Source organism: Gossypium arboreum, chromosome 8 (genome assembly GCF_025698485.1).
Source record: "Gossypium arboreum isolate Shixiya-1 chromosome 8, ASM2569848v2, whole genome shotgun sequence".
NCBI classification, from domain to species: domain Eukaryota; kingdom Viridiplantae; phylum Streptophyta; class Magnoliopsida; order Malvales; family Malvaceae; genus Gossypium; species Gossypium arboreum.
The window spans coordinates 94,975,177-95,047,265 of NC_069077.1; the positions used below are offsets into that span (position 1 = coordinate 94,975,177).

Here is a 72,089-nt window from a genome sequence, read left to right on the forward strand (position 1 = left end):
AGATGTCTCGCTTCATACCATGCCACCAAAACCGACGTTTCAAATCATTGTACATCTTCGTACTCCGGGTGGATTGCCATTCGGCTACAATGGGCTTCATTCAGAATTATCGAAATGAGTTCAATTCTTTGGAACACACAGACGACTTTTGAACCTCAAACAATCGTCATCATCGATTTGAAACTCGAATCCTTGTTTGGAACACACTCACCCGTTTTGCGCCCAACTCGTCGTCGACTTTCTCGAGCTTCTCGAATTTGATGTATCAATAGTGGTTTGGCTTTCAATTCAGCTACTAACACACTATCGGATCGAATGACAAGTGCACGTTCATCGCTCGTAAAGCGAATAATGATTTACGACTCAAGGCATCCGCAACCACATTCGCCTTTCCCGGTGATAGTCAATGACCAGCTCGTAATCCTTTAACAGCTCGAGCCAACGTCTTTGTCGCAGATTTAAGTCTCTTTGGATCATCAAATATTTGAGACTTTTGTGATCCGAGTATACATGGCACCTTTCACCAAATAAGTAATGTCACCAAATCTTTAAGGCGAATACGATGGCGGCCAATTCGAGATCATGAGTCGGATAATTTTTCTCATGTGGCTTTAATTGCCTCGACGCATAGGCCACAACTCGACCTTCTTGCATTAATACGCAACCTAACCCAAGTAGAGAGGCGTCGCTATAGATGACAAGCTCTTTGCTGGACTCGGGTTGCACTAGAATTGGGGCTTCAGTCAAATAAGTTTTCAGTTGATCGAAACTTTTTTGGCATTTCTCCATCCATTCGAACTTAACATCCTTTTGGAGTAAGCCGTCATCGGCGTGGCTATCGTTGAGAAGCCTTTACAAATCGTCGGTAATAACCTAAGAAGCCCCAAAAAGCTCGAACCTCAAGAATATTTCTGAGGCTTCCAATTAAGTATGGCTGAAATTTTATTCTGCCGACTCGAATACCCGATCGAGATACCACATGACCCAAGAAGCTAACCTCTCTAACCGTAACTCACACTTGCTGAACTTAGCATATAATTGCTTATCCCGTAAAATTTGCAAGACTAACCGCAGTGTTCAAAGATGTTCGGTCTCATTTCTTGAATAGACCAAGATGTCATCAATGAACACGACTACGAATCGATCCAAATATGGTCTAAAGATCCGATTCATTAAATCCATAAATACCGCAGGGCATTAGTGAGCCCAAACGGCATCACGAGGAACTCATAGTGACCATATCTCGCTTCAAGGCGGTCTTGGGTACGTCCAATCTCGGATTCGCAATTGATAATAGCCCGATCTCAAATCTATTTTCGAGAACACCGAGGCTCCCTTTAGTTGATCGAACAAGTCATCGATACGTGGCAACGGATATTTGTTCTTTATTATCGCTTTATTAAGTCGACGATAATCGATGCACGTACCGCATGGTTCCATCCTTCTTTTCACGAACAACACCGGCGCACCCAAAGGCGAAAAACTCGGCGAGCAAAACCTCTATCCACCAATTCTTGCAACCGAGCTTCCAACTCCTTTAATTCCGTTGGTGCCATACGATCTGAGCTATCGAAATTGGAGTGGTACCGGTACCAATTCGATGCCAAATTCTATTTCCGAACAGTGGTAAACCCAATTCTTCGGGAAAACATCCGGTATTCACAAACCACGGCACAGATTCGGGTTTCTTTTCGATTCCTTGTCATCGAAAGCACGTCGCGCAAGGTACGCTTCGCACTCTTTTCTTACATATTTTCGGGCCAACATTGCGATATTACAATGGCAACCCCTTTAAGTCCGTAGACTTAACCCGAATTATCTCGTTATTCGCGCACCTCAAATCGATAGTCTTGCTTTTGCAATTTACGACCGCATCGTGCATGGTCAACCCATTCAAACCAAGAATAACGTCGAATTCATCGAACGGCAAAAGCATCAAGTCCGCCGGAAACAAGAACCTCGAACACTAGGGACTTTTCTTGCACACTTTGTTGACAAGCACGTAATGACCCAAGGGTTTGACACCGAATTACAAACTCGAGAGACTCAATAGGCAAAGTCTTCTTGGATGCTAAGGTTTCACATATATAAGATTGAGTAGAACCGGGGTCAATCAAAGCAATCACATTAGTATTGAAAAGAGTGAAAGCACCGTAATGACATCCGGAGAGGCAGATCCTCGGCGTGCGGCGTGTGGCATAAGTCCTCGCAGAGCACGAGCCTCGGATCGATGGTAGCATCTCTAGATCCTCTCGACCGCCACCGACATTGCCCATATTTCTAGGTGGCCTACCTCGGCGATGGTAGCACCCGAGTTTCCACTCGACTCACATTCTGCTCAAGCATCCTCGGGCAATCCTTCCTAAAGTGGTCGGCCGATCCACACTTATAGCAGGAGCGATCACGAAACCAACAGCTCCCGAATGCCATTTGCCACAATGTTGACATTCCGCCTCTCTCGGCGATCATTTCCACCATCGGTGATCGAAGTGACTCGTGTGGTCACAGGGGTCGATCGCGTCCTCGTCTAGAAAAGCCCAAAGCGCCTCTAGACCGGTTCACATCATCTCGAAATCTCTTGGTGCCTATTGAAGAGACTTTCCGAGGACCTCTTCCGGAATTCTCCAGTTCCCACATCACTTTTTGTTTCTCCTTTCTAAGCTCTTCGACTTTACAAGCTCGCTCAACAAGTACTACGATCTCTCGTATTTCGAGAATGCCAACGAACATCCTTATATCATCATTCAGCCCATCCTCGGCGTTTACACATAATAGCTTCGGACGAAATGCATTCTCGCGTGTATCGGCTAAGCCTCACAAATTTTCGTTCATAGTCGGTAACCGACATAGAACCTTGCTTAAGATCAAGAAATTCCCTTCGCTTTTGGTCGATGAATCTCTGACTGATATACTTTTTTTTTCGGAACTTGGTTTGAAAGAATTCCCAAGTCACTTGCTCTCTAGGTACCACAAGTCGAGTACTCCACCAATAGTAGGTGGAATCACGTAGCAAGGAGATGGTACACTTTAAGCACTCATCGGGTGTACAAGATAGCTCATCGAGCACCCGGATAGTGTTGTCCAACCAAAATTCAGCTCGTTCGGCATCATCATCATCCGTAGCTTTAAATTCAGTGGCCCCATGTTTTCGAATCCTATCGACTGGGGGCTTACTTGACCTTATTTGGTCAGTTACCGGAGGTATTGTAGGTGCGGGGTTGCATTTGTCGGGAATGGAGGTTGTGGGACGGTAGTGTTAGTTCGAATGTATTGATTAAACCATTCGCTTCATCACACTATAAAAGGCTTGCCTAGCCTCATCATTCGGATTGCTGGCCATAGGTTGAGAGTCCGCCGCGCTGTCCCTTGTGCGGGAGCAGCGCCACACTCTCCACATCATCAGCTATTGCTCGGTTGGGATCGGGATCCATTGCTATAAACAAACTCAAAGTCAAATTGTCGAAATCACCACACTATCGATTCATCATTTAATGGCATGTATAGCTAGACCCCAAACACCTCACGGTAGTCCTAGAATCGACTAAACCGTGGCTCGATACCAATAAAATTGTAACACCCGAACCCGAGACCATCGCGTTGTCGGACACGAGGGGTTAGCAAGCCAAGTTCACTTGTTTTGCCCATCCATTGGACATTTCCAGTCAGGCTGGAAAAACTGCGTCACTGTCGCCTTAAAAATCATATCTCTAGTTTCAAAACTCGAAACTGGTTTCGTAAATTTTCCTGAATTTAGACTCATATATCCATCCATGGATTTATTTCTAGAATTTTGGTCGGGCCAATTGGTACAGTTTATTAGTTAAAGTCACCCATGTTACAGGGATCGACTGCTCTGACCTTCGCGCGGTATAACTTGAATATCTCTCTGTACAGGGCTTTAATGTTGGTGCCGTTTGTTTCTAATGAAACTAGACTCAAAAGGAATCTGTACATATAAGGTATGTCTCCTAATTCTTTCTGGATAATTTATAGTAAATTTTAAAGTTGCGACAGGGAACCCAGAAACCGTTCTGGCCCTGTCTTACAATAGCTTTAATATCTCTTAACATGTAACTCCTATGACCATTTCGTTTCTTCCATATGAAAATAGACTCATCAATGTTCATTTACATAGCTGATTCACTATTTAATACCATTCCTACAAATTTTGGTGATTTTTCACATTCACGTTACTGCAGCTGGCAGCATCTGTTTTAAGGTAGGTCTTACCTATTTTGTAGTCTCCATGAACCAACTAGTCTTGCCTTACATAGGTCCACATATGATCATTTTAACCATGCCAATGGCTGATCATGTGACCAACATTCCCATTTCCAATTCATAGTCACATCATGACACCATATATATATATACAAACCGCAAATAGTTTAAGTTGATACTTCACTATTACGAGCCATTTTCGCATGGCCGTACACATATACATCATAACATATTTAAACCAACAAGGGTAGTCCTATACATGCCATTTCAAGTTCAACCAAGAATTTATACCAAAATGGGGGCTTGATAGTGTGGATGACTTCGACTTCAACGATCCCGAATCCGATTGCTATCGAGCGAAATCTAGAAAACCGAGAGCCAAAGCGGTGAGTAAGCATTTTATGCTTAGTAAGTCTCAAGGAATATAATCAACTCTAATTACAGCAATACATTCACATAGTTAAATGCATCATTTCATTAATGCACATTCACATAATCATACTTACTTCACCATCCCAACTCTTATGTTCATACACAAATAACGGCTTCATTAAGGCCGATAACTCGCTCCATCATAGGAGCGGATATTCATACGCTCTTACTCCTAGCGCAGCAAAGCACACACCGCACTTACCTTATCATTGGGAAATTTCACAAGTGCATTAGCTGAAATTTTCCAGCAAGCTCATAATTTTCAAATCACATACCTTCGAGTTTATCCGGATGTCGGTACTCGTTCAATCGCCTTCGGGACATAGCCGGTTATGGTAACCCGCACCAAGGCCAACGGGACTTTACCCGGATATCACGATTTGCACAAATGCCTTGGTCTTAGCCCGGATTTAACAACTTGCACGAATGCCTTGGTCTTAGCCCGGATATAGCTACTAGCACAATTGCCTTGGTCTTAGCCGGATATAAATTTCAGCATAATTGTCTTGAGGCTTAGCCCGGATATCATTCAATTTCTCATGCACACATACATCAATAATCATTGGACATACATATTTCATTTTCGTTACTAAGGCTCAAACACAATTATAATCATTAGCATATTCGCCTTCGGGACTTAGCCCGGGTGGAATTCAAATACTCATACACACATGATCAATAATCATACACATCCATGTTTCATCTTACATAATTCAAGTAAGATCACTTCTTGAGGACTTACCTCGGATGTTGTCGAACGGCTTTTACGGCTATTCGATTACTTTTTCCTTCCCCTTGTCCAATTGTGGCCCTCTTAGCTCTTGAGCTAATTCAAACAAATTCAATTTATCAAAACCTCATTGTGCTAGCTTATGGCCGAATATGACAAGGAATTTAAATGGTCATATGGCCACCCTTTAGCTTGAATACACAATGGTCATGCACATTTTATACTACATCAAGCAATTCAATACAATTTATTCGAGCATCAAGGAAAAGCTAAGGCCTTCAATAGGCTACCCAAGGCCGAATATACTTGTCCATGTTGAGGCCAATTATGCACTTAATACCACACAAAAACAGCATGCATTTTACTAGTTAATGCTTTGCATATTGTAGCTCAAAACTTACAATATAGCATCAAGCACTCATATGTGTGCTAGGCCGAATGTGCTTACAATTTCACAATTATTCTTCAACATCTTCTTCTTTAAACAAACTTATTCATCACTTCCTTCATAACCAAAACATCATGTGCAAACATATATATACATATATGAGCATGGCCAATTTCAAGGTGTCCATAGCCATCCAAAACACAAATTTTAACTAACATGCAAGAAGCATGAACCATGCTCATGAATGCATCATGGCGAATATGACAATCATGCTCCTTTTCAACTTCAATCATGATAAAACAAAAGAAAGCTCAAAATCTTACTCAAGAGTAGACAATCCATCATTGCATGCATCATCATCAAGCTTCACACTTAGCATGCAATGGCTTTATCACCATAACAACTTTGGCCAAATACCATTTCCATGGCTTAACAAAGATTTGAGCCATGGCTAACATGCACATCAAGTTAGCAACCAAAACATGCATGAAACTCCTAACACAACCTCATACATACCTTAATCTTGATGTAAACTTAGCCAAATCTCCTTCTAGATCTCTTCCAAACCAAGCATGAAGCAAAATCCTCCTTCTTCCTTAGTTTTGGCTCAAAGAAAGGATGAACAAAATTTTTTCTTTCCTTCTCTACAACTCACGGCAATGGGGGATTACCACACTCACACACATTTTTTTCATTTTTTATCACCCATACACCTTTGTTTATTATTTCACCCTAATGCACCAACAAAACATGTTTCATGACATGTTTAGCCCATCCTCCTTGTCATGGCCAGCCACCACCTATAAAAGGGGAATTTGACATGCAAGTCCATTATTTTGCATGCATGCTTTAATTAGTCATCACACATTTCCTATCATACTTTCAAAGTTCATTACTAAGTCCTTTCTTGTGGAATTCACCCTTATAACACTAAATCAATCATCATAAAATGTCATACATGAGCACACACATATTATAGGCATCAAAATAAATTTTTAATTATTTTTATGCCTCGGTTTTGTGGTCCCGAGACCACCTTCCGACTAGGGTCAATTTTGGGCTGTCACACCAAAAGCCTAAACACATATCCTCATCAACCATGTTAGTCATGTAATTCATATAAATATCAAGAAACATGTATGAGCTCAATAATAATCAAACTTCCATGTACATATAATTTCTACATCATGTATCTATATATCATGTACAAATCATTTTCATACATCTCATGTAAATACATGTGGTAGTTCGTATTGAACTCATGTAACCTCGTAACAGAACAATGCCCGTTGAACCATTTAGAATATCGTTGGATATCGTTGGATACGCGAGTAGTATACACAAGGTGTACTGAACTGTAATCTGTCAATTCATGTACATGTATGCTCATACGAGCTGTAAATGGTAAGCTCCTCCGAGTTGAATAATAGTAAGCTTATACGAGCTGAGTATCAATAAGCTCATAAGAGCTAAAATCCGTAACCCTAATGACATGTCATTTGTATCCTACGAATTCCTAAGGTTCAAACGGGGCTCGGTAATTGTTGTACATCATTGGATATTCGATTGGTATTCATATATGATGATTATACACTTCTCAAACATATAATTCAATTTAGAACATATAAATGTATAATTTAATTACACGAACTTACCTCGACGAGTGTACTTAAATAAGAAGGCGACTAATCTGAGATTTTCTCTTTGCCTCGATCTAACTCCGTACGAGGTCTAACCGAATCTATACAATGAATTTAACTCAATTCAATATAATTCACATTCAAATTAATTCAACACAAATTTTTGACAAAATTACCATTTTACCCCTATACTTTTAATTCTTTGCAATTTAGTCCCTAGGCTCAGAAAATGAAATTCATTCAATTTATCCCTACCCAAGCCTAGCCGAATTATAAACATGTTTATAGCAGCTCATATATTCCAAAAATTCACAAATTTACCACACAATTTATCACATTTTTCAATTTAACCCCTAATTGGTAATTTCATCAAAAATTCTTTTACAAAATTTATTTATCTAACAACAATCATTCATTTTCTACCATTAAAATTCAAAACCCTAACATACTCATCAATGGAAAAACCCAAATACTTTAACAGTTTCACAAATTAGTCCCAGGGCTAGCTAGATTAAGCTACAACGATCCCAAAAACACAGAAATCACTAAAAATTGGACAAAGATCACTTACCAATTGGATTTTCAAGTTCGGCAAAACCCTAGCTCTATTTTCTTCAAGTTAGAATCAGTTATGGTGTTTTGGAGAAGATGAACACAATAAAAAAATTGCTTTGTTTTATTAATATATCATTTAATTACCTAATTTACTTAATTAACCTTTATAATCTTTAAAAATTACAAAATTGCCAAACCATTATCATCCACTAACATATTAATAGTCTAATTACTATATAAGGACCTCCACTTTAAAGTCCTATAGCTATTTAATACATTTAGCTATTTGAACACAACTTTTGTACTTTACGCAATTTAGTCCTTTTTATAAAATTGAGCATGTAAACAGTAAAATTTCTTAAAAAAATTTTTATATAGTGTCTCTATCATGTAATAGACCATAAAATAATAATAAAATAATTTTTTTCTGACTTCGGATTTGTGGTCCCAAAACCACTGTTCCAATTTCACTAAAAATAGGCTGTTACATTCTGACTGTCCGCTGCATTCGAAATGAAAAAGAATAGCAGTTCCGTTTTCGTCCCTGCGGGATTGGCCTACTTGAAATGTTCCAACTTTGCTGTGCCTACTTTCTTTGACTCACCCTCAACAGCTTAAACAGCCGTAACAGCCGAAACTGAGTAAGGGCTTTCTTTACTGACCGAGGGAAATGTGCTGGCTTACCTCCCTACTTGAACTGACTCAACTGCTGAGGGCAATGTTCCGAAGTGAGGGATGGTTCCGGGTTTCCTTTCTTCGGCAGACCTACCTTCCTCATCCGAAAGAGGGTAAGCAGATGAAGATGCAGGAATTGGGGCAGGGACTTAGCTGACTTTCCTTTTCAGATGTTGCTTATCCGGGCTTGGGAATGGGTTAAGCTGGCTCGTGCCTCTCGCTCTTTTGGTCTTTAGTGACCCGAGTGAGAAGCTCTTCTTTCTAGAGCCTTTAGCTCGGCAGTAGAATTAGCTTAGCAGTTAGCAGTGGGAAGAGTCTATTCTATAGAGAAGCCTTAGGCCAATTGGACTGAATGTGGTATGGCAGCAGTAGCAAAGGGGCACATTAATTAGTAAGGCAAGCTGTAAGAATAGCACTCGGAAATCTCTCTAAAACAAAAGCCCGGGAGTCAATAGACTGAGTGACTGTGGTCAGGTAGCTGTTAGTAAGAAGCTCCGGTTCACAAAAGGAAAGAAGCAAGGGATGATAGGCGCTAAGAAGGATGGTAAAAGGATTTCTCTAGCTAGGGCTCTTTTAGAACTAAACCGAAGCTGTGGACAATGACTTTAGGGGTGGTGAATACCCGGAAAATCTCTTTATTAGGAGTACAGGCTCCAGGCTATTACTGAAGCCATGAAAAAGAATATCTAGCAAAATTTTTCTTAGTCACCGATAAAGAAAGTAAATAAAATAGGCTTGAAGGTGGTATGAAAGAAATAGATCTTAGTGCCTTAGACGACCTATAGTTCAATTTTTTCTTTACCAAGGATCTTAATCCTATGAGTTTGACTTCATCTTCCTCTTTTCAACTGCCAGTGCTCTTGATCAACTTTCAAATAAAAAAGGTCAGTAAAGCTATATAAACCATCGGGAGAGAGAGGAAGACCACCGTGGATGCCTACAGCTAGCCTTTCAGCAAAGGGCGGTCTACCCTCTCCGGCAGGCCGGTAAGCAGGTGGGACCCCTCGCACCGTCATGACATAGGTCTGAAATACCGAAGAATGGCAATTCCAGGCGAGTATCTGAAGCTGCAGCAGCAGTAGCTGTTGTTCGCTGAAGTGCTACCGTCCTGCTGACATCTACTATTAAAGTCTCGCGCAAGGGTGAAGCAAGCTTTACCCGACCGGTACGATGCAGCTGAAAAAGGTAAGCCGGTTGGGCGCTAGCGCGGCCCGCTTCGCTTTTGTTGCGGAGCTCACTGCTTTTCATTTTGATAGGAGTAGGTGCTTGCAGGTAGAGAACCATCCCCCCTAACTTGAATCGTGGAAGGTCCATAAGCAGTCCATTAGCTGTCTGTCCAGTGGAAAATTGCATAAATAAAGTTGTTTGTCCTATAATCTAGATATGGGAACATCCCTGTTATGTTATCGTGTAAGTAAAGAGAATGTTGTCTATTTGTTATAAGCCTTTGATGCTTGTCTCATTTGAAGTTGGTGTAATAATACTCGTAGCCCTCAAGGAGACTTCATTCCAAGTCTTCCATTATGTCTGTCTCAATGTCTATTGTATCGAGTGAAAAGGTTGTGTATGCTTTTGAAGCTTTCGATTCACCTTACCTTGGAAGTTAAGCTTTCCTATCTTTATAGCCAAGTATTGTAGCGAGGGTAAGGGGTTGGATGCGCATTGACTTCTTTTGCTATCATTCAAAGCTGCCTTCGGGGTAGTCCTACCAACTGTCTAAGGAAAAACTCCTCGCCCGACTTAATTCTTGCTCGTGTTCTACTGGTAAAAAAGTAGGAAATGGAGTCTAGATCATTTGTAACACCCCTTACCCGTGTCCGACGTCGGGACAGGATACGAGGTATTACCAGACTTAAGCATAAACAAACATGCAAAATCGGGCCATAAAATTTCTTTTAATTCAAAACTTTTCATACTCATACACATCGTCCCTTATTTGGGTCTACGAAGCCCAAAACATACTTTAGAGAGGGCTCGGGAATAAACCGAGAACTTTGGAAAGTTTTGAGAAAACTTAGAAAATTTACCATATAATAGAGTCACACGCTCGTGTGGACACAGGGGCACTCTCGTGTGCCTTTGACACGCCTGTGTCCTCAGGCCGTGTAACTCTCTGTTTATGACGTCAGCACACAAATTGAACCACATGGCCAGGCTACATGCCCGTGTCTCTAAGACGTGTCCCTTACACAGTTGAGACAGACGGCCGTGTCTCAGCCCGTGTGGCCAACACTTAGGCTATTTTCCAAACCTTTATGTTACTCAGAATCCCTTACAACCTTGTACACATCCAAATCACAATTCATGGCATCATTTTAATAATTAAACTCTCTTTATTAAGACACATTTATCATACTAACATATCCTTTTTCATATAATGCACTTACTCATAGAATACCAAGTCCAAATTCATTAATCCCCATTCATAAGACTTGTCATTTTGATTAGGGGTGTTCATTCGGTTAACCGACCCAAAATAACATTAACCGAATTAACCGACCCTTCAAAATTTTTAACCGTTAACCGAACCAAATTTTTTTTAAAAAAATTAACCGAACCAAAATTTTTTCGGTTAATTCGGTCGGTTAACCGAATTAATCAAAATTATATGTTTTTAATTTTTGGTTAAAATAAGTATAAAATTAACCGAATTAATCGAATTAACCGAATTACCCGAATTACCCAAATTAACCGAATTATTTGTTTAAAATTATATGTTCTTTTATTTTTATTTTTTATTTTAGATTTTTATTTTTATTTATTAAATTATTTGTAATTTTTATGATTGGGTTGGGTTGGGTACTTGGGTTAATATATATTAGATTAGGTATTTGAGTTTATGTTGGATTGGGTTTGAGTGAATAGTGGGCTATTTATATATTATACTTTTATTTATTAATTTTTTCGATTAAACCAAAAAAATTCGGTTAACCGACCGGTTTCGAGCCGAATTAACCGTTAACCGAAAGCTCAAAAAATTATTAACCGACCCTTGATCGAATTAATTTGGTTAACCGACCGATTAACCGAATTTGGTCGGTTAACAGAATTTTTTCGGTTTTACCCGAATTTTGCACACCCCTAATTTTGATGCCCACTTTTACCATTAAACCAAGGTTACCAACTTATCCATCAAACACTCATGTTTAACCATCATCATCTTGTTTCTAAATCATGCAATTACTTCAAAATTATGACCATCTCGAACGGTCATAAAGCATACATCCAAAACACATGACATACTATCAATCATGCAAGGCAATCACATAATTTCGTCATCACATCATAAGCATTAAACATTGCATAATTAGCTAAACTTACAAACCATAATCAATATGAGCCACATCTCATAGTCATATACAAATAACTTAATATAGCCAACATATTTGACTAAATCATAATAACACATATCATTTGTCTAGTCCCTATACATGCCACTCACTTGAAATTACTAACATTTGTATCATTACTCCAAAAGTGGTGACTTGATAGTGTGATGCTGCCTCTGACGATCTCCAACCCTGAGCCTACCTGACAACACTAAGAGAAAAAGGAAATGAGGAGTAAGCTTTACGCTTAGTAAGTTTGTATGAAAATAATAAGCAAATTATTAACAAGTTCTTGCCAAATTCTCATTATTATTCATATTCCAATCAGGCTATTTTCTCGAGTCTCGGTCACTAAATAATTTATATATGGAGCTACAGAACTCCAATTTTAGATCTACTAATTTTCCCAAAAACTAGACTCACATATATTTGTACTATAAAATTTTCGAAATTTTTGGTTTAGCCAATTAGTATAGTTTATTTTTTTAAAGTCACCCTATTTCGTTATCCGATAGCTCTGACCTTTCTTTACTAAAAATCAATTATCTTATAATACGAGACTCAGGTTATGTTCCATCTATTTCTCTTGAAAATAGACTCATTAATAATTTCAAGCATATAAATTATAACTCATAATTATTTTTGTACAATTTTTAATGATTTTCCAAATTTGAGACAAGGGAGCCCGAAATCACTCTGACTCTATCTCACAAAAGTTCAAATATATCATAATATTTAACTCTTTTGCTTACACTGTTTCTTCTATGTGAAACTAGATTCAATAAGCTTTAATCTCATTTCTTATTCAGTCTCTAATTCAATTTCCTCAATTTTTGGTGGATTTTCGAAGTCACACAACTGCTAATGTCCAACACTGTCTTATTGTAATATAATGGTAACTATCATAAGTTCATTTTCAACTAATCATGAACTTACCATTTCATGGATTTCATGTTCAAATTCACAAAGACATAATAACATAACCATAAAGATTATTCATCATTCAAACCCTTTTGGCTTACTTATCATATACACATATATACTTGCTCATTGTAAATTGATCTTATTACTCATAGGTTTAGCATACATACTTGTACTTGTTGTAAAGTATCGATAACCATACCTCTTTCATATGTCCTCCTCGGGACTTTCATCACATTCATTTCATTAGTCGTTGAACACTCAGAATACTATTGGATACGCAGAAACTTGCACCTAAGTGCCACATATACATACGTAGCCAAAGCTACCTCATAACATGTATACATCCATATGAACTCGGACCAACTCAACGAGCTCAGATGCTTCACATATATCATGAACTTGGACCAACTCAACAAGTTCGGACTTCTCACATATATCATGAACTCGAACCAACTCAACGAGCTCAGATTTTCTAAATTCCTAGTGACATGTCACTTGATCCTAAACTATTCCTAAGGTTCAAACGGGATTTCTGACTTACAAAGCTTAAACGGACGTATTCGGAATATAGGCCTCATTTCACAAGGCAGTAATCACATATTCATAAATCATTGAAATAACTTTCATCACATTTTCATAGCATGTTATATCATCAAATAATCATATAACACATTAATCATACAATTATCATATATTCCATACATTACTAGTCATGTATCATTATTTCATATCATATTTTCACACCATATACTCATTCCATCAACTTTTCAATGTAGTCCATTATAAAATTTATGCCACAATAACAAGAAATATAATTCATACATAATAGTGCATTATTATTAACACACAAACTTACCTCGAATACAAAAATAAAAAAATTACCAATTTAGCCCTTAACCTTGTACTTTTTCGATTTAAGCTTGAATCTCAATTTCCTTGATCTAACATTTCAAATATAGCCTATTTAGGACTCACATTATCCAAATTGACCCAAAAATCATATTTTGGAAAATTTAAAATTTTACCCTTAAACTTTTACATATTTGCAATTTAGTCCCTAGGCTCGTAAAATAAAATGTGTTCAATTTCTTGGTTACCCAAGCCTAGTCGAACCATATTCAAGCTTACGGCAGCCCACATTTCTCATTAAAACAGATTTTTACTTACTCATTTTACACCTTTTTCAATTTAGTCCTTTTTAGGCTTTTTCATGAAAAATCACTTAGTAAAATATGTTAAACACACTCCAATCTTTCATATTCTACCAATAAACATCAAAATAATAACATGTTATGCATGGGTAAATTTTTAAACATGAACCCTAGCTCAAAATAATGGTAGAAATAGATAGACCATGTTACCGGGACTTTAAAAATGCTTAGAACATTAAAAACGGGATTTAGAAGCACTTACTATTGAGCTTGGAAGCTTGGAAACCCTAGCCATGGTGTTTTTCATGAGAATTTCAGCCCTTAGGAAAAAGATGGACACATTTGGCTTTTAATTTTGTCTTTTAGTTCATTTTACCCCTAAATGACCAAAATGCCTTTTTTACTATTCTTTCAAAATTTACCATTCCAAGCCCATTTTTGTCCAAAACTTTTAAAACTTGGTCAAATTTCTCATTAAGGACCTCTAATTAATAATCCAATTCAATTTCATGCAAAATGCTTCTAGAGCACAAGTTTTACAAATTATTCGATTTAGTCCCTAAAGTTCAATTAGGCACTTTGCACATAAAATTTCCTCATGAAATTTTCACACAAGCATAGAAACATATCATAGACTTTATAATAATCATAAAATAAATATTTCCACTTCGAATTTGTGGTCTCCAAACCACTATTCCGACTAGGCCCTAATTCAAGATGTTACATCATTTCATAAAGTATTCTGCCCAGTTTAACAACAGCTACCCAATACTCGAGAGATCCTTTCCCAGAACCCATACGTGTTTCTGTAGGTTTTATCTTAACGTGTTTGTCTAGAAATATACGTAACCATATTTTTCCACCCTGGTGTACATTTCATGTCATTGCGTGATGCCCCACTTCTATTTGTTTAGATGTAATCCAAGCAGGTTCAAGTGCTTGAAGAGGATATCTACCAAAACAAATTCAATTACTTCGATAAGATATCCCCTTCATTCTTCCTCTATGTTGTTTACGAAATCGGGTTCTTTTGGGGTTATAGTTAATGGTTGTTTATGAATTCCATCTCTACTACAAAACTAGACATGCGAGTTTCTTCTCATCCAACTCCTCGCGAAAAAAATGACTAAAAATATATTTTATTCTTAATCTTAATATATACAGGCAGTTAATGAATAATTGAAGGGATTCTTTGCTTTGCGATTTTATCTGATTTAGAAAATAAGTGTTGGAGAGGAAGATGAAGATGAATTTGGGGAGAGAGATGGACCAACTAAGATGTAAAAGATGGAGAAAATAAAAAATATTTTAATATAAATTAATATAAAATATTATTTCTAAATTTTAGAAAATATTAAATATATTTTAATATAATTTAATATAAAATATAAAATTATTTTAATATAAAATATTCTAAATATTTTAATATAATTTAATATAAAAATAAAAAAATATTTTAATATTATTTAATATAAAATACTTAAATATAACTTAATATAAAATATTATTTGAAATATAATTTAATAGAAAATATAATTTAAATTTTTATATTTAAATATTATACTTTTGATAGAAAATAATATTCTTTAATATTAAATTTATATGAAAAATACATTAAAATATTTAAGGATATATTCGTTATTCAAGTTTATTTTTTTTTGTATTACATATTTATTCCATTTGTTATGTCTATTCAATTTTATTATAGTCATATTCCATTCCCATAGAAAGAATATTTTATTACATTCTTATTCTATTCCAAGAAACCGGAAGTGACATTAAAAATAAATTATTAAAATTAATACCTTATTCTATTGATTGTCGAATCATTCGAACCATCAATTCTCGATCAATATACTTGTTGGTTTAAATTAAAAAATTAATAAAAATAAAAAGAAATTATAAAATCCAACTCAACCATCAATTTGTACTGATTAATTAGCTAACTGATTTTTATTTCTCTTCAATATAATATCTCGACTGATTTTTAATTCAATAAATCTAATTGGATCAAATCAAATTTTAAAAACACTAATATTCTTTAAGAATTATAGCAGCATGGTAATAAAACAAAATATACGGATAAAACATAAAAAGTGAAAAATGTGAAGTCTATTGGTACCTGCATTCGAACAACATGTTTATCAACAACTCTTTTACTATGGCATTTATCACGAATATTAATAAATAAATAATATTATAATATTATAATATTTTCCTTAAATTCCAAAACAACCCCTTGAAATTGATTCCTTTTCCAACGCTGACCCGACAATTCCCAATTTTTATTTATTGTACATCACACCCCTACCCTTCTTTACTTGTTCTTCTTTTTTTTTTTTTTCTTTTTTTTTCCTAATTGCTCGAAAAAAAACCCCAAGCTTTAGGGTTTCTTCTTCTCCTCCAATTCCAAGCCCCGGATTTTCCAGTCTGGTAAATTCTCCCCCTTTTACTCTCTCTCTCTCTCTCTCTAAAATTTATTATCCGATTTTCTCCTTTTCGTGCTAATTTCTTTTTATTTTTTATTTTTATATTCTTTCTTGGTTTGCATGCCATAATTTAGTCAAATTCTTTTAATTCTTTTGCATGCACTGTTACTCCTTGAAGTTGAGTGGAAAATGTAATTTTGTTTCTTGTTTAGATTGTTGGGTCTTCGTTAATGGTTCTGCTTTTTGGTGTTTTTTTTTTTGCTGATCTGTTTATCATGACCGTTGCTTTGGTTTTAAAAAGATCTGTTTTTTTTTTTTTTTTAGCTCACTAGCAGTGGAATACATTGACTTATTTGGTTTCTTTGGCAGCCTTTTTCATCTTGAAATAAACCTTTTTTTTTGTTTGGGGGGTGGGGGTGGGGGCTGATAACCCGTTTTGCTGTTTTATATGTTGGCTTTGAGCGCTTTTCTAAACAAAATCACTGATCAATCATGGGATGTTACTTATAAATTTTATGTTTTTAGAAATGTAAATATATATTTTTTGTCAATTGTGTACTCTTTTTTTTCCTTACACTGATAAATTATCAAGTTGGTTCCTTTGGTTTGATGGTTTAAGACAATGTCGTGCTCTGTTGTTTGAGGCTTCAACTGGTTTGACTACTGACCGTAAGTGTGCCTTTGAGGAATACCATGATGATTAGTAAAAGAAAATCTGTGTCTTCCACTTTAGTTAAGTTGAGAAAGGTTTAGGATTTTGGACTGAATCTTGTGCATCAGTTCTATGATTGGGGGACCTGAAAATTTCCTTTTGTACTTCTAATGTCTGTGTGGGTTTCTCCCATACCTGTAAATTGCCTTGCATGCAGTATTTGATGTAACGATGGTTGTAGGCCATGTATGTTTTGTAATGATTTTAAAAGCTTTGACTTTTATCATCTGAGTTTATGTAATCTATTTGTAAATTTGTTGTTCATTTAAGTTAAGAAGCAATTTGGAATGGTGCGGGGGAAGCTGATCTTGATTTGCCAGCATGGTGGTGAATTTGAGACAAAAGATGATGGATCCATGTCATATGCTGGAGGAGAGGCACATGCCTTGGACATCAGCCCTGAGACAGGATTCGATGATCTCAAGTACAAATTAGCTGAGAAATGTAACTTGGAACTAAAATCTTTGGCTATCAAGTATTTTCTCCCCGGAAACAGGAGAACTCTAATTACTTTGTCTAATGAGAAAGACCTAAAAAGGATGTGTGATTTCCACAAGGACTCGGTGACTGCAGATGTTTTCCTTACAGGGAAAGCAGGCTTTGTTCCTGTAAATCATGGCATGCCTGCTAAGAGGTAATTACTCTCTACCTGCAATTATTAGCATTTTCTAGATTCTCTTTGTTGTCATTACTATTTTGTCGCATTAAATTTATAGGGAAATTCATTATCGTTGCATCAGCAGCAAGCAAATCTGTCTTCTTTGATGAGTCTGGGTTTCCCTTGGTATTTCTGCATTGTTGTTAATTATGGAAATTGTGAAATCTACAGTTTCATTAAGACCATTCATCGCTTGCAGGAAAAAGAAAGCCACTGCTGCACGTCCTGCTACTTCCAAAGTTGCTCCCTCTGCTGGCGGCCTGAAGGATGTTACCATCAGTATAGCAACCCCTTCTGACTCTGTTGCAGGTGTCAATGCAGCACTCCGAAGTCCCTCTAGAGCAGCAAAGCGTACTGCTGGCCGTAACATTGTTGATGGTCTTTTTGAGGTCAGTGTTGCTGATGCAACTGACACAGATACAATTGATATGAGTGCTTCTCCTGCTGATACTGTCAAGAAACGAAGGCGCACTGCGTCCTGGAAACGTGCTGCAAATGGTCTTACCATTGTGACTGTTGACGACAATCTTGAGGAGACAGAGAAAACTACACCCAGGAAAAAGGTAGCTAGGAAATTCAATCCCATTGTAGTAGCTAATAATGGGGACCACCAGCTTGGCCCTGTTGATGTTTCAGTGGAGAAACAAGTTGAATCATGGAAAAATGGTATTACTGAAGGCCAGGATTTCAGAAGTGTGGCGGAATTCCGTGATGCTCTACAGAAATATGCCATTGCACATCGCTTTGGTTATAAATTAAGAAAGAATGACACCAATCGTGCTAATGCTGTATGTGCAGTAGAAGGATGTCCTTGGAGGATTCATGCATCTTGGGTCCCATCCGCCAGTGTGTTTAGGGTTAAAATGTTACACGAACCACATACTTGTGGTGGCGAATCATGGAAGATTGCTACTCCAGCTAAAAATTGGCTGGTGAATGTTATAAAGGATAGGTTGAGAGATAGCCCACACCACAAACCAAAAGAAATTGCAACTGGCCTTCTTCGTGATTTTGGGCTTGAGCTGAACTATGCGCAAGTATGGCGTGGAATTGAAGATGCTCGGCAGCAACTTCAGGGTTCATACAAAGATGCATATAATCAGTTGCCTTGGTACTGTGAGAAGATAGAGAAGACAAACCCTGGTAGTTTCACGAAGCTTGTCATTGGAGATGATAAAAGATTTCAGCGTCTTTTTCTATCCTTTAATGCTATGATACGTGGTTTCCAAAGTGGTTGTCGTCCACTTCTTTTCCTTGAAGCCATCCCTTTGAAATCAAAATACCATGAAATTCTGCTCACAGCCACTGCACTGGATGGTGATGATGGAATTTTCCCTGTTGCATTTGCTGTTGTAGATGATGAAAATGAGGATAGTTGGCATTGGTTTTTGGAGCAGTTGAGATCTGCTGTGTCGACTTCCCGTTCTCTAACCTTTGTCTCTGATAGAGATAAGGGATTAATGAAACATGTACTTGAAATATTTGAAAATGCTCACCACGGTTACTCAATATACTACTTGATGGACAGTTTCATACAGAACTTGAAGGGACCATTCTTTGGAGAAGGAAGGGCTTCATTGCCTGGATGTTTCTTAGCTGCAGCAAAAGCAGTCCGACCTGGTGGTTTTAGGATGTACACTGAGCAAATTAAACGGGTTTCTTCAAGTGCTTATGATTGGATCATGCAAAATGAGCCTGAATATTGGGCAAATGCCTTTTTCAAGGGTGAGCATTTTAATCACATAACACTCAACATAGCTGAGGCATATGCTAACTGGATAGAGGAAGCACGAGACCTACCCATCATACCTAAGGTTGAAGTAATAAGATGTAAAATCATGGAATTAATGGAACTTCGTCGAACAGAATCAAGTAACTGGACTATGAAGCTTACACCGTCAAAGCAGGAAAAGTTACAAGAAGAATGTGTTAAAGCACGTGGTCTGAAAGTATTATTCTCATCCGACACCCTGTTTGAAGTTCATGATAGCTCCATCAATGTTGTCGATATTGTCAAACAACACTGCAGTTGTGCTATGTGGAAACCAACTGGGCTTCCTTGCCATCATGCAATTGCTGTCTTTAACTGCACAGGTAGGAGTGTGTATGATTATTGTTCAAAATACTACACAGCTGAAAGCTTCCGGATAGCCTTTGCTGAGAGCATAAATCCTGCTTCGACCATTGCTCACCCTTGTGGAAATGAAGAAGATTCCGAGGAAGATGAGGATCAGATAATGCCTCCAAGCATCTCACGACCTGTAGCAGCTCAACAACCGAAGAAAATAAGACGAAACAAAAGCCAGGGAATTATTAGGAGATCTGTGTGTTGTACCCGGTGCAAAGGAGTTGGGCATAACAAGGTTTCATGCAAGGTAAGCTTATAGGGAAAATATTTACCTCCCCTTGTATGTATGTATAACGCCGTACAGCTTTCATGGTTACTTTAGATAATATCCAGATCCTTTGAACTCATTTGCAGGCCATGAATAGTTGTATTGTTCTTCAAAGTTGCATTTTATGTATTAGGCTAAATTACTTGGACTTTGTTGCAAACTTAATCTTATCATCCCTTTATGTTATGGTGGCAAATAGGTAGGTTGAATTCCGTTTGGATTGATTTCTTGTTCTTCAAGTTTGGTACTTGCATTATTTGCTTTTTAAATCAATTTTAAGTTTGAATTAGTCTTTTAGAGTGCGTGCTTTAGAAAATTATGTATACGCAAGGTCTAAGCCTTACATAGTTGTCTTTGTCTCCTCGGTACCCCCTCCCCCTTATCCTTCCTTCCTCTGTAATAGCTGCCTTGCTACAAGACAAAAAACTTAAAAAATAAAATTACTTATTCTTTTATTTATTTATATATTCCTATTAGGAGCTAGTTTTTTATTGTTGTGGTTGAAAAGTGTAGTAGAAAAGTACCGGAAGAAAGTGTGGTTAATTTTTAGTGCTTTCTATTGTTGCCAAAAATTGTGATCAAAGGTTAATGTTTTTTTTCGGATACAATAGTAAAAAGTTAAAAATTAATTAAGTTTTAACCTCAGAAAAATATTTTTGTACCTCCAAGAAGCACAAGGCCTGAGCATACTTTTAAAGGAAGAAAATTTTTTTTAATGTTTTTTTTTATTTTTTATTTTACTCTTTCAATTCTCAATCATTCCAAATTTATTGCAAAGTCGATGGTTGGAATTAGTTTTTGCAAATGTACCACGTACTCACAACTAGAATGCTAGGTATGGTTAAATGGTATGAAAAGCTTTGGATTAAATTTAACGGACAAAAATGTAGTTTGTACAGGCAATGTAGATATAGATTAGAGGGGATGATGAAGTGTTAGAGGGAGTGTATCTAAAGTATAATGCCCGAGCCTCCCACTGCGATACAAATCTAGCAACTTAACACCAACAACTCTATTGAAGACATATTCACCTAATCCTTGTGGAACACGGAAAGCGTCCCTCAATGCTACCAACTCTGCCTCCATAAGTTTTATCATATCCTCCTCCAGCTCTATATCACCATCAAAGCATGAAATGGTATCAAAGATAGTCCCACGAACATCATTCACAATCAAGTCCTGCATCAACAACTCAAGAAAACAAATTATGAAGCATAAGCTCCTCAACAGTTGATATAGTTGAAGATTACAGAAAAGTAAGAGTTAATTGCATTTTTCAGTCAGGCTAACTTTGTAAATAACACAAGTGTCGGTTAACATATCATGGAAGCCCTTGTACTAGGAGTTAAATTGTATTTTGTCTCATTTATTAAAAAAAAGGGCAAATTAGTCATTGTACATTAGATAAAAAAGCAAATTGATCATTTCTGTAAAAGTTATATTCATTTCTATTGTTAAAAAATAGCATGCTTGATAGAATAATCAGATAGTTACACGTAACATGTCATATGTAGCACCTCATGCCAACATACTGGGATAATAATAATAATAAATGAAATTTTTAACAGAATGATCAATTTACTATTTGATCTAATGTATTGGGATTGACTTGCCCATTTTTTGAGTAGAAGAGGCAATTCGACTTCTAATACAATGACCTCCATGGTACTTTTACCCACAAGTGTCCATACCTGAGTGTGATCCATCATATGCTGCTTTTTCTGTCTCATCTCCAGCTTAGAGCTAATTGAACCTTCTTCTTTGTGCTCTATAAATGACAACAGCCTATCCTCATTGGCTGAAAATTTTGCCCATTTCTTGTATTGGTCACTTAAGTTAAGAATGGCCAAAAAATATCGAGCAAGTTCCTTCTGCTCAATCAGACCATCTCTAATTGCCCCTGCACTTGCATAAACATAATTTTTTTTTATTTAATAGAGGAGATATACTTGAGCCTTAAAAGAGAGAAAAAATAATGGTTATCACCCCCACCTGTTAATACTAGTTTGGAGCAAAGCTCAGCATCATGAATCATACAGGGCAAAATACCAGGAGTATCCAACAAATAGATATTGGGATGGCTACCAATCTGAAGATGTAAGCATGAAACAGTCCATTATATTGCTACAAGCACAACATTGATGGAGAAAAATGATTCAAAATTAAGGAAAAAAAAACCATTACAACATGGTGGCATGTATACCTTGAAGCTGCTGATATCTTTTGTCTCTCCAGGCTGAGGACTCACAGTTGCATGCTTCAACCTTCCTTTCTCTAGAAAGAAGGATCATGGGATGATAGTTTAGATTTTCACTAAGCAGGAGAGGAACAAGAGAAATTTTAATGAACTACTAAAATTAGTGCCTACAATCATTCCATTCCAACCAAACAATAAAACAATGTTGAAGCTGAGAGGATTTGAGAAGGTTAAAGCACCTGCAGCACTAATCCTCCCCATCTGATGCAAAGAATTAGCTAGTGCTGATTTACCAACATTAGGAATCCCCACTAGCATTATTGTTATTGTCTCACTAGCATGATGATTAGCTTTGCACAGTCCCCTAACTTGAGCTTGTATAAAATTAAGCAGCTATGAGCAATGAATTGTTATAAATTGTTAGTATACATAATATATCTTAAAGGGAAACAAGGTTTTAGTGGTTAGATAGGAGAGATGAAATACCCCTTTCACACTGTCCTTGTTATGGGAATTGACTCCATAAGGAATGCAATTTTGTTGCTCAAAATATCTCATCCATCCCTTAAAAAAAATGGAACTAAATATTAAATGTGTGGATAAATTTACAAGACAAATATAAAAAATAAATAATGAAAAAATAAATACTTTTTAGAGGAAGTATGTGAAAGAAGGAAGTTACATAACCATAAAGGTGTAGGGTATTTTTCTAATTAAATGACATTTATAAAGATTACTTATATCTATCTAATATTATTATTAAAAGAGTTGAGAAAGTTGTTGCAATAAGTTAATCAAACATTAACTCCATTAAAACTATCAACAATCCAACTTTAATATATGAGTTAAGGATATGTAATTTACATTTTAAAATTTTTAATTTCGCATCAAATGAATACTTTATTTAAAAAAACCTTTATCTTAAATAAAAAAATTAAAATCTTAAAGTATTAACTTTTATTTTCTAAATATTCTAAAATGTTCACCTATCTACAACTGTGCAAAGTATTTAAGTAAAATAATTATAAACATTTTCTAATAGAAGTTTGAATTACATTTTGACTCATATGCTAAAAAATAAATAAATTAGTTTTATACATTAAATCAATTAATTAACTAATTATTTTATTAAAAATTTCATTCATTTTATAGTTAAAATTAATTATTGTACGTCAACAGCAGGATGTACCACATATGATTATCTAATTATTTTATTAGCCACACTAACTTTTAACAATAGAAATGATATTTTTAAAAGAAACAATCAATTTAGTTTTTGATTAACATATAGAGACTAATATACTAACTTTTTAGTAGACAAGTAAAATATAATTTGACTTTAAATACAAAGCCTCCATGACACTTTTACCCAAGTATTTACTATGGTTTTATGTGAATTCTCCAATTGAAATGGACTTTAGGACATAATAATACTAGTAAAGAAACAGTGGAATCTGGAATCGAAATGAAAGGCAAATAAAAAAGAAACACAGAAACAAATAGCAACCTTTACTTGTGTTTGGTCTGCGAGGTCTATCTTGTTCATCACAACAATTCGTTTAGAAAGAGCGGGGAAGTCTCTCAACAGCTCATATTCAGATGATAAAGGAATCTGTAAGGTTAATGCAGTCAACAAATTTATTGATAAGTTTCATCTGGCAAGAAAGAATCATGGAAAATAAAAGAAGCATACCCTGGCGTCTCTGATCTCAGCTACGAGATCGACCAATGGAAGTCGTTGAGCAATGGCACCTGAGGCCGCAGCCATGTGGAGGTCGTACCATCCTTTTTTTCTACTTACTGCTTTCTTCACTGCAATCCCTATTTTCCTTGTTATTCTACTCGCAGTACTAGCTGTTGCCATTAGTAAATTGGCGATTTGTTTTTTACTACTACTGGTGAATGAGTATATAAATTAGGGTTTATGGTTTATGTAGAAGTCACGGTAGGATAATTGGAGCTTGTTCAGGCATAAAATCAAACATGTTGAGAGCAATATGGCTGTCTCCTGAATTACGTCCAAAACAAAAAAAAATCTATCAAAGGAAACAGCGAATCAATGTCCAGGACACGAAAATATTTGAGGGAAATAAAAGAAATGAAGTGAAAAATGGCTGAGCAGTGTAAGGAAGGTGAAGAATATTTGAAAGCTTCAAAAGCCGAACAACATTAATTCGGATAGTCACAGCCCATTGACTTTGATTTCATCTCAGAGAATATTGCATTATCTTTTCAGCTATGATCTCACTTTCCCTGACACCGAAGAAGCAAAGCCTGCTTCAACATCAGAGAAAAAGAAATTATGCATGGTTTATAGTTCTACAGACTATGATATCACTAATCATATTGCACCCACCAACCAAATGGTGCTTGATTCGAAGGTGGTTCACGCGAATGTGCCATTAGGTTATGGAGGTTTAGAGATTATAAAACCAGTTTAGTGGACTAGCTGTAGGGGAATAGAACTTACATGTAGCAAGAGAAGCTGAGATTGGATTTTACTCTCTATTAAAAAAAAAATTTATAGATCAGATTATTTCTATTTAAAATTTCATTCCTACTAAAGAAACCTAAAAAAAAAAGGAATATAATTGACAGAATAATATGCAAATGAATCAATTTACTTTTTGAACATGTACGATTAATAATGGAGCCATGAATGGACCTTAGATGTGATGGAAAAGATCAGTGTTAAAATATGATTTGACAATGACTCGTATAAAAAGCGCATGAAAATATCATTTATCTTGAGATCCAAGGCATAAAAGAAGCATTCAATTGTGGTAATTTTTATTGGTCTCATAAGGATTCAGAGTTATGTCGGCAGTGAAATGCACAGGACAGCTTACTTATTACTCATCAAGGAGTGACATGCATATATATATACATATTTATATTTATACCCAGTGGACTTGGCTTCATTACAGACATTACAACTTTCTGCTCTATAGTCTTTAACATGATGATCTCAGTGGTCATCTAAAGCTTTGCAATGACATATGGTGGCAAGTTGAATTTGGATCTAGTTGGAAGCTTTAGATCTTCCCAATCTTCATCCTTCACCTTGGAGAAATACCTGTCTACTGTAGTATCAGCAATATGCTCCAATTTCGACGGCTCCCACTGGCAAACCAAAAAGGGAAGGTGATTCAGTCTGTCAGTCAACCTTCTTAACAAACTTCATAAAACTGAAATAAGTGATTGAAGATTCAGGAAAGAGAATCTTAACCTTTGGGTTCTTATCTTTATCCAGTAGTATAGCCCTGCAACCCTGCATTAGGAAAGCAAGATCTTATTCGGTTGAAGAAACGGTGAGAATGAAAGCAAGTTAAAATGCATAAATTTAAGTTAGCTGAAACCTCGAAAAAGTCGTTGCTGAATTCTCCACGCATAACATGGCAAACCATTCTATATTCACGAGTGAGGCATGCACCGACACCTTGAACTCTTCCTACTCTAATCTGATATTGTAAGAGCAGAGTCAACTTTAAGCTGAAACAATTCACCTAGCTTCAAACAAACTTTTTATCAGATAATCTAGGATCCTCTATTGACTACTATGTATGGAAATAACTTTTTGTAAAAAATATAATTTGAAAAAAAAGGCTGATTATGTTTCTCATTTCAGTTTCGCCACCACCAGCATAAGAGAAAAATATTCATATGCCGACATTGACAAGTGCCATACATTTTTTATGGTTATAATAGTTAAGGGTGAATTTCAAAATGAACTAGTCTAAAAAATATGATAAATTTATCCAAGGAGGAACCCTAAGGTGATATCAACAAATAATATGATTGGCACGTTTCGATCATATGAAAATGTCAACTTACTGATCTAAGAGAAATTTTAAGACTAGTCGGAGAAGCCTTTTTCAGTGTTTGAATGGTAGCAGAGATCCAACCGTCCCTTTGGTCAACAACCTCCCTCTCCTGTGTAAGCATATGTTCACAGATTTTTGTTTTAGGTGGCATATACTGATGGTATAACAAATTGCAGGGAAATTTGAAACATGTGTAAGAAAAATATTAAATGAAAGCACCATATTAATGTTTCTGATAACAAACAACACCAAATTATCAACTTACAAGAGCAGACAAAATTTCTTCAACTGTTCTTTGAGAGAAACATCTATCAATGACATCTAATCTGCAGCCATATAACCAATGATGATCCAGGAAAGCCATGTCAGTCTGCCATTAGCAAATTTGGATTTCAAAAAATACAATTCCTAAATAGGATGTAGAGTATCAGGCTGTTGTAATGTATAATCGTTGAGAATATGTCTCTTCTGTTTACATTTATATGCTACCTCAAGGGCAGATATTCAAGATTTCTTAAATTAAGATTTCTCTCTCTCCCCCCTAGCGGGCTGCAGATATCAAACCATCTATGCAGGAAAATGAATTGTTACTAGAAAACTAACCGATTGTACACAGTCTGCTCTTTCAATGAGGATTTCTCACAGTACTGATCAATAATTGATGATATGATTACTGGATCACTGGAATCTGCATCACATAATGCTACTTCTACCATAGGTAATTTCTGTTGATTAAGTGAAAAGATGTAAACAAATAACGTAATTACTAAAGTTATTATAAACAATAAAGTAAAATTTCTAAGGCATTCATATTGCCTATTTTGGATATAAATTCAACAGAGACTTTAAGGATTCTAAAGCAAAACCTATGTTGTACCTTGACTAATCACACTGCAGCTTTGCCTCATAAGGGAATGCATTTTCAGTTTTAGTTTCTTTAATAAGTGAAGATAGAGATCTGGTTTTACTTTCCCAGACGAGGAAAGATCTGGTCTGAACTACAAAAGTAACTTTATACAACAGAGAAGCCTATTCATAAAACCTTTAAAGATGAATCAGGTAATTGTTAGAAAAATAGCTTTACATGATTTTATCGGACAGTAACTTTACACTATAACTTTCAAAGATTAATGTTTAAAATTTAAAATGAGTAAAAAATAAATATGCATGCTAACTTTACTAGCCAAAAGAAACACAAAGCTGACACTTTTTTGTGTTTCCTGTATCATGTTTTCTCAAACATAAACCACCCGGTATGAATCTACATTTTCTCAAATATATTTGAACTCAAACCAAATTTTAGGATGGGATGCATACAGCTGAAGGGACAAAGTGAGTTGCAAGGCCACATGCAAGCATTTCTGCACCATCCAATCTTGCACCAGTAAGACCGACATATTCTCCTGCCAGAAGATGATGACAGAAAGTGAAGCTAAACACAAAGCAAATTCAAGTTTACAAGTTTTCTGGCTAGCTAGAAAAAACCAATACAACATGAATCAGCTCCACGAACCAAAATAGATCCAACAAAGGCCAAAGATTGCTAATGTAGCTATCATAAAGGAGAACCCAATCTATGGAGCCTTACTGCCTCTGCATTTTTTTTCTTGTATCTGTGTTAAGGCATCAGCCAAAATACTGGATGCTACTAAAGAGGTGAACCAAGGTTCATCCTATGTTTTAAAGGATTTAACCTTAGGATATGAAATTTTAAAAATAAAAGTAACTAAGGGCATGTATAAGAGATTCAAGCATATAAATGGGTGTACCGAAAAATCCTGGGAGTCTTGACAAGAAATATGACGCTCCTACATCTGGGAAGAGTCCCAAAGCTGTTTCAGGCATTGCAAAAACCTACAGAACATCCAATATAACAGCATTTAGAAAGAGAAAACCAATCTGCTATAAATAGCATCTGATGCTCTCTCAAATTAATAGAAAACATAAGTAGACAAGATCTAGGAGAGAGGCACCATGTTATTTTGGTTGGGGACTTATCATTATTGAATAAACAGCAAAGAAAAAATTAGCTAAGAATGCTAATACAGCAATTTTTCTTCTAATGAATGCAAGGAGATGCTATAGTATTTCAAAGGAGACAAAAGAGAGAAATACCGAGTTCTCAGTTGCAACACGGAATCTACCATGCATTGAAACACCGTTCCCACCTCCCATAACGATTCCATTAAGAATTGAAACCTTCAATGAGATTTGCATTCTGACAATTAGAGAAATCATATATATACATTATATAGGCTGAAGGCAACATAGCTTGAAATGCTCTTTTATGAAATTTTACTTAGTATCTGATTGTTTAACTGAAATGGACTTTCAGAAATCTCTTTCTGTATTCTTTGGTGTTTGAATGACAGAAAATAACATGGTCAAAGGAACAACCCTCTTTCCTCCCTCGAGACCTCAACAATTGATTTTGTCTTTCTCTTCTTGATTACAACTTCCTTGATATCGTTTTCCTCTTCTCCATTGCAACTCCCATCCTTCACCTTCAGTCTCACCCCACGCCCTCTTCCTCAAATCCTCCATGACCCTTTTTCATTAAAAACCTAAGATCACAATCTAAACACCCTGCCCAGCAACTTGTCATTTCTTTTATACAATTCCTGAACTACCCATAACTCCCCAAACCCCAAAAGTGGAGGATATTACATGCTAAAGTGCTTTCGAATCCACAACCGCCAAGTTGCTGTGACAGTGGCGATGCCAACTTAAGCTAAAACTCAGTCGGCCAGCAACTTATCATTTTATTTCACCCTTTCTTCACTCCATCTTTTTTGTAAGTTTCCGGATTTAGTGTTCTTTTATACTTGAATTCAGAACATTTTTATTGTTCCAAACACCCAACCCGGCAACTTGTCAATTGATTTCACCCTTTCTTCACTCCATTTTTGCTAAATTTCCAGATTCTGTATTCTCTTATGCTCAAATTCAGATTTCTTTATTGTTCTTAACTTGTTTGAGGATTTATTATATGAATTTGAAGATTAATTTTACGCATTCTTTTGTATGGTGAGCTAGAATAATTTGATGCTCCAATTAATTATTATTAATTTTCCTTGACTTGAAAATTTATAATGATCAAACATGATTCAAGTGGCTTCAAAAAATTTGAAGGAATTCTGTTGCTACTTTATTATGGTTATTTCTGATTTGCAAATTCAATAATTCTTCTAAAATTTTATGATAAATATTTAGGTGTGAAAAAGTTAATTAGGTTCTGGACTGTAAATTAGCCATGGATAAAGAATTTTGAAGATATTTTCCACCTAGTAAGACAAATTATTTTTCACAATTCTATCCAATCAACAAAATAAAATAGCATTCCAGAGAAATACTTCCAAGGAAAAGCTACATTTCCTGGAAACACTTTTGAGAGACAAATGGAGCCTTAATGCCATTTGGGTTACCTGTGGTTTGCTATAGGTCGCCATCAAATAGTTTAAGGAGAATTCCTTCATAAAAAAGTTGGCACCTGCTCTCCATCCGCCTAAAGCATATAAATTCATAACAAAAATTGAATTTAAATTCCTCCAACAAACAAGAGGGAAAAAGAAGGCACATTTGACTCAACGAGTCAAAAGCGGTCAGTTCAGTGTGCTAGCAAAGGAGAAATCCTAAATAATAGCAAACGAGAGGTAGACAAAGAGGAAACAAAAGTGACAGCAAACTAATAATGTAAGTTATTAACCTTTTTAGACCTAAAGGCTTACTACTATTAATATCCACAAGAAATGAAAGAATCCATACCTGCCCAAATATCATGTACAACAGCTACAACATCTCCACCGGCACAAAATGCTCTTCCTTCTCCCTAATGACAAATAGCCAGCTATCAGGTATATTTTCTTCAATGCTAAAGCATTTGCTTGAAAAATAAATTACGGTACCTAGTCTTACAGAGGGGTTAAGTTTAAGACAATTTCTTTCCTAGCGGTTCTGCCAAAATAAGTATAAAAAGCTTACTTAATTCATGCAAATTTAACTAAAGTCTTTCAAGGTTCAACTCTTTGGTTACATTAAGGAATATCAATGATCAAAACTGAGCAGACAATACCCCTTTAAAGTTTACTCTGCCAATTAAGTGGCACAGATGAGAAGTGAATTCCTATCTGGCCTTAACCTAAGAACCATATATGACTAGTAATGCTGGTATGTAAGGCCATACTTCCAAAAGGAATCCTGACAGAGATTATAAATTAAACATAGTTATGACCGTTGACTATATATGACCAAGCTGATGTGCTAAGATAGTTAACCCAAAAAAACATAGAGCCTTTCTATTGGACATTATAAGAATAAGCAAGTAGAATGGCCAAAACCCAAATGTGCTGTCAAACAATCTGATTGAGTGACTTGAAATGAGATAAGAGCAGAGACCAGGCATGCTTATATGCAACCCAAAAATGTCATCAGATTCAATTTCTTCCAACTCCATGCTACTTTCTTTACTTTTGTCAAGTTGTTTCTTTCAACGAAGTAAAAGAAAAATGATACTAAAGTTGTATCTTCGGAGGTGTGTACCTTCAGCATTACCAGCTTGACATTAGGATCCTCCTCGTAGGCAAGAAAAAGTTCTAGTAACCGAGAAATCTGCCGTTGAAAGAGATAACATTATTACTATTTCATGTTTCAAACAATTAATGTGACCAAAAGGTCTTTGACAGACAATATATGATACTCATGCAGATAACACAGAAACAGAGAAGAAAAGCATGTGCAAGGTACAGATCCTGAATACACAATTTTCTTGTAAAGGACAAACTTGATAGGTTATCGTATGTAGTCGACAGTTGACAAAGAAGGCATGTAAAGAAAACCATAAGAACTAGCAGCTAGAAAAATAACTAGCATAAAAAATTGTTTGACCTTTCGGGCTAGAGACATTTGATCAAGCAACATGTGGTGCACGTAGGAACTGTTCTCCAGAAGGTGGTAGATGCAAAAAATTAAAAAAAAAAATAGAAGGGCATTGAGCTTTTTTTTAAGGTGAGATTCTATTTTACCAGTAACAGTACTAAAACTCATTGTATGACATAGGGGTAGTTCCCAAATACTGAAAGAGTTTAAGCAGCCTATTAAGAAGAGATCATACCATCTGAAATGAAAGGGCATTCAGCTGCTTAGGCCGGTTTAAGGTTAGAATTCTTGCGAAGGAGTTTTCTTCTACTAGAACCTGCAGAGGTAATGAAGAAATATAAGTGAACCTTCCCAAATATTACCAAAGCTAGTTAACGCAGTGAAGCAAGGAGAAATTCTCATTATCCAAAAAAACAAAATTTTTACATATTTGTAATTGAAATGGAAAATCAACAAGAAATTATTTCAATTACAAAGACAATAAAGCAAGTTGGAATTGATTTTAAGTTAATTGAAGCTCTATGGAGAAGCAATGAGAGAGAGAGGATAGGGAAGGTTTTATGGGTTATCTCCTAGAAAACACGATCTTCGGGATGCAAAATCAACTCTTTGGAGTGAAGAAAAACATTAGAATACAGAACTTAAAATAATAATAATAAAAAACCCAAGACTGCAGAAAAAGGGGAAAAAGAAGGGGAAAGGACATGATCATGTTGGGAAGAAACGGAGGAAGACATTGGATTGGATTGGAAGTTGAAAGTAGGAGGTTGGATTACGAGGAGGAGGAGAAATAAGTGGGAAAATATGAGAGGATAAGATGTAAAGAAAAGAAAATTTGGGTCATAAAGGAGGCGAAGGTCTTCATCGGTTGAGTTTTGGTTCTTATTCTAACCATCCGGCTAGAGCCTAGATGATGACATTGACTGCGCTGTGAATTGTAATTTTTATCCTTTGCAAAAAAAAAAAATAGTTAAAAATGGGAAGAAATAATTAATTATTGTGCTATATGAATTTAAATGTTAGTTAGATTATAAGGAAATAATTATATGAGAAGTCATTTGGAATTACAAGCTCTACTGCTTAAACAAATCAACTTCCAGCTCCATATTAGTAGTAGAGCTGTGGTGTTGTAGGAAAAAATGAATCCATTACTTCCCTCAAGTCCCAATGCTTATGACTGCTACTAATTTGAATTAAAACATGTCCATCCCTGTCCTGCAATTTCCTTTTCCCAATATCACATTCGGGACTTCCCCATTAGCTCTCAAACAAAAAAAAAAATAATTTATCACTATTTGTAAGGATTTATTGAAATTTATAAAGTTTTATCAAAATTTCTAAGGTTATACCCGAAAAGTCCCTTATGAACCATAGGAATAGTTAGGATACATATGTCATAACATAGGATCCGATATGTGTTTTCGTGTAAGACCACGTTTGGGACGTTGGCATCGACTTATGATTTACGTGTAAGACCATGTCTGGGACATCACATCGTATTTGATTTTGTGTAAGACCCTGTCTAGGACAGTGGCATCGATATTTGATTATATGTAAGGCCACATCTGGGACGTTGGTATTGTATGAGCTTTTCGAGCTATCCGAGTATCCTTATTATTTCTGAACGGTTCAACGGGTATTCCGAGAAAATGAATGACTATGTGAACATGTATCCAATTCAGGTACGTTTGAAATGTATAATAAGATTGAGAATGAAAGGTAAGCATATGTATATATGTGTGAACTTATGAAATATGTTTGTATTATATGGAAATGTGATGTATATATGAGCAAATGGTTATGAGTATTTGAGCTAAATGAGAAATATGAACTTGACATTGAATTATGCTATGATTCATACAAATGATTTGTTTATAGTTGTGGTTTGTAATAAGTTTATTTGTATATGGCTTACTAAGCTTTTGAAAGCTTACTTTGTGTGTGTTTTTAATTGTTTTATAGATATCGAAGCTACTAGGAGCTCGGGGATCATCAAGGATCATAACCACACTATCAACTCTATTTTGGTACCTTTTGAAAGTGTAAATATTGAAGTATGGTATGTATAGGCTAGAAGTATTTGAATATGTTTTGTAATGTGTATATCAAGCCATGTGATATGGCTAGATTATGGTTGAACTTATGGTTTGATTTTGATATATGATATGTGATGCAAAAATGGTATGTTTGGTGTATATATATATGACTTAGTGAGAGATGGTCAATTTGGTAAGTTGGTAATATGATATAGTCATGGAAATGTTATGATTTTGGCATGAAATTGGTTGTGAAATATTGAGATTAAGATATGTTAGAATGAATGAGTTTGCTATGTGATTTTTGGTATGTTTTAAGTTGGTTAAAAAAGATGAAATTGGAGGATAATGATATGGCATGTTTGTTGTATGTTTAGGTTGTGAATTGGTTAAAAACTTGATATGCAATTGATACCTATTTGTTAATTATAGGAAGGACCCTTAAGGGGTGGCATTGCGGCCTTGTAAATGGCCTATTTTTGCCCACACGGGCAGAGACATGGGCGTGTGTCTCAGCCATGTTGCTCGAGGGCCATTTCGAAATGAGCCTGAGCAGACCACACAATCGTACACACGGGCGTGTGCTAGGCCGTGTGGCCAAGTCAGTTTCGAGCACGGGCTAGACACATGGGAGTTTGATTGTTCGTGTGACCCAAGTCAGTAGCCTCCCTAATTTTCACATGGCCTGGCACACGAGCGTGTCTTGTGGCCGTGTGGACAAGTTAGTATGTATGCCCTATTTTGCCACGGCCTAGACACACGGGTATGTTTAATGCCGTGTGAGGCACATGGCCTGCTCACATGGGCATGTGACCTCTGTAACTTTGAAAAATGTTTAAGTTTTGAAAAATTTTGTATGAGCTCGGCTTAGTCTCGACCCCTTTCTAAAGCATGTTTTAGATCTCGTTGACCTATGTAAGGGACTCTGCAATGATGTATGATTATGATGCTATGATGATTGTGAAATGAATGCTAAATGTTTCGATATGTCCGGTAATGCCTCTTAACCTTAGTCCGGCGACGGATACGGGTTAGGGGTGTTACGTTGGGGGTATGGAAACACAAAAATATACACACTTTTTCATGTTTTTTTAAACTTAAATTCATGCAATTTTGTTAAAATTCTTATTGAAAAATAATTAATTTTTATAAAATAATTAAAATTGCACTTAAATTATGAACCTATTGAATTTTAATTAATTTTGATCATTTTTTGACAAGTTTGCACAAAGGGAAAAAAAAAACTCGGTTGACACTGCTAAAAGTTCAAAATCGAGAAGCAATAGTATCAAGGCGAATTAATTAAATTAATTATTATTAATTAATTATGAAAAAGTGGTCTAGTTGAGCTAAACCGAATGAACCAAACCGATCAAAAAGTGGACAGCCCAAAACCGTCCATATGCTGACCCAAATCAGCTTATTGTTGATTATTTAGCTTGCAAAGAGGCCCTTGAAGACTTGTTCTGTGACACCCTGAATTTTGGGCCTAGAAGTATTAGGTTTTGAGCATGAGAACAGTTAGGAGGCAGCACATAAATGGTTAGTTGTGCAAGAAAGTGACACAAATGTGTATCTGCTTCAGTGGTTATGTGTTTTAGGAAGTGTTTGAGAAGTCTTGGGTTTAAGCCTTGGCTTGCGCAAAAGTTTTGTTTTTTAAGGAATAAACCCTTTCCTTTAGTTAGTAGGCTTTTAAATTAATGTGAGCATTTGATGATAGAAAGGGCCTGTTGGTCTAGAGGATAAGTAGCGTGTTACCTATGTTTGAGGTCTTGAGTTCGAGTCCTGCATGGTGCATGGGAGTGTTTTATTTTGCTGTTGATGTTTTGGAAGTGTTGTGGTTTGACCGAAACACTGAGGTGTTGGAATGGAATTCAAACTAAGTAGTTGAGGGAGGAGTGATCGGTTGAGGGATTTGAGGAGAGATTTTAGGAGAAAATCGTGGGGAATTGAGGGAAAGGGAGTCTTGTGACGAATTGGGACTTTAGGCTCTCAAAGAAATCGGTTTTGGGGAAAGGATTCGGCTTTGGGGTGAGTGGGGAGTACTTTATTTTGTTGCTGCCAAAAGTTTTAGGGATTCTTTTCTTTAGAGATCGATTGGTGCTAGGGAATTTGGTCGTGCCTCTCTTTTCTTTTGGCTTGTTTCAGATTAGTATTTTGGGGTCCCTTGTTTTTCATTTCATTATTCTTTTCCTTTCCTAGTGTCCGAATGCTTTCTGTCTCTCTCTCTCAATTCTCTTGAGGCCATCAATTTCCCTCTTTTGCATATTGTTGCTTTGGCCATTTCCCCTTACTTTCTCCCCTCCCTCAATCAGTTTTGTGTTGATCGAATACTTCTTCTTCTTTTCTCGTCTTTGCTTTCTCTCAATTCCTTCCCTTTTCACTTGGTGATTTGGCCGAATACTCCATCTATATCCTATCAGTTTGGCTATTATTATCTAACTAATCAAGTTTGAGTGCACAGAGTTATTCTCTCCCTTTTTCTCTTTCTGTCGTGTTATTAGTTTCCATCTAATGTATTCTTTACTACCGATATTTGCTAAGGGTGGTTTGTGCTAAACCTCTACCTCTGTCGTATAGGGTGATCGTTGTGGAGATAGACCGATTATTTCCCTTCTCTATAATCAGTTTTACGTTTTCAGTAAGTGGCTTACGCTTGGTTCAAATGGTTGTACGAGCAATATGATTAAGGTTAATAGGTTTGGTTGGAATACAGGTGATTTCTAAAGGCCTATAATTAGTTCCTGGAGCGGTTGAAGGGTGAAAACCTAAATCGGTTGATTAAGGCAAGTGACAATCTACTTCTGTTTAGATAATTATTTTACGAGGGATCTTGTAACCTTGTCGGTGCATTATGTTTGACTTTAGGTTGGAGTGTTCTAGAGTGGTGTGCACATTTTCGCGAACAGGTGTGTAATCACACTGTCACAATATTAAATCGGCAAAAGCCGAAATAAGTGACCGTCGATGCAACACGAGTGTACGCTCGCTCGTCTGGTAAAACGAATGCCTAAACATGAGCGTAAGATCGCTAAGGCTGGCCATGAGCGATTTCATGGTCTTAGGCTGTTTTGGGCCATGGTGGGCTGAAATAGACCGTGTGGGCCCTACAGGCACTGGGCCTCACACTGGTAAATCACACGGACGTGTGGAGAATGTTGGGCCAGGCTGTTTATTCCACACGGCCAAGGCCATTTCTGGGCTATGTGAGCCACACGGGAGTGTGGGCCCACATGGGCCTGTAATATGGGCCTTGGGTCCATTTTCTCTGTTTGTCTGTTAAGGATGCACCGGTCGCCCGAGACGACTGTAGACTTACTGTTGGGCCAGTAAGTATGCCTAGACCTCAAATTAATTAAATGACTATTTTGCCCTTATGTGGTAAAATGACTGTTTTGCCCTTATGTGGTAAAATGACTAAAATGCCCCTATATGGTAAATTGACTGTTTTGCCTCTATGTGATATATGTTTATATTTTAGCATGCTATTGTAACTGTGTTGAGTACATGTATAATATTATGATATGACATGACATGTGGCATTATGCATTGCATAGGGCTGGGTTTTTATATGATTGGAGGAAGTGTACTGTACTGGCAGCTCTGCTGCAAATCACTGATGGCTCTAAGCCTATTATACTGGCAGCTCTACTGCAAATACTATTTAGTGCCGCAACCGGTACTATTTGGAGTGTAGAGATGGGTGGGTTGATTATATCCCCACATAGAGTGTAGGGTTGGAAGGAGATGAAGTGTAGAGGCTGGATGGGTAGGACTTGTATACTCTGATTACTATTACTGCATTGGGCCAAGGCCTGAACACATGATTGTTTCTATATTGAGATGGGCTAAAGCCCAAACTAATATTGTCACTGTTACTTAAAAGTGCTTAGGCCCAGACTGTATTTGCTTACTGTATGTTTGACTGTTTGTTTATTAAGGGGTTTCACAATGAGTTTTCGTAAACTTACCCTTCTGCTTATTTGTACAGGTAATCCCTAGGCTTAGGCGGGTCGATGCTGCGAGGGACTCGAAGGTGGCCACACAACTGCACATACTTCTATATTTGCCTTTTTATTTACAAGAAATTTAATTTGGGTATTTGTTTTTTTAAATTTTTTAATCTTTAATTTGGGCTTTTAATTATTTTGATTTATAACTTCTAGCAGTAGGATAAGATGCGTTTTTCAAAAGACTAGTGTTTTCTAAAAATACCAAGAATATGTAATTGTTTAAGACCTTCTGCAAGAGACAACGTTTTTAAAACTAAAAATGTTTTAACATGAGTAACATTTTATGAACGACATGTTTTAAAAACATCATTAAGAATATGTAACAAAGGTAAATATGTAAAAAAGGTTTTTCTTTCGATATCAAGCTTTGCGAAAATCACTCCTATATGACATCACCAGATTTGGCCATAATGTCTAGGCCAGGTTTGAGGTGTTACATGTTCAAGTTGCAAACAAACCCCTCCACAATTGGTGGCTTTATAGATTTGCCCCAAGCTTAAATTAGCAAAGTTGAAACTATCAACCATGCCACATGTGTAGCCGGCCAAGGAGGGCTCTTTGGCTAATAATTTTAGCTATTTTTATCAGCCCTCTTCAGCTATAAAATCCCCTTAGGCTGGTCATTTGAAACACATCTCAAGTATTCACATCTTTTCTCTCTTCTCTCCACTTTCTCTCTTCTTTTCCATTCCAAATTCCCTTGCTCTCTTGCTGATTTCTCCTCTTAAAAAAGGGGCATTCATCAGCCATTTGGAGCAGCAATTAAGTGTTCATTGTATCCTTGGTCAATAAGGACAATGGAGAAGGAAGAAAGGAGCAAACTAGTCAAGCCACGAAAAAACACCAGATTTGATTCTTGTTCGCTACCTCTTTAATTTTTGTTATTGTTATGATGAACATATCTATGGATGTTTATGTTGTTGGAATGATTAATTTAATCAATTTAGCTTGAATTTAATTCGTGTTAGGTTGATTGCATTTCGTTTGCTAAAATTGTTAAAATTGTGTTTATGTTGTTATAGGTCTCGATAAGATGTTTGATTAAGTAAAATCATGACTAAGTTATTCTTACATTACAATTGTGAGGTAGCTAATGAATTAATTATTTAAATGGATTGAACTTGTAATTAATGGACACAGTACTTAACCAGTGCATGTTTAATCATCTAAGGTAGATGAGGGTTAAATTAGCAACGGTATTTGATACATTTGCCTTGCATAACTTGCAAGATTATTGTGATTAAACTATTTCAAGGTAGGGATACCTTGTTACCTCACATGCTCTTTTATGTGCTTATTAGATTTAATTAATCGGTTGAATTGACATAGGGATATAGTCAAGAGATGAATGGATTTTGGTAAGTGAGTATGTTCATAAGTTAGCAAATTACCGAGTTGCCGTGAATTTATTCATAACAATATAAACATGAGTTTAGTAATTCTAGTAATTAATCTAACACAATTATGTCATCTTGATTAAAATCGTATTTTGAAATCATACATTTGAGATTTATTTATTTAGTTTACTTAGTTTAAAATCTTAGTTTTTAATCACCCTCTTCAAACAAAATATTTTTCTTTACCAAATAATCACCCTCTTCAAACAAAATATTTTTCTTTACCAAAATGTTTTAAATAGCATTCATAAATAATTCTTTTCATAGTCCCTGTAGGTACGATAACTCGACATTTACTTGTCACTTTATTACTTGTTGCGATTGTGTACACTTACACATTTCCGTCGTTCCAATAGCCTTCTTGAATTGCTTCAACACTAGGATGAGTTTCTCTTCTTGCTCTTTGGTCAATTCTGTTGAAACAATCACAGGCAAAGTAGAAGTGTTACCTAAATAAACGTACTTTGTAACACCCCTTACCCGTGTCCAACACCTAGACATGATACGAGGTATTATCGGACTTAAACACAAGCAAACATACAAAACCGGGCCATAAAATTTCGTTCAAATCAAATTCATTCAAATATACGCAAATTGTCCCTTATATGGGCCTACGAGGACCAAAACATACATTGGGTGTGGTTCGGGACTAAACTGAGAACTTTCAAAACTTTTGCGACACTTAGAAAAATTTCTTATTTTGGAAGGTCACATGCCCATGTAGGTAGGTCGTGTGGTTACACACGCCCACGTGGCTTGGGACATGCCGTGTCGTCAGCCCGTGTAACTTTCTATTTATGACGTCATCAACTAAATAGGGTCACACGCATGTGTGCTTAGGCCGTGTGGCGAATTAAATTCCAAAAATCAGGTGCAGACTTCAGACGGACTGGGCACACGCCCATGTCCTGAGACCGTGTCCTGCACACTGCTGTGTCTCTGCCCGTTACTACTGGGCATTCTGTTTTGCATTAATTAGGGTGTAGGGGACACACAGCTGGATCACATATCCATGGGGCAAGCCGTGTGTCACACACGCCCGTGTGCCTACCCATGTGGACAACTTTGAGGCTATTTTCCAAGCCTTTTGTCACCCTCAATAACACATGCTCACCTACACATCTCAATAACAACCTACATAGCATAAATGAGCACTTATACATTCATAAACATGGCTCATGCATATCAACTTCTTATCAATTTATACTTGCTTAAGACTTTATATTTTATTTAGACCAAGCTTACCAAATCACATGCAATATGGAACATCAATTTACTTCTATTTCATACATTCATGCCTTAGTGTTATTACGCCATTTACTCACATTTCCATCATCAAACATCCATAACCATATCCACAATTCATATATGCCAAATGAATTTAACCACATCATGAGTGACCTTAGCACATGCATGCGTATATGAATAGGATTACATCCCCGTAATTAATATGGGCCATATCTCATGGCCATATAAAAAATGAATCATCAAATCATTATAAGCCAACACATTTGGCTAAACCAATATGACATATAACAAAAAGACCAAGTCCCTATACATGCCATACTCAAAATACTTGAATTCATTATACCCAAATGATTAGTTTGATAGTGTGAATCGAGCTCCGATGTCCTTTGATCCCCGAGCTAGCTTGGTGATACTATAAGAAAATGGAAAAGAAAGGGGAGTAAGCATAAAGCTTAGTAAGTTTGCATGTAAACAATTAACAACATTAACCATGCATTATCATACACATAACACGATAATATTTACCACAATGTCATCAAGTATCATGGGTACATTTTAAGTCATGTCATTTACATAATGTACAATAAACTTATGATCGTAATTCATTCCTTCACTTCTTCCAAAGTCTCATCAGTTCATAATCTCAATGTTTAGGAGCTTTGTATACGTACCTGTACCCTTTCAACATGATCATACCTTATCATCTCTTTAACATAATCGTTGGATTACTCGTTGAACCACTTGGAATACTAAAGGATACTCGGGAACTCTCATACACATGGTAGGATGCCAATGCCATATCCCGGATATGGTCTTACATGGGATCACATATCGATGCCAATGCCATGTCTCAGACATGGTCTTACATGGGATCGTAGATCGATGCCAATGCCATGTCCCAGACATGGTCTTACATGGGATCACATATCGATGCCGATAGCCCAGCTATGGTCTTACACAAAATTATATATCGATGCCAAAGCCATGTCCCAGACATGGTCTTACATTGGATCGCACATAACCCTAATGTCATGACATTTGTATCCTAACTATTCCTAAGGTTCAACCGGGGTTTTGAGTTATCAAATTTTGTCGAATTGTCATCGAGTCGTCATTAATTAAATCCACAAAAACAATTAAACAATTCATGCAATATTAAAGCATTAAATACATAATAATGTAACGTTGCATTATTTACACACGAACTTACCTCGGTACTAAAATATGGCTACCTATTCAATTTAGTCCACAACCTTGTTCTTTCATCAGTTTAGGTCCAGACTCCGTTTTGCTTGATCTATAATGGCAAATTTCACTTATTTAATTATCACATTGTTCAAATTAGTCCATAAATCATACTTTGGTAAAATTACAAATTTACCTCTAAACTTTCACATATTTTCAAATTAGTTCTTAGGCTCGTAAAATGAAATGTGTTCATTTTCTTTGTTACCCAAGCCTATTCGAACTTATAACATGCTCATAGTAGCCTACATTTCTCATTAAAACATACATCTTACCACTCATTTTGCATCTTTTACAAATAGGTCATTTCCATTCATTTCTATCAAAAATCACTTAGTAAAAGATGTTAAACACACATCAAACTTTCATATTCCTCCATTAAACATCCAAATACATGCATGACACACATGAGTAATTTTTTTAACATGAACTGTAGCTCAAAATAATGGTAGAAATAGCTAGATCGGTTGATGACAACTTCAAAAATGTAAAGAACATTAAAAACGTGGCTAGGATTGACTTACAATCAAGCTTGGAAAGTGAAGAAACCCTAACTATGGAGAGCTTCAAAGTTTTGGCCCTATCTTGAAGAAGATGAGCAAATTTTGCCTTATTTTTCCCTTTTTATTCTTTTATTAACCAAATGACCAAAATATCCTTTAATGCCTTTCTTTTAAATTTTCCTAAATATGTCCATTTTTGTCCATAAAAATAGAAATTGGGAAATTTTCTATTTAAGGACCTCTAATTAATAATCCATGGCAATTTCATGCTCAAAGCCTCTAGAACTCACATTTTGCAACTTTTTTAATTTAGTCCTAAATGTCAAATTGGACACTTTATCAATAGAATTTCTTCATGAAATTTTCACATAAGCATGCAATCATATCATAGACTTCATAAGAATCATAAAATAATTATTTCTACTTTGAATTTGTGGTCTCAAAACCACTGTTTCGACTAGGCCCTAATTCGGGATGTTACATATTTTAAATATGAGGGAAGTACCTTCAGTTCTAATCTAGGTGGCTTCTCAGTTGACGTTTTTGGTTGGGCATAATCTCTACTTTCTAACTCCAAAGATTCAAAGCAAGATTACGGATTAAACCCCCTTTGATTAGTGTCTAGCAAAGCTAAGTATTCCTCCCCCTCTTCATCATTTGGAGAGTCTGATGTCCAAATTTGCTCCAATGGGTCCTTAACATAGTTGAGTTCCTTCTCCATGACTAATTCCTCTACCTCGGATACTGTAGAACAATCATCAACTATGTCAGGAAATCACATAGACTTAAAAACATTAAACGTTACCTGATCGTATTGAACACGCATAGTAAGCTCTCCCTTCTGCACATCAATAAGGGTCCTTCTAGTTGCTAGGAAAGGCCTTCCTAGGTTTATTGGCACCTCTTTATCTGTTTCAAACTCAGCAAGAAAAATTAATTTATCTACTCGTACCAATACATCCTCGATTTTTCCTTCTGGATGTGCTAAAGATCGATCTTCTAATTGAAGTGTAATTATAGTAGGTTTAACTTCACCTATCCCCAACTTTCTGAATATGGACATAGGCATCAAGTTAATGCTTGCACCCAAATCACATAGTGTCTTACCACAATACGTTGCTCCAATGTTGCAAGGTATGGTAAAACATCCAAGATCCTTCAACTTTGGGGGTAGTTTGTCTTGAAGATATGCATTTCATTCCTTCATCAAGGCTACCGTCTCAAATTCTCCAAGTCTCCATTTATTGGACAGGATATCTTTCATAACTTTGATGTAATTCGACATTTGTTCAATTGCTTCTACCAATGGAATGTTAATATGAAGTTGCTTGAGTACATTTAGAAACTTCTTGAACTGGCCTTCCTACTTCTACTTCTGAAGTCTTTGAGGGTAGTGTAATGGAGGATTCTATACTGAAACTGGTTGATTCATCTTCTGTAGCAATTCTACATCTAACAAAATTTTTATTTTCTCAGAATTAACTGGTTCAGAAGTTACCTTATCGGATTTTATAGATTTTGGTTCTGGTAAAGTTGGAATTTCAACACTCGATTGAACTTCCACTAAGTCTTAAGCATCAGCTGGCTTTTCTTCAGCCTCGACAGTGTTGGGCTCTAATGTCTTTCCGCTCCTTAATGTTAATGCTTTACAATGCCCTTTCCCTGGATTTCTTGGATTTTCCATATCATTGGGCAAAGCACCTTGTGGTCGGTTCCTAAGTTTAGTAGCAAGTTGGCCCACTTGATTCTCCAAATTCCTTAAAGTGGCATCATTCTTTGCCATTTATGCCTTCAATTGGTTCTCTAAACTATTGGAAGGTTCAGCTTGTGTTGGTTTCGGAACTTGTTGGGTAAAAGAAGGTAGCTGGGTTGGTCTAGGTTGGGCATAAGTGTTACTGGTTCCAACACCTTAGTTACTCCAGGAAAGGTTAGGGTGGTTTTGCCAAGGTGGGTTATAAAAATTGGATCGCAGTTCTTGCCTTCCCCGGTTCTGGTTCTAATTACCCATGTAATACATGGATTTTGGGTTTGATGGACATTATTCAAACAAATTTCCTTCTCCACAATAAACATAGGCTATATTTTCAAATTGATTGGGTGGCTGAGCTGCAAAATTATTAAACCTATTAGTTGTAAAATTTTTAAGCGTTGAGGAAATTGAGGATACCTGAGTGCAAGTGAAGTGAGAGCGTCCACTTCATGTACTCGAGTGACTCGTCTTGCTGACACTGCTCAATTGGTTGGCCATTGATAATTGTTGCTGGCAATCCTCTCAATGATTTCATAAGCCTCGTTATAAGACTTAGAAAGGAGAGCACCATTAGTAGAAGTATCCACTACCATCCTCATTTGAGCATTGAGACCATTATAAAATGTCTCAAGTTAGATGCAATGAGGGATTTCATGATGAAGGCACTTCCATAATAATTCTTTGTACCTTTCCCATGCCTCATATAAGGACTCGTCATCCATTTGTTGGAAAGTAGTGATCTCATTCCTCAACTTAGCATTCTTACTAGGTAAGAAATATTTCATGAGAAATCTTTCTGCTAACTCTTGCCATGTGGAAATAGAATTTGGTGGTAATGAGTTTAACCAGGCTCGAGCTCTGTCCCTTAGTGAATATGGGAACAAATTTAATCATGGTGCATCTTCGAGTACTCCGGCTAACTTGAAAGAATCGCTCACATCCATAAATGGAATGAAGTGAAGGTGAGGATCTTCGGTAAACATTCCACTGAATTGGCCCACTGTCTGAAGCATCTGGAACATAACTGGCTTTAGCTCAAATTGTTGTGCCTCGATTTTGAGTCTCCTAATACCCGGATTAAGATCATGAAACACTGGCACGTCATACTGTCTTAGAGCTCTATCCTTATCATCAACAATAAGGATAAGATTTTGAGTAGGGTTTGTTCTGTTTCCTTGATTCGAATTTTCGTAGTTCATCTCTTTAGTCCTTCTCTAAACTGCTTGCCTTCTTCATTGTCAAAAAGTTCTTTCAATCTCAGGGTTTACAGGGAGTAAATCGCTAATTCGATCAATACTCATAAACACCTGAAATAATACAGAAAAAAATTAATTAAGTTAAAATTGAATGGAAAAATAAACCAAAATGCAAAATTAACAAATTCATAAAAAATGACTTTTAAAACAGTCCCCGACAATAGCGCCAAAAACTTGGAACGATGGAAATGTACAAGTGTACACAATCGCGATAAGTAACAAAGTGACAAGGAAATGTTGAGTTATCGTACCCGTAGGGACTGTGAAAAGAATTATTTATGAATGCAATTAAAAACACTTTGGTGAAGAAAAATATTTTGATTTTGAGGAAGTGATTAAAAAATAAAATTTAACTAAGTAAAATAATAATAAAAAAGTTCCAATGCATGATTTCAAAAGATAATTTTAATCAAGATGACATAATTGTATTAGATTAATTACATTTCTTAACTTAATATTACTAAAACAATGTTCATGTTGTTACGAATAAATTCACGACAACTTGGTAACTTGTTAACTATAGCACATACAAACTTATGAAATTAACTAATCTCTTGAACATATCATTATGCTAATTCAAACAATTAATCAATTTAATTAAGCAAGTAAAAGATTAAGTGAGGTAACAACATAAACCTACATTGAAACAGTTTAATCACAATAATCCTGCAAGTTATGAAATGCTAATGTACCGTTTAATATTGTCGCTAATTTAACCCTTAACTACCTTAGAAGATTAAACATGCATTGATTAAGTATTGTGTCAATTAATTTCAATTTCAGCATGATTAATAATTAATTCATTAGTTACCTCACAATTGTAATACAAAAATAACATGATCAGGATTTTACTTAATCAAACAATTTACCAAGACCTATAACAACACAAACGTAATTTTAATAACTTAGGTGGACGAAATGCAATCAACCTAACATGAATTAAATTTAAGTCATGTTAATTAAATTTAGAATAACAACAAAACAAATATTTATAGACATGTTCATAACAAAACAATAAAAGTTAAAGGATAGGAAATTAGAATCAAATCTAGTGTTTCTCCGAAGTCTAACTAGTTTGCTTCGCTCCTCCTTCTCCGCTTGTTCTTGTTGAACCGAGGCTTCTACGAGAACTTGAATGTTGCTACCAATAGTGGTTGAAGGGCTCTTTTGCAAGAGGGATATTGGCAAGGGAATGGAAGGGAAAAATGGAAAGCAAAGAAAGGTTTGGAAGAGAGAAAATCATAGAGAAGTATGAAATGAAAGGTGAGAAAGGTGTGTTAGAAATGAGCAGCAAATTTGGATAAGCTACTAAAAATAGCAAAAATCATCAATCATTAACTCCCACCATGGCCGGCCACACATGTGGCAAGTTTGAAGCTTTCGAACTCGCTAAATTTAGCTAAGGGCAAATCTACAAAAGTTTGATAAGTGGAGGGGTTTGAATGCAATTTCAAGGAAACTTCAAGGACTATTTTGCAAGCCAAATAATTAGCTAAACAAGATGATTGGGTCAGCATGTGGGACGGTTTTGGACTGCCCATTTGCCCAGTTGGATCAGTCTCTCGGTTTAACACAATTGGCCTCCTTTCATAATTTAATTAAGAAAAATTATTTAACCAAAATAAATTAGATTAAAATTAAAATTAATTATAATTTGAATTAATATTAATTATTTAGAATATCTTAGGCTGAAAAATTAATTCGCCTTAATGCTTCAAAAATCGCTTCTCAGTTCTGCGTTTCTAGTAGTGTCTGCCGAGCCAATTTTCGCCCTTTATACGAATCTGTCAAAAATAAATCAAAATTAATAAAAATTTATTATAAAATTAATTAAAATTAAATATGTTAATAATTTAAGTACAATTTAATTATTTCATAATTATATTATATTTTTACACCGAAACTGCATGAATTTGGGTTAAAAAGGGCATGAAAAAGTATATATATTTTTGTGTTTCCAAAATCATAACCATAGAATACGACCCTAATCAAAATGCATAAATTTGTCTCATAAACTATGGGGATGGTGAGAAGAGATATATTTTACATCCTAGAGGGGCTATTATTGGAGATACTATTGTTTCTGGTACAAAGTTCATATAAAAATGGGAAATGCCCTACCTTTGAATGCGTTTTGAACTATTGATTTACGTAATTGGAAGGAACAAATTAGGTTTACAACGAAACCTAAAAATCGATCATTGATCCAATTCGAGTACCTCTACAAGAGAGACCTCGACAGAAAACTGAAGAGTAACGGCAGCAAGTGATTGAGTTCAGTAGTTCCTCGTATAAAATTATTGACTCTAGAGATATAGTAATATGGAGAAGACAAAATTGTTTCAAACACCGACAGAACCAGAAGCGCCCTTTGTTTTAAAGAGAGGAAGGCGGGTTATTCACATTTCATTTGATGGTCAGAGGCGAATTGAAAGCTAAGCAGTGGTAATTCTAAAGATTTCCTGGCGAAAAATAGAGATGTCTCCTACATTACCCATAATATATAAAAGTATCGACGTAATTTCATAGTCATTCGGTCTGAATGCTAGATGAATAATATAAGCCAGGTGACGGAACGGGAAGACCTGGGATGTAGAAGATCATAACATGAGTGGTTCGACAGATTTGGATTCCTATATATCCACTCATGTGGTACTTCATTGTACAATATATATATATATATATATATATATATATATATATAAGAATTAGACGATAAGAATTACTTCTATACCAAAAAAAATATTTATTTTCCATTAATAAATTTTATTTAACACAATTCTTCTCGTTTTCACCAAACGATGCAAAAGTGTTCAAGCTATGGTAATCCTATTATAACGTCGTCTCCCTTTATTTCTAAAGCAATGGCCCATAAAGCCAGAAGACTCCTCAAACTACAATCTTAGCTAAAATACCAAAAAAACACTATTTATTTAAAAAAATTACAAAAATAGGCTGGAATTTTACATGAATAGGGTGATTTTGGTAAAACGCTTCTAGCTAAAAACATTTTCAAGGGAAATCTAGAAAAACGCTTGGAAGCATCTTCAACATATTGATAGAAAAATGGCTCCAACTGGAAGAGCTTTTTTCCACGTTAGCACTAACCGTGGCAACACCATTTTTTTTTTGGTTCCACCTATTAATGTGGAAATAAAATTTATAAAACAGGCCTTTCTATAGACCCAAAGTCTCATTTCCCTTGTTTTCTTAAGCAATGTGGAATATGAGATATGAGATATGTGTATATATAGACTCATGAATAGGTTTGGAGCTTGTTCCTAGACAATGTAGGATTTGTAACACCCCTAACCCGTATCCGTCGCTGGAATAGGGTTACGAGGCATTACCGGATAACACACCTCATTCACATACAGATAAGCATTCATAATCGATTCATTCAATTATTCCTTATAAGGCTGTACGAGACCTTAAAACATGCTTAGAAGAGGTTCGGGACTAAACTGATAACATTTACAAACTTAAGGAAACATACAAAAATTTCAAACATTTAAGGGTCACACGCCCGTGTGAACAGGCCGTGTGCCTCACACAGCTACCAGACACACCTGTGTTACGAGCCGTGTGAAAACAGGGCATACATACTGACTTGCACCACATGGCTGAGGACACGCCCATGTGCCAGGCCGTGTGAAATCTAAGGGGGTTATTGACTTGGGTCACACGGCCGACCACACGCCCATGTGCCACACACAACCAATATACACACCCCTGTGTCTAAGCAGTGTCAAAACTGTAGGGTATACTGTCTTTAAATCGAAGGGTACCCAAGGGATACACGGCCAAATAACATGACCGTGTGTCGCACGCGATTGAGACACACGCCCATGTCTCTGCTCGTGTGGACAAAAATAGGCCATTTATTGTAACACCCCATACCCGTAACCCACACCAGAGTAGAATACGGGGCATTACCTAACTCGATCTCATGCACACAAACGTTTTACAAGTCACCAAGACTTGGTCCCATTTTAGAACTTTTCGATTTCTACTTTAAACTACTTATTATGGGCCTACGAGCCCCAGATCGACCATTGAAAACTATTCGGGATCACCCGGGTCCTTAAACCCTTTATAGAAAATTTTACTTTGATTCAAGGCACATACCCGTATAGAAGGGCAACATACCCGTGTGGCCATTTCAACATGGTCGTGGTGATGGACCGTGTGGCTCACACGGCCTAGGCAATGAAGGGACACGCCTGTATCCTCCACCTATTTGGAATTAATTCTGAATGCACACCTACAGGGGTTTTTGCACGGCCTGGCACACGCCCGTGTCCCTGTCTCGTGTCTTTCACACGGTCATGACACGCCCGTGTCCTAGCCCGTGTACAAAAACATGAACATTCTATTTCTGACATCAACATTCCCAAAATGTCACACAGCCAAGGCACATGCCTGTATGCTAGGCTGTGTCCATCACACGGCTGAGACACACGACTGTGTCTCTACCTGTGTTTACTATCAGACATACTGACTTGAAATTTTTACATGTAGGGGACACACGGTTAGACCACACACCAATAGGGCAGACCGTGCGTCACACACGGCCTAGACACATGCCCGTGTGTCTACCCGTGTGGACAATATAAGGCTATTTACCAAGTCTGCCACCCTTACCTACACAACCTACATAATAGCAACCACACCAATACAATAATAACTTATTCAAACCAATCAGCCACAATAGACTACATATAAACTAAACAGTTACTCATTCATGAGACTAACTTCATTTGCATATGTCAAAATGAATATTTGTCATCATTCAAGGCCTAATACAAAATGAAGGGTTTCCAACCCAAGCCAACACATTTGGCCAGTTCTCAATGACACAAAAATAGTAAAGTCTAAGCCCTATACATGCCATATTCAAAAATATAAATCAAACTATACTGAATGCTTCAATTGATAGTGTGATTGATATCTCTGACTTCCTTTGGTCCTTGAGCTAGATAGGCGGCACTATAAGAAAATGAAAAAGGAGAGGGAGTAAGCATAAAGCTTAGTAAGTTGCACATAAATAAATATTCAACATAACTTTACCATTCATCAACAAGTATCATAATACAGAAGAGGCATAAGCAAAACTTACTCATCAATATTCAATACACCTCATATAGCATATATTGAGCTCACATTTCATACATACCATATAGGTACCTGTACCACTCACAACCTGGTTATACTTTCCTTGTTAACTTGAAATCATACTTTCATCATTGAACCATTTGGAATATTATCGGATACTCATTTAGCCTCAAACATGGGGTCAGGTGCTGATGCCATGTCCCAGACATGGTCTTAAACAAGTTCTAGCATATATGTGCCAATGCCATGTCCCAGACATGGTCTTACACTGACACATCTCGTAGCTGATGCATGTCCCAGACATGTCTTACACTGGCTTACGTCTCGAGGCCGATGCATGTCTTGGACATGTCTTACACTATCATTCGTCTCAATGCCGATGCCATGTCTCAGACATGGTCTTACACTGGCTCTCATAATGTGGCCGATGCATGTCCTAGACATGTCTTACACTAGCTCACATAAGTAACCCAACGTTATGGCATGAATATCCGATTTATTTCCTAAAGTTCAATAAGGAATTCTACTATCTCTATTCTCATCACATTTTCTCATTTCCACAATCAAGCAATTTATGCTATAATAATTTCAATACAATTCAAATACATATATTATTAATGTAGTTGTACTATTTACATGCAACTTACCTCGGATTACAAAATGTGGCGACTAGTCGATTTAGTCGATTTGCTTGGCTTTCCCCCGGTCAAGATTCGGATTCGGTATTTCTAGATCTATAATAAGAAAATGCACTTATTTAGTCACTTTATCAATCTAGGCACTCTAGAATTCATAAGTGGGAAGAATGACCAATTTACCCCTAGACTTTTGCGAAATGACCATTTTACATTTAAGCCCTAAAATTGATTTTTATTGAATTTCTTCACATATTAACCTAGCCGAACCCTTTCTACTCCTATAGCAACTCCAAATTCCCAATATTTCACACACTTATCACTTATTTTACAACTTATGCAAAATAGTCATTTTTAGTGTTTTCATGCTAACACCTTTCACAAAAGTTGTTTATAAGATGCCCAAGGCTCATTTTCTTCCATAAAAACTCAAAAAACATTACAAATCCTTTCATGGAAAAACCTTACACTCTTGATCATTTTGCAAAATAGTACCCTCATTTGAAAGCCCATGTTTTAAGGGTCTCAAAAGTACAAAAATATTCAACAAAAACCATTAAAATTACTTACTTGAGAAAAGGCTTAAAGTTGCTGAAATTTCAAGCTCTTAAAACCCTATTTCTTTGCTGAAAATTTCGATTAAGAAGAAAAAATAGGTGAAAAAGATGAAGGCTAGGCACTCAGGGTATTATTTTATCACCTAATATGTCATCACTTACCTAACATTTTGACCATTCACTCTTCTTTGTCTCATGGCCAGCCAAGCTCTTTTAAAAGGGTCTTATTGCCCTTTAAAGACCCCCAATTTAAGTTCTCTAGCTATTTGGCACTTTTAGCTATCAAAATAGGACTTTTGCATTTTATGCGATTTAGTCTTTTTTTCACAATTGGGCTCACAAACGTCACAATTAACTCACCAAATTTTTCATGCACCCTTAACATCATGCTATAACATCTAAATAATTATAAAATAATTTATTTGACTCTGGATTTGTGGCCTCGAGACCATTATTCTGACTAGGCCCTAAATCGGGCTGTTACATTTATAAAGCCAATATGCCACCCAAAAAGGGTCATCCTTACAAGCATCAACCAAAGCATAATTCATGACCAAATAGTAACCAAAACCATACTTAAACATGCATAATTCAATCCATAATATCATACCAATTTCATACTCAATTTCATAACCTAAAATCATACCAATCCATTTGTCTCAAACAACATATAACTAGACTCAAAATCATATCAAAACCTTGCCATTCTAACTACCAAATCATACCAAGATGGCCATTTACACAAGACCATATATATACATCAATTATAACATTTTTCCATCACATAGTCTATGCCAAAACCAATTCCATAGTCTCAATCATATTCATACCATATCACATGGCAAGAAATACACATAACACATATCATAACATCACTAGCCTATACATGCCATATATCAATATTTACAACTTGAAAAATACCAAAATAATGTTTGATAGTGTGACGATGATACTTAACGATCCCCGAGCTCACAGTAGCTTCGATAATCTATAAAACAATTGAAAAACATACAAAGTAAGCTTTCCAAAGCTTAGTAAGCCATATACAAATAAACTTATCACATAAACAATTATAGACCAATTCATATATATGAATCATGGCAAAACATGATTGCAAGATCATATTTCTCATATAACTCATTTGTTCATAATCACTTGCTTATAAACATATCACATTTTCATATAGTTCACATCTCAAATGATCAAATTCATTCTTACTTCTCATTGCCAAATTTTATATAGCTTTCGTACGTACCTAAATCGGATACACATTCACTTGATCATTTATTTCTCAATAATACCCGTTGAACCATTCGGAAGTAATAAGGATACTCGGATAGCTCAGAAAGCTCGTATAATGCCAATGACCCAGACATGGTCTTACATGTAATCAAATATCGATGCCACTATCCCAAACAGGGTCTTACACGAAATCATATACGATGCCAATGTCCCAGCAATGGTCTTACACGTAAATCTCAAGTCGATGCCAACGTCCTAGACGTGGTCTTACTTGATATCACACCTCGAAATCCTATGTCATGACATATGTGTCCTATACTATTCCTATGGTTCGTATAGGGCTTTCAGATGTCGTAACTTTATCGATACTTTCTCGGATTCAATTATTCAGACTCATAGAAATTCAATACATTTCCAAAACAATCATACATATATTATTCAATTGAAATATGTTTATTTGCATATGAACTTACCTCGAAAATGAGAACGACCAAACGAGTCGATTATTCTACAACCTTCGACTTTCCCCGATCTAATTCCAATTTCTTTTGTTCTTGATCTATATAAATTCAGATTTCACTAATTTAATCACACATTTATTCATTTCAATCCACAAACACATAATTATGGAATTTTACACTTTAGCCCCTAAAATTTCATATTTTGACATTTTAGTCCCTATTTCATAAAATCACAAAATACTCAAAATTTCCTTATATACATGCTTGGCCAAATATTCCCTTAGTTCATATAAGCCCATATCTTTCATTTATTTCATATTTTTACCCCTCAATTTGTAAATTTCACAATTTAATCCTTAATAAGCATTTTTGTCAGAAATCACTTAATTAAACATAATAATCTATCATCAAAGATTTTTTTTTCATCAGACCACAAAAATATCAAGCTATCAACAATGAAAAATCAAAAAATCCACAAAAATTTTAAAAAATTCAAGTATGGGCTAGCTAGTATTTGAAGCAACGATCTCAAAACGTAAAAATAATCAAAAATGGAACAAAAACGAACCTTCAATTGAGCTTTAACATGGCTGAACCCTAAAGCTTCCTATTTGTTTTCTTTTCTTTTGATTTTCGACTACGAAGGTTAAAAGATGATAAGGAAATTTGATTTTGTTTTATTAACTTAATAACTAATTTACAAAATTAACCCTAATTAAAAGCCACCATATTCCATCTTATTAAACCCATTTATGTCAATTTCCACTTTCAATGGTCTAATAACAACATAAGGACCTTTCATTTAATAAGCCATAGAAATTAGACAGCTTTATCAATTAGAATGTAACTTTTGCATTTTACGCGATTAAGTCCTTTTTCTCAAATTGAGCTATTAAATGATAAAATTAGCTCACGAAATTTTCACACATGCATATTCACATACTGTAAACACATAAAATAATATTAAAATAATTTTACGATGTAACACCCCTAACCCGTAACTGAAATCAAATTAGGGTTACAGGGCATTACCTGACAGACAGAACATTTTAGACCAATTCAGAATCACAGATTTATTTAACATCATTTCATAAGCAATCATATCTTAAGATGGTCTACGAGACCTAAAACATACGTTTAAGAACGGTTAGAGCTAAATGGAATACATTCATAAAGTTCAGAACATAAAAAATTTTACAATTCTATTGAGGTCACACGCCCGTGCGTCCAGGCCGTGTACATCACACGGGCATCAGACACACCCATGTGAACCAGCCGTGCCGAACCAGGGTAACCATATTGACTTTCACCCAAGGCTAATAAAACGCCCGTATGCTGTAGCCATGTGATACTTAGCTAGCTACTGACTTTAGCCCACGACACCATGCACGTTTGATTTAAGCCAAAATGCCACCCCTTTTTAAAGGTCATCCCTACGAGCCATAATAAACAACATTTGCACCTAAAATTTTCAACCAATTCCATACCCATAACATGCTTCATTATAACAAAAACATATTAGCTCATAAAACACTACAACCATACACCATTTTTGCACCATCAACCAAATAAAAAAACTATATACAACATTTCATTTGTTAGCCAACTCTCATGGTATAATATATACACATCAAAACTTATATACATAGACATTCTAGCCTATACATGCCATACTTTAAAATATTCACACTTTCAAAAGTACCAAAATGAGATCGATAGTGTGGTGACAATCCTCGACTACCCCCGAGCCTTCAATAGCTATGATAACTGTAAAACAGATAGTAAATACACAGAGTAAGCTACAAAGAGCTTAGTAAGCCAAATACAATTGGTCTAACTACTAAAGTATATAAATACAATTCAACCATATAGATTCATAACCATTTCATAGAATAATTCATAAACTTAACCATGCTCCTTTGTTTGCATATATGTCATGCTTCATTTCCATACATATTTCACAGAGATAGAGTTTTTCATATTCAGAAATTTAGTATGATACAAACGTACCTGCATAGGTTATACATTTCATATATTCAATCTCAGATTTTGTACGCTATCATCAGACGGGTCAGAAACGATATAGATGCTCATAAATAAGTACAATGCCGACATCCCAGACGTGGTCTTACATGTAATTCAATATCGATGCCTCTGTCCCGCATGTAGTCTTACACTAAATCGAATACGATCTCGATGTCCCAGACATGGTCTTATACATAAATCTCAATCGAGGCCTGTGTCCCAGACACGGTCTTACATGACGTCTCAGACAGATGTCAACTTTTCTTAGAAATGTACAGAGCTTTTCAGATATTAACATATTATCATACTTTACTCCAAAGATATTCATCAGGCACTCAAGGCCATTCAATATAGATTACAGTTTATATGTGCAGAATTTATTTCAATTAACACATAATTGTAATTTGACTTACCTCAGACGGATTTCAGATAAAACGAGTTGACTATTCAACTATTTTGGACTTCCCCCGATCTAAGTCTGATTTTCTTTGTTCTTGATCTAATACAATACAAACTCAACCATTCAATCATTCATTTCATTCAATATAATCCATATACACATATTTAGGGCACTTTGCATTTTAGCCGTTACATTTTCACACTTTGACAATTTAGTCCATTTTTCATAAAATCACAAATATGCAAAATTTCTTTACAACAAGGGCTAGCCGAATTTTCATGGCTTCTATATAAGCCCATAAAACATGTTTAATTCACAATTTAGTCCTTCAAAACCTCATTTTCAAAATTTAACCCAAATAGCTCAATTTCATCAAAAACTCAAAGACAAAACTTATGAATCATCTACCAAGCTTTCATAATTCATTCAAAAACATCACAAAACTCATGATATCAACAATGGAATTTCATGAAATCTTTAACAAAAACAGGAATTCAGACATGGATTTTGAAGAACGCGAAGCAATGATCATAGAAACGTAGAAATTATCAAAAACCAAGTTAAAACTGTACCTTAATCAAGCAATCAAAGTGTCGAAACCTAAAATGCTTTCTCCTTTTTCTTTTTCCTTGATTTTCAGCTATATGCATGATAATATGGCCAATTTCATGTTTTCATTTTATTATTATAACATTATAATCACCTTTTACCATTTTACCCTTAATGACATAACATTAATTTCTACCAACTCATGTCCATATTTGTCCATGCATTAGTACAATGGTCCAATTGACATGCAAGGACCTTTATTTTAAAAGCCAAGCCAAATAGGTGCTTTAGCATCTAGCACTCAACTTTTACACTTTATGCGATTTAATCCTTTTTCATAATTAAGCACAGAAACAGACAAATTAAATCACAAAAATTTCACAGATGTAAATTCACATATCACAAACACAGAAAATAATATTAAAATATTTTTTGGACTCGGATTTGTGGTCCTGAAACCAGTTTTCCGACTATGGTCAAAACTAGACTGTTACATACGACCTCAGATTTGTGGTTCCGAAACCACTGTTCTGAATAAGGTCTAAACCGGGCTGTTACAGGATTGCTTCCATAAATTGTGATATATCGAAAATGTTTATATATAGACTCATGAATATGTTTAATTATAAAAATTAAATTTAAGATCATTGTTCAATATCAATTGTGATTTCTTTTGAAGACATATAGATTATGAAATTTAAGTTGTCAATATGTGAATTGATTTTTCTTAAAATGTATTCCTTAAAAATCATAACTCTTTTCAGAGTAAATTATAAACCTTCAAATTAAAGTGCAGCCCAATTATTTTAAGTATACATTTAGAAAAAAATTAAAATTATTTTTGAGTATGTCAAATATAGGCTTTAATATACATTTAGAAAAGAAATTTAAAATTATTTTTGAGTTTGTCAAATATAGGTTTTAACTTTGTTTCTTTATTATATGATTTTTAAGGAATATATTTTAAGAAAAACCAATTCACATATTGACAACTTAAATTTCATAATCTATGTCTTCAAAAAATCACAATTTATATTGAACAATTATCTTAAATTTAATTTTTATAATTAAACCTATCCATGAGTCTACATATACACATTGTTTATAAATATCACAATTTATGGAAGTAATCTTACATTGTCTAGAAACAAGCTGCAAACCTTAAAAAATATATATATAAGTACTACCACTTTTAGTGTTGATGTAGCAAAAAAGTGCTTCCAACTGGACGCGTTTTTTGTCAATGTTCTGAAAATGCGTTCAACTAGAAGCGTTTTACTAAAATCGGCACATTCTCGTATATTTTTTAAAATTCCACCTATTTCTATCATTTAAAAAAATAGCATTTTCTGAAATTTTAGTCTGCAATCTTATTATATGAACAGATTATTTAAGGTAAAACACACACACAATATTTTATTTAGGCTATGTTTCGAAATTTGAACCAAAAAAAAAAGTGAAAATCATGTAATAAATCACATACAAATGTATTATGGTAAGTAAGAAAATGATGTAATAAATATATTTATAATAAAATTATATTAAAATAAAATTTATTTTGGTTGAAATAGAAATATTAACATATTAAAATTATTGTGTTTTGGATTTGAATCTTATCAAATGCATTTTATTTTAGATTTTACATCATTCAAATTGATAAAGTATTAATGTGTGCTATTTTATAAAAAGAAAGAGTTTTCAATAATTACTCAACTGAGTTAAGATATAGTTGATAGGTGACACTAACTTAATTAGCTATTAAAATATAATATTAAATTATGGCACACTTACAATGTGGGTGAAAATTTTTATGTAACAAATTTATAAAAAAAATTAGTATGAAATCTGAATGTGACTTGGATTTAAATTGCATTATTCTTATTCTTATTATATATATATATATATATATATATATATATATATATATATATAGCAAAATATAAAGATATTTGTTGCTTCATAATATAAATGAATTTTGAGAATTTCCTAACTAAATTGGACTCAATTGATATGTAACATCAACTCAATTATTCCTTAGTATATAGTACAGATAGGTACTTGTTTATTTTTTTACACCTTTCAATTATATTAAAATTTTTTATGTAAAATATATATTTATATAAATATAATGTAAAAGAATATAAATGGATGTTAAATTTTTTTAAAAAGTTTTTTATGGAGAGTATGTTTATTTTAGAAGAAAATACTAGTTTTTATATAGTTTTTCTTTTAAAAAGTGTTTGTTTTAAGTAGTGATTTAAATTAATTTATTTATAGATTTTATATAAAATATTATAAGGTAAAATTATTTTTATAATATTATTTGTTATTTTAAAAAATAGTTTTAAGTAATTTTTTAACAAAATTCATCTTCGATTATTTTGTGATATCATTTTAACTAGAGGTTTAATATTAGTATACATAAATAGTTATATTAAAATTTAACTAATTTATTGTAATATATGCATTTCATTCTCACATTATATATAACAAATTAAATTCAAATTTTCAAATTCACTTACATTTTTTTTCTCTTAAAAGTTTCAATTGAAACATATATAATTTAAAATTTATAAGTATAAATACAAGTACATCTTTTGGCAATTATAAATTATAAAATTAAATTATTACAATAGACTAAAAGTATTGAATCAAACAAATACTACATAAATATTAAATTAATTTAAATCAAAATTAATTAATTAAACTAAAACTTACACGTGAAGTTAAAAAAATCATACATATAATTACACATTATAAATTTCAAATTTAGATATTCATTACCCAAACTTTCACCTTTTATCTAACTCTTCCAAAACCTAATTTACAACATCATTTAATTTACATATTTGGGTTGTTTGAGCAACATCAAGTATTTTCACTAGGCACATGAAAGATAGTAGTATTATAAGCAACAAAGTATATATACATATAATGTGAACAAAATTTGATCGGAAAAACTATTTAAATGAAAAAGGTAAAATACATAATTGGTCACTAGAATATTGTTTGTATTTTATTTTGGTCATTGAATTTTTAATTTTTTTAATTATGATCAATAAACTATCAAATGTTAATACCGTTTAAAATTTAACGGAAGTATTGACATGAATTTTTATTAATCTAATAACAAATTTAACCCTTTAATGTTTATATATTCTATTAATTTGATTTTAAATAAAAATTAAAATTTAACTCTCAATATTTACAAAATTTATCATTTTAGTTCAAATGACAAATTGTATTGTTTTTAGATTTTGTAAATATTTTATAACCAGTCCTTTTTTTTACTGTATCTTTCCTCCAAGTTCCAACCAAATGGCATCAAATATTTGAATGGCATAGCATGTTAAATCAAATATTTTTCCATCATTGCCCTCTGTGTAAGATATAAAAAAGGGTCGTAGATGATATAATTGAATTTTTTAGACCCCATCTTTCTTTAAGAATTTCTGGAGATTTTGAGGGTTAAATTAAACAAAATTTATAGGTCAATGAATTTATTTAGTTATTTGTAAAACATGTAATTATATATTTAAGCAACAGAGGAATCACAATAAGAAACAATAAAATTACCTTTTCTTCTCCAATTCCATCTATTCAGTCAACTCATTTTTGTCTGCTTCCTCATATCTCTTTTTCCTTTTCTATACCTACAGCCATGAAAGGGTAGATATGGAACTCAAAAGCAGACAACTGTTTAATAAGCGAAGCTTTGCTGCTTGCTACCATCTGCATCCTTGGTTGCCACTGGAGAGATGGCTCGGTTTACTCTGGACTCTTCCACACTGCTTCAGTTGAGAAGGAATTTGGTGGGTTTTGCTGCTTTTTTTTTGGTTTTGTTATAAAATATTTACAAATTGAGTGTTAAATTTATTTAATTTTTATAATTTGAATTAAAATTATAAATTTTATAAATATTAAGGGTTAAATTTATTATTTTTTATATTTAAAATTAAATTGATAAAATATAAATATAAAGGATTAAATTTATTATTAAATCAATAAAAAATTCGTAATTAATTTTGGTGATAAAAATTTGATTTCTAATAAATTAATATGAAAATAAAGAAATTAAAACTTAATAACCAAAATAGATTTCAAATAATACTTTAATTCCCTTATTGTACTTTACCCATAAAAAAAGCGGCACTGTTATTTTGTATTCTCACGTTCGGTCTTTAGAGCGAAATGCGCAGAGGATAACTGCAATGAGATGGAGATACGAGGAGGTCATGTCCAATCATGTTTAACTATCATATTCATATATCAACATTGTTTATTTGAAAAAAAAAATCAACCTTGTTTATATTTGTTCGATATTAGTTTTCTCAAGTCAAATGTAATTATTTATTTTAATAATTTCTACCATTATTATTTATTAAAAATATATTAAAAATATGAACTTAGTAATTAAGTGTATGTGAGAGTGTTCACTCCCTAACAACCGAAATTGTTTAAGATAATTTCTATATTTAAGTTGTTGGTAATTTATCGAATCGTGTTTATGGATTGTGCTATATAACACCCTAAACCTGGCCGAGTAGATTCAACCCAAATTCGGTGTGTCATATTAGCCACCGAAGTGATTCTCCGTTAACTCCCAACTTAACCTCCAGCACGCCACTTACTTGCGACAATAATTTGTTAAATTAAAACATTGCAGCGGAATTATTTTCATACATAGAATGTAAACATGTGAGCTTACAAATCATCAAAGGAAAGGTTCGCATGTCAAACAATAGAATGACTTAAGAGTTTGCATACATCAAATAGCATAAGCTCACTTAGCAACATTCAACGTGAATTCACAACACACAAAGCATGAGTTCACACAACAACAGAGGTTCGCATACCGTAGTATAGGTTTTCTGAATACCAATAGTTCGCATAGTACCTAAGTTTGCAAAATGCAATATAGTTTCACAAACAAACAGGCTTCGCAACAAGAGATATCATACATGCATGGATTTTCATACTTTAATCGGGTTCACATAAATACATGGGTTTGCATACATATATGGGTTCGCACAATTCACCTGGGTTCACTAAGTAATAAGATTGTTGCTAACAGGGATACGAATGTAACTTTTGGAATCGCAAACATATAGGAGTCATAGAAAACAGTACTTAACAATAAATCTGGCTCGCATATTTTAATAGTAAATCAACGTAACACTCATGCATAAAAAAATTGATTTTATTCATAACAAAAGATAACCAAATATTCTAAGTCATAGTTCACTAAATAATATAACTAAAACTTTAAAGGAACTATTGAATAACATAATCAAAATATATTAAGTCTAAAACCCTCATAAAATAAACCCCATCGCCTATTTTCTCAAGTTCTCCAATATCTAATCAAGAGTGAGCCTCGCCAAGTCATCTACCTCGCCACTGCTATTCGCGACCTACTTACCTGCGAAGTAAGAGAAGAGTGGGTCAGTTCATTATGAACTCAGTGTATAACTAGGAATCACATGGTATTCTTTAAAACCGAGCTTAAAATAGGAAAAAATACTCAGTTTTAAAAAATCGTTTCACATGCTGGATTCACGGGTGAGGTTGCGAGACCCAGTTCGCAGATCCTACCAAAAATCATAGGTTTGTAAAACAGATTCACATGTGTTACTGAAAATTAATCTTAAAAACTTAGCTTCTGTTTTCTTAAAAACATAACTTATACAACATGAAAACATGCTCACATACTTATTTTATCAGAAAGGTTGAGAAACATAAAATATGTTCTCGCACGTAACAAACTTATCAGAATGACTGAGGAACATAAGATATGTTCAAGCCCACACTTATCTTAGTATCGTTGGATATGCAGATCTCCTTATAATTTCTCAGAATGACTCAAAGAGTCCTTATAACATGTCCGTTAAGTGCAACTCTAGGCAATACACTCTTCTAACACCAACATGTCCCAGTGAATGGAGCATAGCTTAACATTCCCTTATCTCTCTACATGTCTTAAGGCCTTAATGCCTAAAATCACAAAAACAAAAAGGTGAGTGCTCAGAATCCATTTGTATACCAATATATCCAACATAGGCTCACAAAGGAGCACATATAGAGACTTATCACAAAGAGCTCGCATAGGGAGCTTTCTTGAAAACACTTGTAAAGAGCTCGCACAAAAGATCGTAAAAAACACACTTTATAAAACCATTTTTAAAAACATACTTAAATAGATCAGCCTGCTTAGGAGCTCGTCTAAAACATATCTTTAAAACACCACTTAAAAACATGTTTTGCAAATAGAGTCTCAAAACTTGAAAATAGTGTTTTGTCAAAAACTTAATTTTGGAATTAGTTTAAAAAAAAGTTCTTGAAAACCGTCATAGTTCACTCACAATATAAAAACCTTAAACATTCATACTGAAAAACATGATAGTGAACATACTCATAACAATCCAGATCACTCACCGAAAATTAAGAATTAAACAAGCTTGGTTTTACCTTTATCCTTGCTATTAGATGGTCCGACTGGTTCGTACATATATAAACACACAAATTACTTAAACAGACAAAACTTACAGAATTCACACATGCAAGCTAACCTAGCTTTTCTGGACAATCAACCTTAACAGGACAGAGCTTACCTTAGTTGTTACGATCTTGGTTCAAAATAGAGACTTGATGGTAGAATATTCGATGAGAGAATTCTCATGGAATAAAGGTCGTATTTAGAAACCTAAGTGTCTTGGAAATCTTAGCATACCCTACTTGACTTAGGAAATGCGTTACTTGCACATAAAGTATTCCTAACTACACCAAATCTTTATTTCCTAATTTGAGTCTGACTCAATCTTTAACTGGTGAACCCCTAGTTCACAATTTACTTGGCGAACACCTAGTTCACAACTTACATAGTGAACAACAGTTTGCCAAATATACTGGTGAACTCTAGTTCGCAACTTACCTAACGAACCCTTGCTCACCAAAAAAACTGGTGAACCCTTTTGTAATGAACGTGGAAAACCTTCTTATTATGTCTTTTGGCGTATACTGCTTTGCCAAAACACTTGGCGAACTCCTTCCTGATACTCTTTTGGAGCATACTGTTTCGTCAAAGCATTGATGAACACCTAGTTCACCAAAGCACTTGCGAATACTCAGTTGTAAGGCAAATCAGAACACCCTTACCCGTTACTGTCATAGGAGCACAGATACAAGGTATTACCAGAACATAACACATACCATTAAACATAACCGAGATATAAATATGTCATCCAATTTGTTAGTGCATCGTATAATATATGTCTTGAACAATATTAGCCAACTTTAATGGCTTGTACAAAGTAGCTGGTCGAGTACTGTAACTAATATTTTAAACCTAGACAAATATGACATGTAACAAAATAATTAAGCCTACTATACATGCCATAATTCAAAACGTTTAATTCAAATACCCTAAAGTATGATAGTGCGGGTAGATCTTCACGATCCTTAACTCCTGAGCAAGCCGAAGGACACTATAAGACAAAAGAGAGAAACAAAGTAAGCTTATAGCTTAGTAAGTAAGTATGTAAATGCTAATTAAAGAATCTAACATGTTTACACAACAATTCAAGTATATCTACTTTAACTTCACTATTCATTCCACTTTGATTAAGCTGTCTCTGCTGCGTCATATTCACTAAATAAATCATAACTCGAGTTACAAAACTCGAAATTCAAATCCGTAAAATTTCCCTGAATCTAGACTCATAAAGCTTTTTGCTAATTTTTTCTATAATTTTGGTTCAGCCGATTAGTACAGTTTATTAGTTAAAGTTTCCCTGTTACACAGCTCGACTGATCTGACCTCTGTTCACTACGAATTGAATTTCTCTCAGTACACAATTCAAACAACCCTGAAGTCTGTTTCATTTAAAACTAGTCTCAATAAGGAATTTAGGCATGTAAACTATATTTCTTAATTTGCTTTGTACAATTTTTAATGATTTTTCAAAGTTGGAACAGGGATCAAGTATTCATCCTGAGCAAGTCACATACAATTGTAAATATCTCAAAATATAGAATTCCTTTGCTTGCTCTGTTTCTTTTATATGAAAGTAGACTCATTAAACTTTAATTTCACATCTCATTCAACCTCTAATTATATTCCTCCTATTTTTGGTGATTTTTCAAAATCACGTCACTGCTACCATCTAAAAACAGTTTTAATGCTAATTTCACTCTTTCACACATTCTTTATGCTAACCTCATTTTATCTTAGATATGTATATACCACAAATCATTTTCACCACATTTCATTCACCATAAGTGTAGGTCCAAACCACAATATCACCACAAAACCATCCCGTTGAACAATTCGGATCAATCCTCGATATTTAATGGTTTCAGCACACAACCCCACCATCATACTTCGTTTAGTTCCGCTCTCTTGTACACATGGTGAACACTTAGTACCACTCATGCGACCTAACCGATTTGTCTCGTAGCTCTCTTGTCTACATGGTGTCCTTCACTTGGAATCACGCATGCGACCTAGCTACATTTATCTTTCACGTAGCTCTCTTGTCTACATGGTGTCCTTCACTTGGAATCACGCATGCGACCTAGCTACTACAGGGTGTCTCGTAGCTTTCTTGTACACATGATGTGCACTCAGCATCATACATGTGACCTAGCTACGCTCCTCTATTTCATTCGATCTCTCAAATGTTCAACCGGATCTCTCTCTATATTTATTTCCATTCTTCCAATAGTCGATTTATATTTTAACATCAGCTAGTATATTTATATAATAGGCTGAAATATAAGAATGTACATGAAATTATTGTAATATTTACATACAAACTTACCTTGGTGCAAAATGTGGAAATTTTGCAATTTAGTCCAAAACTTTTCCTTCCCCGCTTCGAGATCAATTCGCGTCTTTCTTGATCTATAATAACACATTTAGCTCATTTAATACTCATACTATTTATTTCAATCCAAAAATCACATCATGGAAAAATTACATTTTGCCCCTAACTTTACAAAATTACAATTTTGCCCCTAGGCTCGGAATTTAATTTCAGCCCTTATTCTTATATTTTATGATATGCTGAACATTTTTCTCTTCTACAACAACATCAAATTCTCACTCTATCATATAGTTATGAACAATAGGTATTTTTACTGATTATGTCGTTTTACTCGTTTTCACTTAAAACCGAGTAGCACAAGTTATTTAACATAATTTAAAACCTCATATTCTATCATAAAACATCAAAATACACAAATTTCACCTATGGGTATTTTTCCAAATATGAACCCTAGGTTAAATTATTACTAGCATAAGCTTAATCGAGCTTCCGGGATTCCAAAACGTAAAGAACATTAAAAGCAGGGCTTGGAATCACTTACTATGGAGCTTGAAAATTGAAGAAACCCTAGCTATGGAGAGAGGGAGAATTCGCAGCAACTAAGGAGGATGATGATCAATTTTGTGTTATTTTTCCCATTTTATTTCATTTAATATCCAAATGACCAAAATGCCCTCCTTACTAAACTTTCAAAATTCCTTCCATGTCCTAATTTTGTCCATGAACTTAAAATTGGTCAAATTGCTATTTTAGACCTCCTAATTAATATTCCAAAACAATTTCATACTAAAACTTCCGGGATGCAAATTTTGCAACTTATTCGATTTAGTCCCTACTTTCAATTTAAGAACTTTAGGCATAGAATTTCATCATGAAATTTTCACACAATCATGCAATCATATCATAAACCCCAAAATAATTATAAAAAAATTATTTCTATCTCGGATTTGTGGTCACAAAACCACTATTCGATTAGGCCTTAATTCGGGTTGTCACAATTCTCCCCCCTTTTGAGATTTTCGTCCCGAAAATCTTACCCAGAAAAGGTTTGGGTACTGTTTCCTCATAGCTTCCTCGGGTTCCCACGTAGCCTCTTCTATCCCATGTCGTGCCACAATACTTTCACTAAAGCTATACTTTTATTTCTTAACTGTTTAACCTCTCGAGCCAAAATCTTTATTGGTTTCTCCTCATTGGTCATATCCGATCGAATCTCAATTTCATTGGGAAATCACATGTGAAGGATCGAACAATAACGTCGCAACATTGATACATGAAACACATTATGAATTCTTTCTAACTCACTGTAGAAGGCCAACCGATATGCCATCGGTCCAATTCTCTCATAATCTCAGACGGCCCAATAAAACGCGGACTCAACTTGCCTTTTCGACTAAATCTCGAATCTTTTCCATGGTGACACCTTTAAGAACACTTTATCACCCACTTGAAATTCAATCTCTTTTCTTTTAAATCGCATATGACTTTTGTCGATCTGAAGCGACTTTCAAGCAATCCCGAATTACTTTTATTTTCTCTTCGGTTTCTTTAACTAGATCAACTCCATGAATCTGCTTCTCACTAAGCTCGGTCCAATATAAAGGAGTTCGACACTTACGACCATACAAGGCTTCAATGCGGTGCCATTTGTATACTTGATTGATAAGCTGTTATTGTAGGCAAACTCAATCAAAGATAGATATTTCTCCCAACTACCTCCAAATTCTAAAACACACATCTAAGCATATCTTGAGTACCGGATTACTCTTTCCGTTTGACCATCTGTTTGTGGATGAAATGCGGTACTAAAGTTCAATTTTGTACCCAAAGCTTCCTGTAACTTTTTCCAAAATCTCGAGGTAAATCTTGGATCTCTATCGATATTATAGACATAGGTACTCAGTGCAACTTCACAATTTCAGCAATATATAATTGGCTAATTTATCAAGTGAGTAATCGGTGCGTCTTGGTATAAAGTGGGCTGACTTTGTTAATCTATCAACCACTACCCAAACAGATCCTTCTTTTTAGGAGTTAAAGGCAAACCGGTTACAAAATCCATGGTAATCTTGTCCCATTTTCACTCGTGCACCATTACGGTTGAAGTAATCCTCAAGGCACTTGATGTTCACTTTTACTTGTTGATGATCAAACACTTGGTTACAAATTCAAAATGTCCTTTTCATACCGCCACCAATCTGACTTCTTTAAATCATTATACATTTTGTGCTACCAGGATGAACGATAAACAACCATTGTGCGCCTCATGTAATATTTTCTCAATCAATTTATCGTTTTTCGCACACATATCCTCGTCTCGAAACATCAAATAGTCATCCGGTCCAACTCGAAAATCTGAGTCGTAACTCGATTCGCATTGAGTTCTCTTGATCCGCAACTCACTATCATTCTTTTGAGCATCACAAATCAATCGGAGAAATAACGGTTTAGCTTTCATCTCTGCTAAGATTGACCCATCATCGACAATGCTAACCCCGTGTTCATGGCTCTCAAAGTAAAAAGAAATTTTACGCTCAAGGCGTCAAGAACTTCATTTGCTTTTCCGGATGATAATCAATCACTAGATCATAATCCTTTAATAATTCAAGCCATCTTCATTGTCGCAGATTCAGATCCTTTTGATTCATCAAGTACTTCAAACTTTTGTGATCGGTAAAATTCGGCATTTTTCACCGTACAAATAATGTCGCCAAATCTTCAAGGCAAAAACAATGCCGCCCAAATCATGTGTAGGATAGTTCTTCTCATGCGGTTTTAACTGTCTCAAGCATAAGCTACCACTTTACCCTCTTGCATCAACACACATCCAAGGCCTGTCAATGATGCATCACTATAAATTACGAACTCCTTTCCTGACTCGGGCTGTACTAAAATTGGTGCTTCAGTCAATCGTGCTTTCAACCTTTCAAAACTTTGTTGACATTTATCAGTCCATTCAAACTTAACATTCTTTTGCAACAACTTAGTCATAGGAGAGGCAATCATCGAAAATCCTTCAACAAAACGTCTATAATACGGCTAAGCCTAAAAAGCTTCTAACCTCGGATACATTCTTGGGCGGTTTCCAATCAACGATCGCAGAAATCTTGCTTGGATCCACCCGAATACCATCACCTGAGACTATATGCCCCAAAAATCCGACTTCACGAAGCCAGAACTCACTTTTACTAAACTTGGCAAACAGTTTCTTTTCTCTCAAGATCTGCAATATAGTTCTCAAGTGTTCGGCATGTTCAAACTCATCTCGAGAATAAATTAAAATGTCATCTATAAACACTACTACAAACTTATCCAAATATGGCCTAAGATCCGATTCATTAAGTCCATAAATATAGTGGAGCATTTGTTGTCGAAAGGCATCACAAGAAACTCATAATGTCCATACCTTGTCCTAAAGGCGGTTTTCGACATCGACTCCTTAACTCTCACCGGTAGTAACCGGACCTCAAATCAATCTTTGAAAACACTGTGGCCCCTTTAACCGATCGAATAAATCATCAATCCTCGGCAATGGGTACTTGTTCTTTATAGTCACCTTATTAAGTCGACGGTAATCAATGCAAAGTCTCATTGAACCATCCTTCTTCTTCTGAATAATACAGAGCACCCAGGGAGAGAAACTCGGTCTCACAAATCCCTTGTCTCATTAACTCCTGCAATCGAGCCTTCAATTCTTTTAATTCAATGAGCCATTCTATATGGAGCAATCGAGATCGGTGCGATGCAGGCAACAAATCAATGGCAAAATCTATCTCTCTGTTCGGAGGCAACCGTGCAATTCCTCAGAAATACATCCGAAACTCACATACTATCGATCGATTCAAATTTCAGTTGAGGCAACTCAATATTCATTACATAAGCCAAATAAGCTTCACACCCTTTTCTCATGTATTTACAGTGCGGACATGTGCGAAATCACCATAGGCAATTTATTTGATTCATCTGTTTCAACCCACGAATTTCTCCATTTTCACATTTCAACTCTAGTGTCTTTTGTTTACAATCTACCTTAGCATCATACAATGTTAACCATCCATTCCCAAGATAACGTCAAACTCACCAAATGGTAACAACATCAAGTTGGCCGGAAAGCAGTGACCTTGAATCATTAATGGGCAATTCTTGCAAACCTTGTCAACTAGCACATATTGGCCTAAGGGTTCGACACTTTAATCGTAAACTCAAGAAATTCAACAGCAACTTTTTATTGGATACTAAATTCATGCAAATATAGGAATGAGTGGACCGGGATCAATCAATGCAATAACATAGTATCATAGAGAAAATGTACCAAGAATGACATCGGAGATGATGCATCTTCTCGCACGATAGCATAAGCTCTAGCAGTGCTCTAGCTTCGATCTTGCCGTTAAATCTTTCATCACAGTTTTACTACTAGTCCCACCTCCAGATTTCTCGGTGGTCTACCTCTACTAGCGGTGGTATTCATCTAGCACTCAAATCTTTCTTCTTTAACTTTCTCCGGACAATCTCTAATAAAATGCTCATGAGAACCAAGACTTGAAACAAGCTCGCTCGGTCCCCAACACTCACCATAATGTTGCTCGCCACATTGTCGACACTCGGGCTTTCTAGGTCGCACATTACCCACACTTGCCACCGAAGTAGCTTGAGCTTTAGACCCCGAATATGCTCTACCACGATCTCTGTGTGAATCCCCAATTGAAACTGTCATTCGAGGGTTTGTCTCTTTGGACCTCTTTGGTTGAGATTGAAATGGCTTACTTATCTGTCTTTTTCTGACATCTCGGGCCTCAATAGCAGCTTTTCTTCTTTCTTTGTTCAATTCTTCGGCTTTAAGAGCTCGATCAACCAATACTACAAATTCTTTCAACTCCAAAATTCCTACAAGCACTTTAATGTCCTCATTCAGCCCATCTTCAAATCTTCTACACATAATGGCCTCGGTGGACACACATTCTGGGCATACTTGCTGAGTCTTACAAATTCGCGTTCATACTCGCTCTGAGACATTTTCCCTGCTTCAATTCAAGGAACTCCTTCCGTTTTGATCAATAAATCGCCGACTTATGTATTTCTTTCTAAATTCTTCCTAGAAGAAATCCCAAGTAACTTTTTCTTTTGGCACCACTGCAACCAAAGTCTTCCACCGGGGTAAGTGAATCTCTCAAAAGTGATACAACACACTTTAAGCATTCCTCGGTGTACATGAGAGCTCATCAAATACACGGTAGAATTTTCAAGCGAATTCCGCTTTCTCGGGATCATCATCGACCTTTGCTCTAAACTCTTGGCCCCTTGTTTTTGAATCTTGTCAACCGAGGCTTGTTCATTCTTACCAAATCTATACCTTGAGCAGCCTGAGAATCGTCGAGGTATAGGAGGGGTGGAGGAGGTTGAGCATTTGGATTTGCTCGAATAAATTCAAGATACCAATTGTTCATCATTTGGAGAAAGGCATCCCAGCCTCATCTCCTTGTCTCAATGTCTCAGTCTACTTTCCATAGGTGCGGTCCCTTGTGCGGGAGCGGCGCATTACTAGTAGCATCATCAGCCGCAGTTCCTTCAGGATCCATTACTATATTAAAATAAAACACAGTTTAGAATAATCAGGAGTCACCACACTATCACAATATTTTTATGGCATGTATAGCTAGACTTTTACACACACTTTATTAGTCCGAGAACCGACTAAACCATGGCTCGATACCACTAAATGTAACACCCTTACCGTTACCGTCATTTAACAGATACAAGGTATTACCGAACATAACACATACCATTAAACATAACCGAGATATAAATATGTCATCCAATTTGTTAGTGCATCGTATAATATATGTCTTGAACAATATTAGCCAACTTTAATGGCTTGTACAAAGTAGCTGGTCGAGTATCAGTAACTAATATTTTAAACCTAGACAAATATGACACGTAACAAAATAATTAAGCCTACTATACATGCCATAATTCAAAACGTTTAATTCAAATACCCTAAAGTATGATAGTGCGGGTAGATCTTCACGATCCTTAACTCCCGAGCAAGCGAAGGACACTATAAGACAAAAGAGAGAAACAAAGTAAGCTTATAGCTTAGTAAGTAAGTATGTAAATGCTAATTAAAGAATCTAACATGTTTACACAACAATTCAAGTATATCTACTTTAACTTCACTATTCATTCCACTTTGATTAAGCTGTCTCTGCTGCGTCATATTCACTAAATAAATCATAACTCGAGTTACAAAACTCGAAATTCAAATCCGTAAAATTTCCTGAATCTAGACTCATAAAGCTTTTTGCTAATTTTTTCTATAATTTTGGTTCAGCCGATTAGTACAGTTTATTAGTTAAAGTTTCCCTGTTACACAGCTCGACTGATCTGACCTCTGTTCACTACGAATTGAATTTCTCTCAGTACACAATTCAAACAACCCTGAAGTCTGTTTCATTTAAAACTAGTCTCAATAAGGAATTTAGGCATGTAAACTATATTTCTTAATTTGCTTTGTACAATTTTTAATGATTTTTCAAAGTTGGAACAGGGGATCACGTGTTCATCCTGAGCAAGTCACATACAATTGTAAATATCTCAAAATATAGAATTCCTTTGCTTGCTCTGTTTCTTTTATATGAAAGTAGACTCATTAAACTTTAATTTCACATCTCATTCAACCTCTAATTATATTCCTCCTATTTTTGGTGATTTTTCAAAATCACGTCACTGCTACCATCTAAAAACAGTTTTAATGCTAATTTCACTCTTTCACACATTCTTTATGCTAACCTCATTTTATCTTAGATATGTATATACCACAAATCATTTTCACCACATTTCATTCACCATAAGTGTAGGTCCAAACCACAATATCACCACAAAACCATCCCGTTGAACAATTCGGATCAATCCTCGATATTTAATGGTTTCAAAGACACACCCCACCATCATACTTCGTTTAGTTCCGCTCTCTTGTACACATGGTGAACACTTAGTACCACTCATGCGACCTAACCGATTTGTCTCAGTAGCTCTCTTGTCTACATGGTGTCCTTCACTTGGAATCACGCATGCGACCTAGCTACATTTATCTTTCACGTAGCTCTCTTGTCTACATGGTGTCCTTCACTTGGAATCACGCATGCGACCTAGCTACTACAGGGTGTCTCGTAGCTTTCTTGTACACATGATGTGCACTCAAGATCATACATGTGACCTAGCTACGCCCTCTATTTCATTCGATCTCTCCGAATGTTCAACCGGATCTCTCTCTATATTTATTTCCATTCTTCCAATAGTCGATTTATATTTTAACATCAGCTAGTATATTTATATAATAGGCTGAAATATAAGAATGTACATGAAATTATTGTAATATTTACATACAAACTTACCTTGGTGCAAAATGTGGAAATTTTGCAATTTAGTCCAAAACTTTTCCTTCCCAGCTCGAGATCAATTCCGCGTCTTTCTTGATCTATAATAACACATTTAGCTCATTTAATACTCATACTATTTATTTCAATCCAAAAATCACATCATGGAAAAATTACATTTTGCCCCTAACTTTTACAAAATTACAATTTTGCCCCTAGGCTCGGAATTTAATTTCAGCCCTTATTCTTATATTTTATGATATGCTGAACATTTTCTCTTCTACAACAACATCAAATTCTCACTCTATCATATAGTTATG

At 35.2% G+C, this 72,089-nt stretch overlaps 3 protein-coding genes and 1 non-coding gene across 9 annotated transcripts; 2 read left to right on the forward strand and 2 right to left on the reverse strand.

Moving 5' to 3' along the window:
- Nucleotides 1-16,165: 16,165 nt before the first annotated feature.
- Nucleotides 16,166-20,464, forward strand: LOC108460368 (uncharacterized). Of its 2 annotated transcripts, none has more exons than XM_017759837.2 (3): nucleotides 16,166-16,478; nucleotides 17,457-17,820; nucleotides 18,044-20,464. In XM_017759837.2, the coding sequence occupies exons 2-3, from the start codon at nucleotides 17,474-17,476 to the stop codon at nucleotides 20,229-20,231; spliced, it is 2,535 nt and encodes an 844-aa protein (XP_017615326.1). In that variant the 5' UTR covers nucleotides 16,166-16,478; nucleotides 17,457-17,473; the 3' UTR covers nucleotides 20,232-20,464. The 2 variants fall into 2 exon arrangements, with proteins under 2 accessions (XP_017615326.1, XP_017615327.1); XM_017759838.2 differs by having other exon boundaries at nucleotides 16,297-16,478; nucleotides 17,462-17,820.
- A 614-nt stretch (nucleotides 20,465-21,078) lies between these two features.
- Nucleotides 21,079-25,070, reverse strand: LOC108460463 (DAR GTPase 2, mitochondrial). Of its 2 annotated transcripts, none has more exons than XM_053018091.1 (8): nucleotides 24,131-25,070; nucleotides 23,945-24,049; nucleotides 22,924-23,001; nucleotides 22,677-22,830; nucleotides 22,444-22,514; nucleotides 22,233-22,329; nucleotides 21,932-22,140; nucleotides 21,079-21,431 (listed from the first exon to the last, which is right to left on the reverse strand). In XM_053018091.1, the coding sequence occupies exons 1-8, from the start codon at nucleotides 24,299-24,301 to the stop codon at nucleotides 21,156-21,158; spliced, it is 1,161 nt and encodes a 386-aa protein (XP_052874051.1). In that variant the 5' UTR covers nucleotides 24,302-25,070; the 3' UTR covers nucleotides 21,079-21,155. The 2 variants fall into 2 exon arrangements, with proteins under 2 accessions (XP_052874051.1, XP_017615455.1); XM_017759966.2 differs by having other exon boundaries at nucleotides 21,079-21,419; nucleotides 24,131-25,063.
- Nucleotides 25,071-25,199: 129 nt separating this feature from the next.
- LOC108460462 (3-hydroxyisobutyryl-CoA hydrolase 1-like) lies at nucleotides 25,200-32,039 on the reverse strand. Of its 4 annotated transcripts, none has more exons than XM_053018089.1 (14): nucleotides 31,610-32,039; nucleotides 31,372-31,452; nucleotides 30,801-30,869; nucleotides 30,027-30,090; nucleotides 29,687-29,766; nucleotides 28,377-28,460; nucleotides 28,031-28,115; nucleotides 27,579-27,664; nucleotides 26,865-26,986; nucleotides 26,527-26,587; nucleotides 26,272-26,370; nucleotides 25,797-25,943; nucleotides 25,667-25,708; nucleotides 25,200-25,560 (listed from the first exon to the last, which is right to left on the reverse strand). In XM_053018089.1, the coding sequence occupies exons 2-14, from the start codon at nucleotides 31,372-31,374 to the stop codon at nucleotides 25,417-25,419; spliced, it is 1,086 nt and encodes a 361-aa protein (XP_052874049.1). In that variant the 5' UTR covers nucleotides 31,375-31,452; nucleotides 31,610-32,039; the 3' UTR covers nucleotides 25,200-25,416. The 4 variants fall into 4 exon arrangements, with proteins under 4 accessions (XP_052874049.1, XP_052874048.1, XP_052874050.1 ...); XM_053018088.1 differs by having other exon boundaries at nucleotides 31,841-32,035; XM_053018090.1 differs by having other exon boundaries at nucleotides 31,913-32,033.
- An 11,937-nt stretch (nucleotides 32,040-43,976) lies between these two features.
- LOC128279581 (small nucleolar RNA R71) lies at nucleotides 43,977-44,083 on the forward strand. The gene has a single exon (XR_008269783.1). It is a non-coding gene; the product is annotated as a small nucleolar RNA R71 (small nucleolar RNA).
- Nucleotides 44,084-72,089: the final 28,006 nt, after the last annotated feature.

Bases quoted from the DNA above. Each gene is read 5' to 3' on its own strand.
- LOC108460368 (XM_017759837.2), top strand. From the start codon at position 17,474: ATGGTGCGGGGGAAGCTGATCTTGATTTGCCAGCATGGTGGTGAATTT. The intron at 17,821-18,043 runs GTAATTACTCTC...CATCGCTTGCAG, and splicing joins CATGGCATGCCTGCTAAGAG to GAAAAAGAAAGCCACTGCTG.
- LOC108460463 (XM_053018091.1), bottom strand. From the start codon at position 24,301: ATGGCAACAGCTAGTACTGCGAGTAGAATAACAAGGAAAATAGGGATT. The intron at 24,050-24,130 runs GTATGCTTCTTT...TTAACCTTACAG, and splicing joins CTGAGATCAGAGACGCCAGG to ATTCCTTTATCATCTGAATA. The intron at 22,141-22,232 runs GTGGGGGTGATA...ATGCAAGTGCAG, and splicing joins CTCCAAACTAGTATTAACAG to GGGCAATTAGAGATGGTCTG.
- LOC108460462 (XM_053018088.1), bottom strand. From the start codon at position 31,873: ATGTCTTCCTCCGTTTCTTCCCAACATGATCAT. The intron at 31,453-31,840 runs GTCCTTTCCCCT...TTACCTCTGCAG, and splicing joins TTTCTTCCCAACATGATCAT to GTTCTAGTAGAAGAAAACTC. The intron at 30,870-31,371 runs GTATGATCTCTT...TTTCAACGGCAG, and splicing joins ATGCCCTTTCATTTCAGATG to ATTTCTCGGTTACTAGAACT.